The sequence below is a fragment of the Macrobrachium rosenbergii genome, chromosome 44, assembly GCF_040412425.1.
Source record: "Macrobrachium rosenbergii isolate ZJJX-2024 chromosome 44, ASM4041242v1, whole genome shotgun sequence".
Taxonomy (NCBI): domain Eukaryota; kingdom Metazoa; phylum Arthropoda; class Malacostraca; order Decapoda; family Palaemonidae; genus Macrobrachium; species Macrobrachium rosenbergii.
Genome location: NC_089784.1, coordinates 5,813,004 through 5,873,003, shown reverse-complemented (window position 1 = coordinate 5,873,003; position 60,000 = coordinate 5,813,004). Strand labels below are relative to the sequence as shown.

Here is a 60,000-nt window from a genome sequence, read left to right as displayed (position 1 = left end):
TCTCTCTCTCTCTCTCTCTCTCTCTCTCTCTCTCTCTCTCTCTCTCTCTCTCTCTCTCAAATGTTTTAATAAATAGCCCGATCAAGAATACAAAGAAATCTTTAGCGTAATTGTTCAGGAACAGTGAAGTTCACTTGCTGAGGGTCTGAGGACAGTGAGATCAGAATAAACCAAATTTGCAGAAAACATCCTTCTGCATTTGTTATCCACATGAGTGTCCCTCGAGTGTAGTCTTCCTTAATCCTGAAAACCTAGTCTAAAGTCACAGCAAAAGACTAATAAAGGTATTTAAACATTTCGAATATAGCCAAGTAGACGAAAGAATAGTTCTGCCTTTCTTATGCAACAACATAGATACATCCTCCAGAGTATATGAACACTGGGATTATTTTTCGATATGTGAATAGATAAAATTTGATTTAGAGGCATAAGTAGTCTTTAAGACTTACTTAAACAATAGATAGATAGATATTTAAACAGACAAATTATTTCCGTAAAGAAAATAAATATTGCAGATTACTTCGGAGCAGAGATCGTTTTCCTTTTCCATGAGTAAAGAAAAAAATATGTCTTGTTTTTCGGATGAGAGAGAGAGAGAGAGAGAGAGAGAGAGAGAGAGAGAGAGAGAGAGAGAGAGAGAGAGAGAGAGATTTTCCCTCTGTTGTTCTCCTCCGGAATAATAGGCTGTTAGAATCCCTATGAGCTCTCGTCCAGCTGCAGTCGCTGTTATTGCGAGGACTTTATGCGCTATCTCGTTAATTTCATTCAAGTTTTAATTACGGGATAAGAGGAAGATTTCTATTGCTGTATGATAGTCCCTTTTAATGAACGTGGTTCAACGGGGACATTTTTTGAAAAGTAAATTTCAGTGCGTTCGTCATATTTCTCTATATGCTTACGTTTTGCATCATTATCTTCTTATTTTATCAAATGGTTTTTATTTGTATTTTCTCTTCACCTTTTCAAGCCATGTCAGTCACGTACGTCTTTCATTGTATGTGTTTTTTTAAATGAGGAAATTCAAGTTCAACTTAGTAACACCTATAATTGGACTTAAACAGATAACCATGCTTCAACTAGCTTTACAGACAGAAATAATTTTGATGTACGTTATGAACAACTGAACAAAATAGTACTTAAGGCACTAAGACTAACGATGACTTCTTTCAAATTTAATTTATTGCTTTTTCGCCCTCTGTTGCCCACAATTTTCCATCTTATAGCGTTAGTTTGCATTTTGCTCTTTTGTTGTGGCAGAAACTATTTTCTTTCCCTATAATCATTTGACAATTTTTGTCCTTATTTTTCCCTTATTCATCGTTTCTTATTTTGTACCTCATTTATTCTAAATATTATCTTCATATTTTAAGTGTATTGCTCATTTTTAAAATTCCGTTATTACTTTGCTTCCTGCATGCAAGTGCTTCTCAGGCTATTCACGCATACCGCCCAGGGAGCGCGTCTAAAAAACCCACGGTCCATTTCAGTCGAGATTTGGGGAAACGTGGGAGGTCTCTTTCTTTGCAGCAGGCCAAGTAAAACATTTTTGGCCGAGTTGCCTTCGTATTTTATCCGAATGGGCTATATCCGCGGATGCTTAAACAGGAGAATCTATTAAATGTTAAAATCTTGTCTCCAGACTTTCTTCACTTTCAGTGTTCTGGCTTGAAATTGGGGTTTTCTTTTAATTCGTTTTTATATTGTACTAGTTTCTAAATTAACTGATTTTCATCTTTCTAATCTAAATTGAAAATCATCTAGAATTCTTTAATACTTATTGTAAGGACTCTTATATTAAATTTCCGTTTTTCATTCTTTGCCTTCTTTGTAATGATTTTGTAAATTTTCACCCTCAGATCATTCCCACCTCTGCAATTCATTCTCTTAATCTCTAAACAGACGAACGTGCCCCAGTGCTTGGCTTTGTATCCCAGATTTCATTATGCATTCAATCATTCATTCATAGAGGATTTAGTGAAACAGCTGTTCTTCAAGGAAGTGAAGTGTGGATGCAGAATACAAGTAAAGGAAAGATAACAGTTGATTCTGCTGAACTATTTGCGTAGTATGAGTAGTGCAAGAACCATTAAAACAGTAAAAAAAGTCTGGAGACAGTAGAAGAGGGACAAATTTTAGTGTTGGTGAAACGATGAATCAAGGGTTTTAGATGGTCTGATTATGTGGAAGGAACGGAGGACGATAATTCGGAAGAATTATATGGGGGAGGGGGAGGGAAGAAAACCTAGAAAGCTCTAGTGAAAATGGAGTACAACAGTGGTGAATGTTGATGCTAATAATGACCTGTGCAGAGTTAAGAAACACTTTAAGCCCTTAAACACAAGTACACACACACACACACACACACACACACACACATATATATATATATATATATATATATATATATATATATATATATATATATATATATATATATATATATATATATATATATATGTGTGTGTGTGTGTGTGTGTGTGTGTGTGTGTGTGTATTCGCATGTACGTATTGATAAAGAGAGAGAGAGAGAGAAAGTGAAGCAATAAACAAGAGAGGTTTGTTATATAAAGCTGCGCCGGATATCCAACAGCATTGGAAACGGATATTCTGCCGCAATAATGAAATTCTTCTAAAGAAAAAATCGAGTAGTTTTGCAACATGAAAATAGTTTATGAAACATGAAACATCTGTTGAGTGATCATACGTAATACATTGTAAATCGTTAATGCCTAAGGCTCTGAACGAAAAGAAATGGAAAGCAATACACAGAGCTATAAATTTACAAGGGACTAATATTAATAAAGGTGTTCTGGCTAAACTTTAAAAAGAAAAATAGACAAGCTACAAGATATGATTTGTGCGCTTGGCAGATAAACTTCGGTGTGTCACAACAAAGGCGGAGAAATCACGAGGTGCTGACAATCTCATCTCCGAAGATTTACCGAGGACCGAAAGGTAACAAAATGAATCCCATTCTCCTAACAGGGATGTCTCCGGAAACAAAACAAAACAATCAACAATTCCCGCATCCCTGTAGGTGGCTGTTTTCATCCGCGCACCTCACGTGCGCGCTGCAGCCATTACTTAGGGGTGTTTGCAGCGTTGCAGCGTCCCTTTGGTCCCCAGCCGCTTCCATTTTATAACCTTTTACTTTACCTCCACTCCCGGCTTCCTGTCTTCCGTGCTTCTGTTCAGCACCTGTAACTATTACTTCAGCGCAGATGTGCGGTTTTCTCCTAGTTCCACCTTTAGCTCTTTGCACTCCAGTTTCTATATTTTCTCGATACCTTTTATCTTGTTGTTCAATCACTTCAGCTCCCTCTTTTCACTATCTTATGACCTGGGTGGTGGAGACCTTGTGTTTGTTCTGAGAGTCTAAAATCCATAATCTTTATACTTTCTGTTGAATCGAGGATGAAAATTCCTGGGTAGAAAAGCTTCACAACATTGGCTGCTTGATACCTTTACATGAAGGTAACATCAGCACTTTGTTGATATCTTACAAACACTGCACCATTTACCTGAATTTGTGTGACAATATTTTTTGGATACAGATTTTATTTTACTCTATTTATCCAGAACTTTCTGGGTCTTCCTCTTCCCATAGCCTCCCAACACTCTACACCAGTGGTTCTCAATCTTTTTTGAGTGATGGCACCCTAACTAATGTAATGATTACCGCGGCACCCCTTCGTCACCATCCCACCATATCGCATGAATTAACTTCTTATTTAATTAATAAAATTATTTTCCATACTACATATATATATATATATATATATATATATATATATATATATATATATATATATATATATATATATATATACATATATGTGTGTGTGAACGTATTAGAGTAGACACACTGATAATAATTATATGAAGACTTCTGCAAACCCTCTTTTTTGCAAATGTTCACTGAGATGATCTAGCCAAGGCAAAACTCATGACAATCTTGCGGCACCCATAGGCACTGTCTGTGGCACCCCAAGGTGCCACGGCACCCAGTTTGAGAACCACTGTCTACACCATTCTATCTTCTATTCTTTCCCTTGACTGGATCATCTCAAAACTCTGATCCATCCCTTTAACCATGGTTAATTTTTTACCAGTTCTAATTTTTTCCACGCTTCTCGCCGTTTCAAAATTTCTTATGGTGTGAGTGGCGGAGGAGTGTAATATATTTTCTTATGGTCTTTGATAAAGCTATACAGATGATGGCAGCAGCAGGGAAGAGATAAGTTACAGAGTATTGAATAGGGAAAGTATCAGTAACCTCGTAAGAGGTTTGGAATGTGATTGCGTCTAGAGAGGATACTAAAACGTAGATGGATATTTGAGTCAATTCTCGTTTTTCGGATGTTATTGTAAACATGCTTATCTGTCATTGTGGTACTCTAGGGAGTGTTTAATATTTATTCATTTTTTATTTATTTTCATTTAAATTTATTTTATATTTTCATTTTTATGTAATATTATTTAGTTATTATTATTTATTTTTATTAAATTATTTTCTAGGGAGTGTTTAGTATAAGTTTCACTTATTATGACTGGATTCATATTAACTCTTCCAGCCATCAACGGACAGTCGGAATTTTTGTCTTCCGTGTCTGTAACAAAATAACAACTGAATTCGTGAAACGAAAATAAAATTCCTCAGTCTTCCTCAGTTATCACGAAATGAAAACTGAATTCCATAGTATTTCATATTTATAACGCGACCATTGCCAGGTGCTCAGTCTTCCATATTTATTTCGAAAAGAAAACCTTTTCAAAAGTGAAGCTTTGGCGCAAAAATATCAACTTTTGTGCTGTTTTCAGCAGTGATAAAAGTTGACGATTTGAATCCCTCTCGCCGCACAATTGACGGAGAATAGCTGGAATAAAATCGGAATGCAGTCCATTACTCCTGAAAGACTCATGTTTTTAGAGAGAGAGAGAGAGAGAGAGAGAGAGAGAGAGAGAGAGAGAGAGAGAGAGAGAGAGAGAGAGAGAACTCTAATAGAAAGAATAAGAGAGGGTAAGAGAGTGACCGAAAGCGACGATAATAAGAATAAAAACAAAAACCAGAGAGTTACACTGACAGAGAGAGAGAGAGAGAGAGAGAGAGAGAGAGAGAGAGAGAATTTTAAAACAAAAGTGCTTGAGCTCTAACCAAAAAGCGCTTTCGGAAATGTCGAAATACTTGATGCTATAAAATGTTTCTGTTATTTCAATCTACGCATCAACTATCCTTTTTGTACTCCCTCTTTTTCTTATACATACATACATACATACATACATACATACATACATACATACATACATACATACATACATACATACATACATACATACATACATGCATGCATATATGTATATGTAAATGTATATATATATATATATATATATATATATATATATATATATATATATATATATATATATATATATATATATATATATATATGTATATATATATATGTATATATATATATATGTATGTATGTATGTATGTATGTATGTATGTATGTATGTATGTATGTATGTATGTATGTATGTATGTATGTCGTGCGCAGCCATAACTCTCCGAAGGGTTCCAAAGAGGGACGAAAACTAAGCACATAACTAACATCAGCTGCTCGCCATAGTATGTTACATTACACCTAAGTTTACGAGAGAACTAATAACGCTTAATGTCTACCGTATCATATTTATCACCTATTCACTGCATATCCTTCGCTACGACTTTCCACTTCGGCCTTGACATGACATATTATAGAGAGGGAAATAACCCAGCGCGTCACTGCAATCTGCTTTAGCCGTGGGGTCAAAATGTAAAGAGAAAATCTGGACGGGAGAAGTAATGTACAGTACTTCCGAATGTCTATTATTTTTCACACATTTCGATGTAGAACTATTGTCTAGAACTATTGTCTGTTATAGCATTTAATAAACAAGCATTTCGCCACACATCCAGCGGTAACGTTACCTAAACTTTGATCACGCTGTGGTTGCAGACAGTATATTCGAAGATATAAAGTGACTTATCTACCAAACGTACTTCTTGCTTGCATGATGGTCGCAACCAAGATTAAAAAGTCATGGGGCTAATGACCAGCTCCCCAAAACTGTTAAGAACTTGGCACGACCGTCTCCTAGGGGGAAAAGTCATTGGGTGAAAAATATGCTTACGCACGTATATTTAATATGTAGTGACCTCTTAACTTATCGACTTCCTCTCACGTTCTGGATACGCTTATCAATTCGTAGCATCGTGTCTTTGATATGGATACGAATCCTGCAGGGGGTGATAATTTATTTGTTTATTCCCGCTCAGAGGGTATGAAGTCAATGTGGTAATATGAAATATATGTACACACAAACACACACAAACACAAACACACACATATATATATATACTATATATATATATATATATATATATATATATATATATATATATATATATATGTGTGTGTGTGTGTGTGTGTGTGTGTGTGTGTGTTTGTGTGTGTCTGTGTGTGCTGGCTTATGTGAGTGTGTAAAAATACACTCGGTAACCTATGCATACGTAAATCTAATACCCAATTTCAAACAGTCCTGTTTGAAGACACCCCTCTACATAATAAATAGAATTCTAAAAGACGCTCTATTTTATCCACAAAAGCCACTCTGGCTACGTAATTGGACAGAGTCAAAAAGACAAGTTTCCAGCAAACAGCGAAAGCAAACACAAGGAATAATTCTCCCCCGGTGAACGCCACCAGGTAATGTAGAGTGTAATTAATTAACAGGTAAATATGCGGAGGCAGTAAATACCTTGGAACAGCAGTTCACAAGTTGAGAATCGGGGTCGCTCGACTTTATAATGAATTCTGGGAAAGAGAGGAGGAGATATTATTTCTGAAAAAGAAAAAAGAGGGAGAATTATCATCGAGTGATAAATCTCTCTCTCTCTCTCTCTCTCTCTCTCTCTCTCTCTCTCTCTCTCTCTCTCTCTCTCCTTAATGGTTATACAATGGAGAGGGAAGGTTCTTTTCAAGGAAAAATGGAAAGAACAAATGTCATTTAATCACTTTCACTCTCTCTCATCTAAAATCAGTATAGTAAAACTATTAAGAGACTTAACATGGTTATGTATATTTTAGATGTCCATAGCATTTATGAAGAATTATATCCGTGGTGACTGTCTTCATTAAATGGAAGCAGTTGAAGGCATACTGGCGGTTGTGTAGAATTAGACATTCATGTGTAGCGTGAATACTTTTTTTTTTTTTTTAGAAATATCTAGTGAAACGTTTTCTATTTGTTTGTTTACCTGTTTACAGTTGGAAACCAAAACAATTGATAACTGAGCGAGGGGAGAGAATTAGTGAATATCAGAATCAGTTCCAATCTGTTGCTAGGGTAAATAATAATGTTGCTTAATGTTCCAGGAGATTCAACTCTTGAATGATGTAAAAATCAGTGATACATTTTTGGTTCTTACTTATAGTTATATGTAGAATTTATCGAAATATATCAAGTATATTGATTTTAATGCTCAAGTGGAAACGCTCATCTTATGGTTATGCAATAATTTATTTATAAAGACACGTCACACACATTTACATATAATATATATATATATATATATATATATATATATATATATATATATATATATATATATATATATATATATATATATATAAATTTGCTTTCAGTTCCAAGAGAAGCCAGTGGTGTCTAATAAGTTGTATTGCTTCTTGGGATATACGAGATCACGAAATCATTCAACTTTTTACTGTGTTTATCTATCACATCGATATGATTTTTTATCTATATTTGCTGTAACGAAATACTATAAAAACACTAGTACCGTATTTAGAGGCAAAATAATTTTACATTTTTCTCTGACACTGTAAGAATCATAACTAAAACGTAGTAGCGTTTCCCTGCATCATAGCAGCGTGCCAACGTCCTTTTAAGTAAAGGATGGAGATTTGTTGTGGGTTATGTTTGGAAAACATTCAGCAAGAGAAACATGAAATTACATTGGCCTGGAACGTTATTCTATAGCCTCTCCTCAGTGCGCACTCACGCGCGTGCGGGCTCTCATGTCAGCGTTTAGTAAAACAAATATATAAACTTTTGAAGAGAATCGGCAACTGCTTCACGTCGTCTGCCCGGTGGTGTAACCCTCCCTGTGACCTGTCAATCCGTTATTGTCGTCCACGGTTCTCGTTATTTGTGTCGATGAGAACTAATTGCATGGTAAGATAGCGTATCCTAAGTGGCCTCTATTATTGAATTAATACTGGATTAGTTACTGAAATGAGTGAAGCTTACGCTTTTATTGGTACTGACACCATTGAAGAGTGTGCCGTAGGCCGCCACCAATAGGCCAGCCTAGTCTGTCGTGGTTTTGATTATATTAAATAATATTTCCAGGGTTACATCAGTAGGTCATTTTTGACAGGTTGGCGAAAACGGCACCTGTTTGGTCAAGGAATGCAGTATTTCTGGTTCAGGGCAAAGTATAGTGGAGGAGCCTTTTGGGCAGGCTTAGTACATGCGAAGGCACAAAATAACTTATGCTCTATCATAAAATTCTAAACATATACTTAATATACCAGTCGTATGTAGATAGGAAGACTACAGTACAGCCACTGTAGAACAGGCAATTTATCCAGGGTGAGATGAACAAGGGTCTAGCCTAATATTTTGGCTAGGCCTGTTCTAAAGGAAGATGTAACTCAATTCCCATCTCACGAATGAAAATTTATTTTTCTAGACTTGAACAGAGCACCCGGTTCTTCCCCAGAGTTTGTCAGGCTGTGCTTCCACTTGAACTGTACACTGGCCCATAAATCCTAACCTAACCCATCCTATGCATCTTCCCCTACCAAACCTTTCCTAGGCTTGGGAAGAACCCTGTCCCTCCACCCCCTTCAATATTCATAGTCACTGAACCTTCAAACGGCTCTGATTGTTTCATGAGAACTATGTGACACTTTTCTTTAATTTGGACTAGATTTTCCCCAGCCAAGAGTGAGCAGTAATAGCCTAAGTAAGAAATAAAACGTTTGAGGAAATTTCAAGAGCAGAGGGTCTATGATTATGGAAATTTTTTGCTCATAGCTTCTAAAAGAGAACTGAATGTAAGTAAATGTGAAGGGTTTACGCATGAACTACCTATCCTCACTGCTGAGCAGTTTGTTTCAAAATGACATTTTGCCCTTTGTGTTGAACATCAGTGTCATTCTGGAATATCAGATTCAAGTGTCTAATACTAATGTTGAGTGATATATCAAATGCATAGCCATGATCTCTGTATGTTAACCTCGAAGTCTGAAGTCTGGATTAGCAACAATGAAACTATTCACATTTCTTTGCCAGTAGGATGTTTAGCATAGCAAAACAAAATGAGAGGAGGAGGTTTTGACTCTAGTCTCAGGTTGAGTAAGAGAAGTGGCATTATTATTATTATTATTATTATTATTATTATTATTATTATTATTATTATTATTATTATATGAAGGGAGTTGACCTCCATTTGAGCATGTTCTGTTAAAAAGAATGCCAGCATCAGTGGAACTGATTTTATACAAGGTCTTTGTAATTCTTCTCACTATTCTCTTTCTTAATGGCTGAATTCTGCTAAGAGCTGGCCGATTTATGTAGTCCCCTAACAGCCAATCAAAAATCAGCTCCCCTCCCACGTACCACCTGGGACCCTATGTATACCGACTGATGAGCCCATTCCAACCAGAACGAACTTACCCCGCCTTGACAATAGACAGACAATACGGTCAGAAACGCTGGTGCCCTTAGAAACCCTCTACGAAGACTCACCACCAATCAGGGACGCCGCTACAAAGATTCTCTAGTCGAGAACGATGCCGACTTCCTAAAACTCTAAGGGTATAACACGCCATGTTTAACTTCCAGAATAAAATGTGACTAAAATTTTCCAGAATCACTGCCTTTCTCCTTATCCAGATTATGTACCCCGGCCCGCTCTTAGCAGATATCAGCCCTGAAGAAAAGAGAATTTTGAGAAGAAATGAAAAGACCTTGTACAAAATCAATTCCACTGATGCTGCCATTCTTTTTAACAAAACACGTGGAACAAGCCTACAGGAGCCATTGATTTAAAATTCCAGCTTCCAAAGAATATAGTGTTCATTTGACAGAAGATAATATGAAATACAGAAAGAATAGATCAGCTATTAGTAAATAAAACAGATAAATTAATAAATTAATAGATACATAGATAAAAATGTAATTAAATTATCAAAATACAAGGTGAATTGTTTTAGATTAGTAATGCATTGCATGTTCGGTTGAACTTTTGAGGCTCTAATTGCAAAACATCAAGGGTCAGTTATGATGTTTTGGGTAGTTATTATTGCTTCGAGGAAATGACTGGTTATTGGTGTCAAAATTAATGGACTGCTGCAGATTTTTACCCCCAAAAATGGTTATATCAGATAACTGAACTATTCTTAACTCTTACAGATCTGGCCATAGATCGCTGTGAAACTTGGTCGAATGTTTGCCAGAGGCCAAGTAATGAGCCCAGTCTCTCCATTCGACAACCTTTTCAACTATGATCCGGTTTCAGTATGCTTCAGTGACAAACAGGTAATGTATACAATCACATTTGAATAAGTCATGTAGTTCCTGTACGTGTGATTTAGCGCCCAATGATTTTCTTTTGCTAACCAAGAAATATTTATAGGATATCATTGATGTTCTCCCCTTTTATGTACATTATACACAGGATCTTTTTGTTTGCCATACCAGGTCCAACTTAGACTTGTGTGGGTAACTGGACACTGAACCTTCTCAAGAATTACATAAATATCAAGAATGTGTATATAACAAATTAATGTATTCTGGTTCATTGGTATTGTATATGTAGTATATATTACCATGAATGCCTATGTACCAAGTAGCTATTTTTTTCACTAGCGTGCTAATGTTGTATCTGTTTTCTACTCTTATCAGTGTCACTGAGACAGATACTTCAAAGTTGTGGAGTTTGTAATGCCTTAAAGTGCCAGGCTCGTTTCTTGGAATTATTTTGACATTTCTCTTACATTTCTCTTACATTTACGTTGTGTTTTTATCTGTTTGTGCTGTGCTTGATCTTTCTTTATTCATGGTTTTGTTGTTATGTTGAAACAGATGGACATTTTAGCGTACTGAAGGTTTGCTTGTCAAATATGGACACGTCTGTTACTTATTTTAGGGTTATTTTATGTACCAGTTAGTGACATGGCAGCTAAATGCAGTCAAGTAAACAACTGACACCTATTTCGAGTGTCGTCACAGTTAAGAGATGATAATTCTGATCGTCTTGTCACCGCATGGAAATATATAAATGCAGGTCACGTTGGAAGGGTATAGTAGGGAGCTCCTTCACAGAAAGTCTTCATGTTTCATCTTTTGTGAGGTTAAGCATGAAATGAGGTTTCTGCTGTCTTGTGCCTTGTGAGCAGTTTGTCTGAATTCCTATCAGGTCTACTTAGTCATATGTAATCTGATTTGTTGGGCCTTCCTACAGGTCTTTGCCCTGCTGTTTCCATTTCTGCCGCTTTTCTGACTAGCTGTTCCACAACCCTTCTTATTACGCTCTCCAGCCATGGAGATCCCCCATAGGAAATGTGGTATTAGATTATTTTTTTAATTGTCTAGAGATATGGCTCTGAGTTCCCTACTTGATGCTGATGTATGGACTTATATCCATCCATCCAAGAATTTCTCTTGACAATATAGCAGTTCAGCCATCCTAGAGTTGTTTGATTAGCATAAGCTATTGCTCTATGAGAGGAACCATGGACTCAGGACTAAAATAAATGCTTCTTTGTCCATGCCGTGTATTTATCTTGCATCCATGCAATATACATATCATATTTTGCTTATATTTTGCTAAGTCTGTAGTGCTGAAATAGACTGTGTTAACCATATTTAGGTAATTTGTAATACAGTACCTTATAATCATGGAAAACTATGTCTTTTGTAATATCTGTAACTGCAGTGTGCCCTCATAAACCTTTACTTGTATTTCAGGTTGGTCTGTCGAACAGTTACACAAAATGCAGCTTATTTTTGTTTAGGCAATAAAGAAGACATGTTTACCAATCAAGGGTAGAGGTGGCAAACAGGTTCATTGTGTAGGCTACTGGTCCCAGCTATGCACTGTTGCCAAAGTACAGACTTCATGTTGAAGTCTCGCTCTACTGGAAAGCCCCTACACAGAGTAAGTGTATTTTTTTAGTTATTTTTATTGTATGCAGGACCGTCTATATACACTGGGAGTTTTGTAGTGCAATTTTGCAAATGTGAGTAGTTTGCGATTTCTCCGCGAGGTTTTTTATCAAAATCGCTTTCTGATTCTAAACCTTTTTGTTTATTATGTTCTGGTGCCTGAGGTATGAATGCTAACGTGTATATATGAGATATAAGGCCATTACTTTTACCCACGCGATTAATAAATGCTTTCTAGAGAAGAAATTCATCGTTTTGTTCTTACTGAAGGAAGAATTATCTGATTATTGAGAAAGTTCTGAAATCAAAAATAGTTTCAGGAACTGGATATTCACAGTTTTTCATTTCATTAGTTTTTGTTTTTTATTAAAAATTATTTGTTTAGATTTATTGTAGTTATATTAGTAATGACTGATAATTGGTTAAATGACAAGGTTTGCCAGCATATACTACGAGTAATACCTTCTTTGTAGAGAAGAAACTAATTACTGAGAAAGTTCAGAGTCATTTTGCCTTCTGACAATTTTTTTAAATTACCACAAGTTTACTCCAGTTATAAATTTCACTCCAATATTAGCACAGTTTTTCACAGAATAATTGTAGGACTCTGCATATCAATATTTTATTTGTTTTCTTGTTTCAGATTTTCAAAAATAATGCGAAGAATGAGAAACATTATGGCAGAATCGATTTCTTGAAAGCCGTAAAATTTTGGTGGTATAAACTGAATGGCTTTTCACAATGACTGAAGCCTTATGCAATCTGTACCTGACTTTGACAGGTGTGGTCGATCTTACGAAAAGAGAGCATCTGAAAGAAACTGTCCCGTTTAAAGGAAACAATGAATTGCTTACTTGGGGGTTACTTGTCTAAAAATATCCCCAAAAAGAGATGAGAACCTGCCACCTACCTGTGGTAGTTCATCCTGAACTATTTTGTTCCCCGTAGATGGGATGTCCTGTGATGATGGCCCCTATGAGCTTCAAGTAAATTAGATATTGTTGCTTCTGGTGGAACAGTTCTGAACATTCCTGTGGATAAGTTGATGGAACAGCTCTGAACATTCCTGTGGATAAGTTGATGGAACAGCTCTGAACATTCCTGCTGATAAGTTGATGGAACAGCTCTGAACATTCCTGTGGATAAGTTGATGGAACAGCTCTGAACATTCCTGTGGATAAGTTGATGGAACAGCTCTGAACATTCCTGTTGATAAGTTGATGGAACAGCTCTGAAAATTCCTGTGGATAAGTTGATGGAACAGCTCTGAACATTCCTGTGGATAAGTTGATGGAACGGCTCTGAACATTCCTGTGGATAAGTTGAGTCTTGCCCATGAAATGAGTAAGGAGAGGAACTTTGAGTTGTTAGCATCTATTGATGGAAGAAGGTTTGAAGATTCAGTAAAGCTATTACTGCTCTGTGGCTCATTTCTTGGCAGATGTCTTCGATAATGAAAGCAAATGCAGAACAAGAACTTCCTCTTGATACAATGGGAATACAAACAGGTACCTGATGGACATGCCTTCTGTGGAAAACTTTGGGAGCACTGTATAGGTTTGAGTACCTAGAGGTATTTTTAAACTTGAACACCCAATAGAACATTTATCTTGGCATGTTCTCTTCCTGTTCTTTGATCCTGTTACATTAAGATCAAGTCATCATTGAAAGCATGAGGAATAATCGAGAGAATTTAACTGTAAGATGGTACATACTGATCCTGCTGGATTAAGTGTTATAAGATAATCTAAAGATGGCCAGCTGGCTCTGTTGACTGCTAGGCAGTCTGAATTCTTAGGCCGATCACGCAGGTGTTCCGAGCACTAAATCCACTTTCTACTGTATACTAATCTGTCCCTGTTGGTATTGCTGTTATCAGAGTAGTTTACCAAGACAGCTGAGTCACATAACTACTCTCGCAAGACTGGCACTAAGCATTCTCCCACGAACAGGAGACAATGATTGGTGGAATGTGAAGTTTAAACAGTATCAGAGCTTAATGGGAAGAGACTAAAGAGTAAGACGAAACCAGAAAGACTGAAAGTAACGTAGCCTGAGTCAAAGATTCACAGCCAAGAACTTTTAGTGCCGTCTACAGTTCGCCACAGAAGATACCTTGTATTCAGTCTGCTGTGTGGTGAACAGTGTAGGGGATGAATTACAGTATTACCCTTGATGTATTAGTAGATACTGCTGAGACGTCTTACGGTTTTAACTTGTGCTAATATAGAGAAAAATATAACAATTGCATTTTTTAAGATAAAACACCAATGACGAGACTTTTGTTTGGATCAAGATTAATAGGCCCTTATTGTTCTAGCAGAGAATGTTACCACAGACCAGAACTGCAAGATAAAGGAGAGAAAATCAGCTACTAGAAAAGAGGAATATATGAAAATACAAATGGAATAACAAAATTCAAGATAAACAAATCAATATATGAAGAAACTTCAGGGAAGAAAGACATCAGTGAAACTGAAGCAGCTGTACTGTCTCTCTTGACACGAGAAGCACCAGAATCTAAAACACTACTGACAGCGTGACACATCAACAAGCTAAGGCTTCAGATAGTACGGAGGGTTAGGACAGGCTCTGAGAGCAATAGTGGAAGCTCCCAGGTAAAATCAAACGCATGGAAGATGGAAAACAGGCGATCTTTCAGGAAACCGCCACTTCTGAGTAATCCTTGGTGGAAAGTGATGACTCTGTGAGGCTGATGATATTCTGAAGGTGAGGAGTGTGCAGTTCACTTGGTCATGCTATAAGTGGAGCTACGTCCCCTTGTCATGGCTATGAAAACTTCTTGTGATAATTTGCTTTATAAAGCTACTTTTTTATTGGTTTCATAATCACTTTAAGATATAAGCACTCCTTACTATTTTTTGGGCTATTTGCTGTATCATATATTACTTTTTGAATATTTTTCGTTTTTTGTAAGTACGCTTTTTCATTTATACCGGAACAGTTATTCACAATCATTCATGTGTTTACTTTCTCTTGCAGGTCTACAACTCTCTTCCAGGAGCAGCCAAGTTTATGTACCCCCGTAGACATACTACCAGAAACCTGCCAAGCAATTTATAATGAATTAAAACAAGAATATCTTATGGTGAGCAATGTGTTCGCGGCTTAGTCCTACTATAAACAAAAGCTACACTGGGCCCCTATTGTACTATTTCTGCTTGTTCCCAAACCTCATATTATTTCTCATAATCATTTAGTTTATGCTGTACATTGCTGCTAATTATATCTTAAGCATGTTTATTCCATGGTATATTTTTTGTGGACTATTTTTTTACGGTTTTTAAGCACATATTTTTTTGTCTCAATATCAGTTTGACTGACTTAGTAAGTTTTACAATTACAGTGGCACCAAAGAGTAATACGGGTAAAACTAAAGAGACTGAGATAAACAGACGAACGTGAGACGACCTACACTCATAAAAAGTTGATAAAAAAAAGTGAACAAAACCTAAAGGCAATGGTGCAGTCCATTTCAAAGCAGCACCTCAGTTTCTCTTAAACTTATGAAGAGTATCAGCCTCCATCAAACAGCCAGAGATACTGATCCACAGTCTTGTGCTGTAGGTTATGTAAAATTCTAGCAATGAACAGGTGACATGAGACACCTGGACTCTTTCATAGAGCTCACCTGAAAAATTCCTTTTTAAATGAGAGCAAAAATTTGAAATTTGGAACAAGGTGGTGTTGAAGAAATAAAATGGCTAGGTGGAGAATTTTATATAAATTACTCTATGTAGAAGAAATATGTAGTTATATATTAAGGGTTATTCAGATGTTATTGAAAATATAAAATTTACAATATATTACGTTTGCATGTTTAAGTTTGAATAATTTGTTGTGTGTAGAATTTAAAAGAGTTATTATCAAATGCTAATGTTTTTCATGAAGGGTGGTTCAGATATTACTGAAAATATAAATTTACAATATATTTCTTGTACCTGTTTGAATCTGAACAAATTTTTTATAGTCTGAGAGAATGGTTAGTAAATGCACCAGAATTTTTTCCCGTCTGAATTATTTTCAAATGTTCTTAATGGCATTGCTAAAACTTTGATTTTCTCACTTTTCAGGTTATTGTATGAAGTCGAATATTTTCTCAGAACAATGAAGAATCGTCGGACAGAAAACTGCACAACGAACAATAGCCCATTCTGGCATTAGGCCATTTTCATCTGCCAGCAGACTTCAGGCTTGGTCCAATCTGGCATCGACCTTCCATTTGTGCAAAGTTTTTTTTTTTTTTTAGAAGAACTGGCTTCTTTTCAGTATTTTTATTGACTTTAACACCTGTGTAGTCTATACTGTTGGCTGTATTTGTACGAGTGGTATGTACCGAGATTTGTTAGTTTTTAGATGATTTTTCAAAGGTACCTGTGCACCTACGTGCAAGGCACCTGGGGGAAACAAACATTTTTATGCTGTGTAATGATTGCATGGGTATATTGCCTGACCTTTAGTTGTGCTGGATATTGATTGATAGGTTCATTCATTCATTGATTTTTCTAATTTTTTTCTTCATTTGTCCATCTGCAGGGCATGAAACCTTATCATTTCTGTAATGATTATCAGTGCAATCTTGTGCTCAAGACTTAGTAACCTGGAATATGGGACTTTCGCTAGTTAAGGGACCACATTCTGGGAATCTGAGAATGGTTTTCCCAAGTGTACAGTAGCTCCTCAAGTTAAGATACGCTTTAGGAGTCTGGATTTCTGATAAGTACTAAAGTTTATTAAGTAGCCAAGACCCAATATTACAGCCTCCACTTGAATATTGTCTAGATATCTTACAGCAAACAGCATCTCCATATAGTTCCTAACCTAAAAATTCAGTTTAAGAGATTCATTTTAAAATATATCACATCCAAAATTATAGCATAGCAAAAACATATTCAGAATAATGTAGCTGATGAGCTCAGAAGTCAGTTAAGTCGAGGCATTTAGTTTTTCTTTAATAGTTTCTTATCTATATACAATACTTATTGTGGCAATGTCACTTCAGATAGGAACTTTCAATTGCTACTTTGTGCAGAGCATTCTGCTCCTGCTGTGAGATCTCATCTCGTAAAAGGCATCAGTTTATATCCAAAATAGGTTAAGGACCCTAGAACCACACTTTTCTTAATATTTAATGTTTGGGGGTATTTTTTGCATAACAAAATAATGAGGAAGAGACTTTGAATGAAAGTACGTACTGTATTCTTTGGAAAGAATGGAAACTGATAGAAATTAGAAGTTGGTATTATCTGTAATTTAAAAGAAAAAGAAAGTGTCGTAAAGTAATGCATGATGTAAGCGCAATGACGATGTGCTCGAAATGTTGTATATATACGTGTATTATACTATTGAATGCCAGTATCAATGTAATACTGCATATTAGGAGTTTTGCAAAACTAATGTAATTTTTAAGAATTTTATAACTTTTTCATTTTGTGATGAATTTAAGGGTTTTCAAGAATCTTATAGTTGTTGAACTTTAAATTGAAATTATTTGTGAAGCAATTGTAATCACTGTAAGTTGTACAGATGCCAGCGAGCTTAATCGTTAAATGGATTACAAGGGTCATGTTCATTTTTGCATGATTTATGTATCTATAACTACAGGTATCTCCCATGGGCTGGATAATGTACGCTTGTATAAACAGGCTATCTTGACGTGTAGAAATGACGCGCATTTTATTTGATTGGGTATATTAATGTGGTTCGCCTTTAAATCAATCATGTGGTGCACTGTAGGCATTACTAAAGGGTACCTGCAGCCTCCCTTTGACCCGACCAGCTGCTGTACCCATATTTTACCCTTTTATTTTAATTCCAATCCAGCTTGCTTTCTTCCATTTTGCTGTCAAACCACTCTAACTCCCTCTTTCACTGTCTTCAGCGCCGAATGGCTGAAAGCGGCAGAGTGCTTGGCTTTAGAGCCAAATTTTCATATATAAAATCATCTTGCATTCACCTTCAAATTCTGGTGTTGCATTAACGTTGTTCAGGGTTTATTAAACATTCACTTGACCATGTAAAGCTGATTATTATTTTTAGCACTTCGTTAGCAAAATGTAATCGTGATTCTATAAGAGGTTTTGCCTACATAGATCAGCTGGGAAGAATAGTTTTAAGTAAATCATTCAGTTACTCTAGCAAGTTTTTATAGTCACAAGTTAGACCTTGGCTGGATAAGCAACATTAGTCATCAGTCACTATTATTATTATTATTATTATTATTATTATTATTATTATTATTATTATTATTATTATTATTATTATTATTATTATTATTATTATTTAAAAAATTGTTGTCCCAACGGCGTTTAACTTATAGAAATCAGTCTTTATTATTATTATTATTATTATTATTATTATTATTATTATTATTATTATTATTATTATTATTATTATTATTATTATTATTATTATTATTGTTGTTGTTTTTGTTGTTGTTCTCTCAACGGCATTTAGCTTATAGAAAGTCATCGACAGAGAGAGAGAGAGAGAGAGAGTGAATGAAACACAAACGCGGGCAAGTACCTGTAGCAAGAGCGCTGGATTCATGTCTTGGCAGGTCGAATTTTTATTGGCCTGTTTCCGCCGTGATATTACCGATGTGATGGTTCTCTGCTCCATTGCGGCAGATTTCCTGTGTTTCTTGCCATGTTATTGCCTGCTGTTTCTCTCTCTCTCTCTCTCTCTCTCTCTCTCTCTCTCTCTCTCTCTCTCTCTCTCTCTCTCTCTCTCTCTCTCTCTCTCTCTGCCTGTTGTTGTACCCGGAATGGAGGCCTGTTCAGGTTGTGGGATGGTACCGGGACCACCGAGAGTGTCCCGGTAGAACGCTTCTCTCTCTCTCTCTCTCTCTCTCTCTCTCTCTCTCTCTCTCTCTCTCTCTCTCTCTCTCATGGTTGTAATTATTCAGTATGGCGTCTTCTTGTAGATGACGCTACTTTCTTTCAATTCTGTCTATAAGGGCACCAGGCCATTCTTCAAGATGAGGAGACTTGTCCTCATATTTTTACAAGAAATTATTACCTGGACTCTTTCGCTTACTATTATAGGAGTAACATTTTCTTTTATCTTTCTTTTGACCTTTTAATCCTCCAGGTACTTTCGGTGCATGTGGTTCCGGAAAGAAACTGTTTTTACTGCACCTTTTCGTCGTCTTCATTGGTGGGGTTTTCATTCCTGCGACACTTGTTTATCGTGATCCTTGTCAGCTGCGCGATCCGTTTTCTATGAGTGCCCCCTTTTTTTATGATTTCCCGTTTTTTATGAGTGCCCGTGTTTTTACGAGTGCCCGTTTTTTATGAGTGGCCGTGCCGACTCGATCTCCTTGGTGGCGTCCCTCTAAGTGCAACAGTGCGGGAGTGCCAGACGGCCGAAAAAGTATCCACCACAGATTTCTTGTACCTGTCCGGCTACTCGCTTGGTTCACTGAGGCAGAGGCCCGGGTTCATTGGCTTTCTGTAAACCACAGTGGCATTCACTGTCTGGGTCTGTTGCTCGCGCACATCCAGGGAAGGGAGGACACCCTTCGAAAAATCTTCTCAGGGTTTCTAGGTCCTCCTCTTTGCTGACTCTGACAAATGTGTCGTCGATGTAACGGTGGTATTGAAGGGGGCAGGGGATCTTACTGAAACCCCCCTTCTCGGCGATGTCCACGTAAAAGTGAGCAAATAGCTCCCCCGATGAGGATCCCATCGTTACACCGTCTATATGGCAGTATAGATGGCATCTGTGTGTGATCAAGGAGGGGTCTTCTTGGTACATGTTTCAAGAAGTGCGTTCAGGGGCTCCTTGGGACGTTCAGCGTCGGGGTATCCTCGCACCTACTCGTATATATTCTGTTTATGGGAGCCTCAGAGTTCCTGTAGGATTTCTGTGTTGGAAATATAAGGGGTGAGGAGATTACTGAGTCTTTTAGCGAAGTTATGCATCGGTGTTGGTATCTGGCTGATGATGGGCTGTAGAGGGCTTCCAGATTTGCTCTTTTCATATTGCCTTACATATATATATATATATATATATATATATATATATATATATATATATATATATATATATATATATATATATATATATATATATCCTGGTTTGAAGTCGACCAAGGCTGAGGGAATTCTAGGGGAATTACTCCTTATCAGACAAAATAAAGCTTAATTTTTCTTTGTGTTCATCAAGGAATATCAGGAAAAATTGGACCTTATCTTGGTTGATAACTTCAAAATTCGACGAGAAATAGACAGGACTCTCTACAAGCTAAATGCCGTTGAAACAGCATTTATTATTATTATTATTATTATTATTATTATTATTATTATTATTATTATTATTATTATTATTATTATTATTATTGCAGACTTTATGTTAGAATTATTCAAAAAGAAAAAAAAAAGAAGTTAGCTGGTCTATAAGTTTCAAGTTAGCTTTAAAGAAACATTCGTAATTTCTGTTGAGCTTTCTTTCTTAAATGTCTTATTTGAGCATCTTAACCTAAATCTTAGAGAAGAAACAGGAAAGTCTTTGCAAAAAGATGCAACATTCAGACAATCAGGCGAGAAGTAAAGCAGTCAAAACCACACTACATTTAAGCGTGTCTCATGATGTATGAAATGAAGGCATGGTAAAATCATAGTTTTTTTTTACGTATTCAGTGAGTTTGTCTTTTTTTTTTTTTTTTTACATGCTGATAGTAAAAGACATCCAAACAGATTGCACATATTTATAGCCAGACGAGTGCTGTTCCTGCGCGCATTTCTAATTTAAAGCACTTTTTGGTTTTTTATTATTAATCAGATTTCAGCTGGCCCTTTTGTAGCTACTATTTACATTCCATTTCAGTTATAAAGGTTTAATTTATTTCATATTAAATATGATGTTATATTATTTCCAGATAGCATTCCCCTGTAAAGACATTCATAATGTATCAAGGTCATACCTTATGCAGAGATTTTCAGGCTTACTTAGGGTCAGCATTTTTTGTAAGGCAATCTCTCATTCATTTTCCAGTTTGAAGGTGCAATGTTAGATATCAGATAAATGGGCAAAATTACCATTAGGTCCATTAAGTGCAAAGAATTGGGAATTGCTTATGGTATAGTTCTGTTATGGGCACTAGATTTTTTTTTCTTTGCCATTTAGAGTTCGCTGGCATCCTGTGCATTTAATGTCCTTTAACTTTCTATGTTTTTTATTACTAAATTTTAACAGGCAGAACATATTTTAACTCTTAAAGGTTTACTTTTTTGTTAAATGGAGCAATGGTTTTTCTTTTTCTTTTGGAGTGCTTGTTTCAATGTTTGAAAATCCAAAGAAAGAGTCATCTAAGCTAGCTGGATGCATCTATAGAAGGATGTCAGTTTGAAATTTCAGTGTCTGATATTTTGTTTGTCATTCTTATTATAATGGTCCTCAACCAGACTGTTGATTGAAATAATCTAAACTTTCAAAGACATTCCTCAAATGGATTGATTCTAAAACCAGACTGAACTGGAATAAAGAAAGGTTTGAAAAAGTTGGATAGCCAGTAGAGAATGTCGTCGTGCCATTATTAATCAGTTTCAAGTAAGACTACTTTAAAACCAGAAAAAAAATGTTTTTTGTTATTAAAGTTCTCGTACTTATTTTGAAATAATAAGAAAAATATTTCTAGTTTTTGAGGGGTATCAGTATGTGTTCTGCCTGTTAATACACTTTATTAAGTTTACTATGGTACTTCAGTGCAGCAGTGGCCAAATCTTCAGGCCTAGATTTTTTTGTGTCCTTGAAACACAAAAGTTGGTATAAGGAATTTTTATGTTTAAAGATATGTTGCTCTTGATAGCCTCCTCAAAATCGGCCATTTTTAGCTATTATTTTTCGCAGAAAGCTTCACATTTTGTAGCAAGACACTTTGTATTTAGATTGTAGGATCTGCTGATATCTGTGGCATTTTTATCAGTTTTGCTTTTCAACTTTATGGTCTGTTTCTTACAGAAAAACGTAATGTGGACTTGGCCTTAACTTGTAAGTTAAAAGTTTGTAGACTTTATTGCATTATTTTTAGCGTATGAATTTTGTTTGCAAAGATTCTTATATGTAATTATTTCAGTTGTATTATATTTATTGCTTAGTAGAGGAGAAGTTTATGTTGAGAAGACTAAGATCTTCAATGGACTTGTTTTATGAAATGACAGAGTTTAAAAGCCTTTACAGTCAATGAATTTGGCCAGTGCTGCAATATAGTACGTCTCCCAAGTGATTTTTATACATTATTGTACATTTTAAAAGGTTTCTTGGCTGTAATTTGGTTATTGTTAAAGGGAACATTTTGTAAGACTTAAGTCTTGAGTTAGCTGTGGTGCTCTGTCATGTGACGTAAGCATGGACTTCCATATTTAACTCCAGAGCGAGAATTCTTGTTTTTGCATTTAAGAATTAGTGAGAAAAGCTTAGCATATTGCTTTACATTAATACAGTGAGTTTAGGCATGTAATCGGCAAATATTTTATTTAGTTTTACTTGAATTTGTGGACACTAAATGAACCAGTAGTGATGCATTAGGTACAGATTGGGAAGATATTTCAGTATAGTGTTCATATTCCAAGTTTGTAGCAAGTATTTGTTAAACAATCTCAGGTATTCAGTTTTTATGGGCCCTATAGATACAGTAACTGAAGGTTAATGAACTACTTTAAATTATTGGACAGTCAGATATAAGATTCTAAGTTGTAGCCATTTTATGTACCCTGAGGCGTGAGTTTATCAAACCACAATAGCAAATTCTTAGACAGTGTCTAATAAGAGTTTTTATATATAATCTTTATTTAAAATATGTTACGACAGTAATAACGGAGAACACGGGGATACCTTGAAAATAACAAACAAAACGAAGAAGATTTTGAGGTGCAACTATAGAATATCAAGATTTATAACCAGAGTTTGCTGGAGATAATTTAGGAAATTCTGGAGATAATTTTCGTCCAGCGGCTATGAAACATATTGATATCTCATAGATAGTGATGGTTTGGACATGTGATGAGAACACAAGAGATTTCATGTCAGAAAAGTAATAGGCATAAAAATAGCAGGACTAAAAAGGACTGTAGGGAGACCCAGGATATCTTGGAAAAGGATGATAGATTAGGCCTATACTACATTTGGGAGGGGAAATTTCTGGCTCAGGGAGGTCTATGATATTTATAATGATGGCTAGTAATAATGATGATAATGAATGATAATGAATTGTGGGAGCAGAGAGGCATTGCAAGGAAATTTTAGGGCGCAAGATTGTTAGAAACACATTTTATTTATAATGTCAAAACCTGAAGTTTGACATAATAACAGCGTTTAGCTGAAGGAGTAGCGTACTGGAGCATAAAGCATTTTATCAAAAGCACTGAGATATGGGTTTCTTTTAGGGAAGCTTAAGGTAAAAGAAAGTTTATATACCATTTGGTGACATACATCACAGGGTCAGAAAGATGAATACATAAAAAAACCTTTCAGGAATATTTTGTGAGTTGTTTTATCAGACTCTGAACAAGAATAATTCAACAGAATCTTGCTACAGGGTTAAACGTGGTCCCATGCTTATGACTAAAGGAAGTCCACATTGTAATGCTGACAATGCTGTTAATATTGATTCTAAAGTCGAAGTTCCCTTCCAGAACTGGAAATGTCAAATAAATAAAGGGCTTGTGCCCACACCCAACGGGGCTGATCTTGTAAGATTGCGCTGGTGCCAACTGAGCGTTCCTAGTTTGTGCCCCACTACCAGAGGCCTTATAGGAGTCAAACAGCCCATAAAAACACTCATGATAATTGTGGTTTGTGTCAATCTTCTCTAAATGGAAATGTTATGTATTGTATTTGACAGTTGTCCGGCTACTGGAAACATTTTGTCACTTGGACATATTCCAGACGGTTAATACTTACTGGAACAGGTGTCTAAAATCAGCTTCATAAAAGAGATAGATGTAGCTTAAGGCTGTGATGTTGACATTTTCTATCTTATTGGTAGGGTGTCTTTAGCTTTGATTTGAAATTCTCAAAGGTGTTTGTCACGGAACCAAAGATAATCATGGACACAGGAAGACCTGAGAAAAATCTTGAGTCACAGTTGTAATTTGCCCACCTATAAATTTTCAAGTTTTGCCTAGTTATCTTAGGGTAAGGTGCTTTTAAATGATGACTGATGAGAAAACAAATGTATTTAGATTTTTTAAAACTCTTTCAGTAATCTAAGACCATCTTTGCCAATACTGTTTCATGGTCCCTTTGAAGAACTTTTGTCGTTCATGTTGGTTCCATACTTTCATTCTGACTGATGTAAAAGTGTCCTGTACCTGAAAAGTATTGTTTTGAAACATAAGTCCTGTTTAGTAAATTGAGTAACTTTACCATGCAAGTGAAAAGCTTCCTTTTTATCAGATATTTGTTAGAGGTAATGAATTTTGCTATATAATCTAATTCTCATAGTGAGTGCATGAACAAGATGTAAAGTCCAGTTTTTATGGAAATGAATCTTCAGCAAGCTGAGTAATCAGCCATAGATCATCTGCATAGCTTTGAGAATAAGTATACTTGGATAACTGAATGCGTTCTACTGTCAAGACGCAAAACTCGCCAAAATATGAAATGTATTTCAAATATAACCTCGTCTGGTAACCATCTTTGTGTTTATAACTAAATGAATTGATTACAAGGAAATATTTCTGTATTTTTGTGAGATATATCTTTGTTAATTTGATCTGAAGATGAATGTTTTACTGTGCTTAATTAGACAGGAGAATTTGGGTTTGCTGTATTGATTTGTGATGAGAATTGGGTAATTGACTTGGTCTGTTTATACCATTGCATCTGTAGGAGCTCTGAAAAGCACAAAGAATGTGAATGTAAACGTCATTAATTCTAGGGCCCCTTTTAGTTTATGATTGTACCATTGTCCCATTAAGGACTAGGAAGAGTTTTGGGAATAATTTCTTATATTTAGGCTATCAAAAAATTTCTAGACAGGGTACCAGTATCATCTTATACATGTCCAAGCTTTTAGCATGCGTTGTCTCTCATTGTGTAATTGACCAAAGAAGAGTGTAACATGCAAACTGTTGCATCATTTCGCTCAGAAGTGGTGCAGCAACCTTTTCATTTTCTTAAAATGTCTGTGCATGTATCGTCACTTCCTGCTAATCTGTTTCAAAAGATGGAGCAAATGGCCATATTAATTCTGAGAGCAGATTCGTGTGGTTCCAGTACCTAAGTTGTTACCTTTCACTATTTGGAAGTGGGTAAGTTTGTTTTGAAAAGAAACCTTCGTCAAAAAATTCATGTGCAGAGTAGTTTATATATACCATTGTCACTGGTGTGTATTGAGATATTTCCGAAGACGGGAGATGAAAGCTTTTAAGGCAGTGATGTGCACGGATGGACTTTTCAAAAACTGGGTTGTTCGTCTTTATAAAAATGTTCAAGGAAATGTCTGTCAGGGAAGTTCTGATTTCAGCCAAGCGTTGTGGTCTGATTTCTATGCCTTCGCCATGTTTCTTCAATGTTCCCCTGCCTCATTGTATTGACAGTTAGCTGTTGTGAATTGCAGTATGGCAATATCTACATTAAGTGAAACTCTCTTTGGAGTTTGGACTTGTAAGGCTTTCCTTTCTATGCAGATTTTGCTACTCCCAGTTTAAGACTGAGAGACAGACAGAAGGAAATTTCAGTGAAAAGCCCGATACTCTTTAATACTGAGTTGAAATTGGGTTGTTGTTTAGTTCTGTTGACAGATAAAGTGTGCTATAGAATCCTGTAAGCAAAGCTGTGCTTTAATTTAAATTATAGTACGTCAACTGTTCATGTCGATTTGTAAGAGGAGTTAATTAATCTTGTTGCCCCCTATCACTGGTATAGTGTAGACCCTGAATTGCATCTGGTTTAAGTCGGGGAAAGTTGATACAGGTTTGCTGGGACGCTAAAGCAATTATTGTGGCACTATACTATACCTCCCCTGCAGGAAAGTTTTGTGTGGTGATGCTCAACTTGCTTCTCGTATTAGGAAACCTTTTGTGTGTTGCATTTTGTGGTAGTTTTGGTTGGTCTTAATTACCAGAACTGAGGGTAAAATAAACGTTTTAAAGATTGTAGTGTTAAGTACTTACTCTTTATCTTGTGGCATTGCACTTTTCTGGAAGTTCTTGTTCAGCAATTTTGCTGTTCACTTCTACCGTTAGTAGCTCTATCTAGCTCTATCTCCTTTTAGAATCCAAAGCATATAGAGCAATGCATCCGGTTCCAGTCTTCAGGAATATTAATTTCACAGCTTACAACATTATCATCACAGACTTCACACTTCCTCCAACAAAGGATGTAAAGATTTCTTGCTTTCTTACTGTGCATTTTTAAATCCAGTCACCTTTTTGAAGTGTTTAGTGTGTCCTCTATTCCACAACTCACACGAGATCATCAGTGTGTTTTCAAAGTGATTTCCATTGTCTATGAGTTGTGAATTTTATACTTTATATCCTTCAGGTCAGTAAAAGATGTTTTGCGCTTGCATACCTAAATCCATTCTGAATTCTTTCCCTCCAGTGTGAAGGATTTATTCAGTGCTTTGCACTTATATTTTTGTCCTGGTTTTACTTATCTCTGAGGGATTTAGTAAGCCTGTTTTTGGTTTCTTTCTTGGTTTTCTGACGGATTTATTTTGTATTTATAACCGTAGATCTTGTCTGGATTTACTTTCCCTCGGATGAGAGATTTGTATTGCCTGCTGGAAAGCTTTCTCCCTGTTATAAAAGATATATTTTATACATGCTCTTTTGTAGATCCATTATGGATCTTTTGTTCTGGGTAAACAATCTGGAAATCCCTGCGTTGTTAAAGACAGTTTAAAAGTGGCCAAAATCTGCCAAAAATAAGCTTAATCATCTTCTAAATATAATTTTTACTTTTTCTGTGTACACGGCTCCTCCAAATCTACTTGGATATAAATCCTGTTTGTGTATTTTCTCTCATTTCTTTTGAAGCTCTCAGTTTGTCATTACTGACTCTAGTATCGTATCCTTTTTTACTGCCAATAAGATATCGGTGATGACTGCCCTTTTTGAAGTGTTTATTTGGGTGTTACTGTCATTAGCTGTTCCCTTGTAAGCTGGGCCACTCGCGTTATAGTAAGGCACATGTTAGACTTGAGAGCTCTAGATGCTGAGTGCAAGTTGTGATTCAGATGATAGGTCAGTCCATTGTTACAGCCTTTGCCGTGTGGAAATTCTGTTTCCTGTTTGTTTTTCAGATCTTGTATGCTTTCCTTGTTTAAGAGGTTATTCCGCTATTATCTCCTCTTCATAGGCAAGGATGAACTTGCTTGCAATGCAGTTATTAAGGTGTTATTCATGTTCACGAGTAAATACAGTTGCCAAGAACTTGTATTTGCTCTAATTAGGAATTAGACACTGGTTCATTTTTGTCACCATTTTTTATTTGTTTGATTTATAGCTTTCTAAAATAGGTATTCATATCTCTCTCTCTCTCTCTCTCTCTCTCTCTCTCTCTCTCTCTCTCTCTCTCTCTCTCTCTCTCTCTCTCTCTCTCTCTCCAAAGCTTTAATTTAACGAAAGAATGTTGACCTGAAATAATTACAAAAAGAGTGTAATGTCTCTCTCTCTCTCTCTCTCTCTCTCTCTCTCTCTCTCTCTCTCTCTCTCTCTCTCTCTCTCTCTCTGTTTGGTTTCCGGTTGGCATAATTTTTGCTTCTTGTGGCCTGTTTCCTCTTTACAATAAGGGAAGCATTCATTGCACGAAATTCCATTTTCTTCAGACGGAAGATCTTGCTTCCAATATGCTCTCATAAATTGTAATACAGTATAAGCAACAGTAGCTCTCGGTAATTTTCCTCGTACCATCTATGTCCCCCCTTATTTCTTTTAAGTTCCATAGTTCCTATTTTATCCAGCTGTACTTTATTTTGCTTGCTATACATATCAAGAGATGCTTTCATCTTTCAATAAATCAAAGCACAACAGTTCTGTCAATTTTCCTTGTGTTTGTCTACGTCGCAATCAAGGTTGAAAACTAGGCTATTTATACTTCTTTGCAAAAGTTTCTTTTGGTGCTTGATACTGCACTCGGTGGCTGAATGTATTTTGTTGTTGTTATTGTGCTTGGTTTGTGAATGACTTGATTTTTTTTCGTAGCTGACTGCTTCATTCCTTTTTGGATGTTCAACTCGTTCATGGATTAGAGTAAAGGGTGTTTGGTTAGGTTAATAAATCTGTTGCACATTCTGACGCCCATCCAGTCAGAGAGAGAGGGGATTTTTAACAGTGAATTCTAGCCAGAGTTTAATGTGTCAGAAAAAGATAGGGATTAATTTTAATTATCTGACGACAAGGCATCTAGTTGGGAATTAGCACATGGAAGAGATGACACGGTCAATCCTGGCTTACTACTGAAGAGACAGCAAGGAAAGAAGAAGAATTTTAGTTAGAGAAAAGTTTTGTGCAATCATGTGTCAATTTCAGTCTTGGGTCGTCATTACAGTAAATTAAATAGGACGATATGCTTCTATGATTTGTACCCTGCACACGCATGTTCCTTGATGGGTTTGTTGTTTTCAAGTTTTGTGGAGCTTACTCATAAGTCTGCAAGTTCACATAGAATGTTCATAGCAATGGGGCATACATGAAGATTTTAGGCCTATGTACTGGTTGGCCAACTTTAAGATTGCAATGGCCACTGCCATGTTGTGCTCTCGATTTTCTTGTGAGGGATGGGGCAGAGTTCTTTATTCAGTCAGCAGTAGTAAAGATTGACCTCTGATGCTAGCTGCTTCACAGCTGAGGTCAAGTTCATTCATACTCTGGATTCCTCCAAAGGCCTACCTTCGAATCCAGTTCGTGTTGGCAGTTAATATATTTTTTTGGTGTTTACTGTCTGAGCCCTGAATATTCTATTCATTGCAGCCTGCATTTTCATTTGGTTTCTAAGACATTTCTACCTCCCTGATTCCTATATTACTGTACTCTGGTGATTGATATTAGGTCTGTTCTGGGTTAGAGGAACTGTCCAAAAGCATCCAGTTTCATGCAAAGGGGAAGTTAACGAGAACTGAAACTCCTGTTTGAGTCATCTGTTTAGTAGGCATTGATTATTGGTATGCTGCTGATAACTTCTTATGTTGCTCTTCACATCTGATAGGAGAAGCGTCCTGTCTGCTTTCTGAGAGAAATATAATTGATTATTGTGGGAAGCAGCAGCTGTTTCAATATTCATGGAGGTCCTTATGGTGAACGAGGTTTTAGTAGGACAGCTTTAATATTTTGCAGTCCAATCTTTCCCAAGTGTTGTGTATTAAATCGCCTGTCTGAGTTGTTGCAGGATCATTCTTCGAACTGGTCGATACAAGCTATGGCTGGTAAGCTCTTGTCTTTTTTCAGTGAATTACTGATATTCGCCTTCACTGTCTTGTTTTTCTATGAGGCTGCTTGCATGCTTATTGCTTGAGAGGGACCTTCTTTTACAAAACTGGTCCATGGTACACAGCAGTAGTTTTCCTTGCTGAGTGAAATGAAGCCTTGAAGAGCTTTTGATCTACTGTGCCTTTTCTTTGGTAGTTCTTAATTTTTCATTTTTTGTTTGGAAACCTTTCATACTTCATGCAGGTGTTGTTTAAAGCAATTTCATTTGGGAGATATTTTAGGCCGTGTTGTATTATCATTGCTTGCCTTGGCATCAAATTAACTTGGATAATAATAATAATAATAATAATAATAATAATAATAATAATAATAATAATAATAATAATAATAATAATAATAATAATAATATTCTTTATTGCAGCTCAGGGCCATATGCATGGAATATACAAATACAATACACATATTCTAGATACATACGGTAACATGATAATTTAAAATAATAATCTGCAGTATCCACACAGTTGCTGAAGAAGTAGAAAAATAGAATTCATAATAATAGTAATGACAGTAATTATATGGAGAAAAATAGTAAAAAAAATATTAAAAATTAAAACAATTAAAAATACAGATTGCAGACAATTAATTTCCAGCTAGGGACATTAGGTGGTTACAGTAAGTCAGGTCCAGAAAGCTAAATATGAGAATTGGAAATTGCAAAACTCTACAATGATATTCACAGCAGTAATAAAAAAGGGAGAATATCAGTAAGAACAAGAAATGTAGAAAGATAATAATAATAATAATAATAATAATAATAATAATAATAATAATAATAATAATAATAATAATAATAATAATAATAATAATAATAATAATGACAGATTCTGGAGATGATACTTCACAATTGCAAAAATAGGGAATAAGTCATTTAAGGAACAGACGCCTCATTATCCCGTCTTTCCCACAATTCAGATCTTCATGCCTGACTGCTTAGGATGCTTTGTGTGAGAGAATTGCTGCTGTTTCTCAGTCGGGTGACCAGACTGGACATTGTTCGCCTCACAATGATTTTCAAATTATCCAGGCGGTTTTCTATGAACATCTGCGTGGCAGAGTGATACCGAGGAGTGTTTGTGAGGCGTCTTAGAATGTCATTGTGAACAACAGTGATACGTCTCATGGTCTCTCGGGTATAGTTCGTCCAAAGGGAACACCCATATATACTGTAGCAGTACGAGCGGAAGAGCAGCAGTTTCATGTTTCGGTGGCAGAAGGCAAACTTCTTTGCAATCATGTTGCCAGTTGCACATAGTTTACGACGCCTCTGTTCTATGTCTGCCGTATCTTTTAGGTCGTCCGTGATAATGTGGCCCAAGTAAGGAAATTCATGCACGAATTCCAGACGATGATTTCCGAGGAAAATTTGCGGTTCTGCAATATGCTTAAGCGATCTCGGGAGCAGCGACATACTCTGGGCCTTGGTTTCGTTGTATAGGATATCAAATTCCTCTGCATATTGGCGGCAGGTGTCGGTGAGTCGTTGGAGACCTTGCACTGATGGGGAAATCAGAACCATATCGTCGGCGTAACAGAGGTTGTTTATATTTTTTTATTTGATAGTGCATCATATTGGGAGGTTCAGTTTGACATTCAGGGCATCTGTGTACGTGTTAAACAGGTATGGAGAGAGAATGCTCCCTTGCCGGAGCCCGTTTAAGGACCCAAAGGTGTGCGACAATACGTTACCCCATTTGACACAGAATTGCTGTGTGGAGAACCAACAACTTAAAACGCCAATTAGATATAGAGGTGTGCCTCGTTTGTGCAGCTTCAGGAAGAGTTTCAGGCAATTTACTCTGTCAAATGCTTTTATCACATCTACAAAACATAGGAAAAAAGGAGAGGCTGATGATATGTAATAGTTCAGCAGTTCTTTCAGGATATAGATGCAGGTGTCGGTTGAGTGGTTTGCTTTAAAGCCGAACTGGTTGTCAGTAGTGTGTAGAAAGGGGAGAAGTCTAAGAATGGACTCAAGTATCTTCGGCGCAATTGTAGTAATTGCAGTCGGGCGATAATTGCTAGGGTCATCTGCATCCTTTAACTTGTTTTTTTTATTAATGGTATTAAGTGAACAAAGAGTAGGGAGTCTGGGAGAAATTGGTGAATTATGCACGCACTGAATAGAGCAGCTAGCAAAATGTAAATTATCGGATGGCAGAATCTGAAAGTTTCAGCAGGCAGACCATCGTAGCCGGGCGATTTATTATTAGGTAGGTTGTTTATGGCGGTACTTGGCGTTATACGATCCCCGAAATGAAACAATGTTATCAGTAAGGAGGTTATCTACACTCCTTCGGGAGTCTTGGTCGTTTTTGCAATTCAGGATAGCGCTGGAGTGATCGCCCCACATTCTTGCGATAGCCTCGTCGCCGAAGGCGTCTCCTACTCTCTGTGATAGCTTTTTAGTTTTGGGATTCAGGGATTGAATGTCTTTCCAAAGACGAGGGTATTCGCCAGATTCTAATTTTCTGGACATTGCATCAGCTCTTAATTGTTTTTCATTCACTCTGCAGTGCTTGAGGGCAAGTTTGAATGCACTCTCGCCTGCCTCATTAGCAGTGCAAAGTGTCCTTCCCTTGTGCTACCATTTTGCCTCCACAGTAGAAACATTTCTCGCGAATGTGTATATAAAACTTTAACCAAGTCATTCCATCCATGGAGAGTTGCCTTGACGAGATCTAAAGGTATCCCTGCTGGAGGCAAATAGCGGAAATTATATTCGAATAGAATTCTTTCAGATCTCTCTTGTAATGGTCATTTCTACATTTTGGGTTAGTGCACAGTAAGGCGTCTGCCGGTTGAACTATTGACTGCAGCCTGGTTTCCGTGGTTTCCCTACAGGACCTGGTTTTCTTTTGGTTTTTTAAATCCCAGTTAACAGCAGTTACGGGGTTCACGGTAGGGAGGGATGGGGTACTGAATGACATCTGTAAGGGAATGTGATCATAGCCCGTTGCAAGATCGTAGCGAATGTTGCAGGTCACAACAGAATCATGAAGTTGCAGAGACGTGATGCAGTGGTCCAGCCAGGGGGTTGTAATTGTGTCCTTTCTATTTTGTACATAGGTATAGGAGGAGGGAGGGAGGAGCATTACATCGCTAATTTGGAGAGCGTGATTTTGACAGAAGCGAGAAAGTTCGTTATAAAATTGTTTTGTGGAGAGAGAATTAAGGTCCCCAGTTACACAAATATGATCAGCAGTAGAATCGTGAAAAATGCTGTGTAACTCACAGTATTGATCAAAATTATTGTTATTTTCCCAGGGCATATAAACATTAATTATTAGGATCTTAGAGTCCCCTACTGTCACTTGAAGCCCAAGCAATCTATCACTCCTGAAGGTCAACACATTCACCATATTGCCTAACGATTTGTGCCGCAGGAAAGAAAGGCCCCCTTTCGGGCGACCGGCTACGATGTGATCTGTAACTTGCATCGATGAGGTCGAAAAAGCTCTGAAGTCTTCATGTACTGCATTGCAGATGGCAAGGTCATGAGGCCATAGGAGCGTTTCTTGCAATGCAATGATGCCTTTGAAGTTTTTGCAGAACATGTTTAGGGGAGGGGTGTTCCGCTTGAGGCCAAAAACATTCCAAGAGATTATATCTAATGTATCTGTGGCAGCTCACGATGATGGGAAATGAGTGAGTTGATCATTAGGGTGGATGGGGGGTTGACCAGCCGGGGTGGGCATTTACTAGCCGTGGGAGGTTGACTGGCACCTGTGATAGAGGGCGAGCCTGCGCCTGAACCCCTGCTTGGGGTGTCAGTTAGTTTCATTCCTAGCAGGTTACTTTTGTTAATAGAATCCTAAGTTGCCTGTGAATTTGGTCTTAAATTCTGCGGGCTGTACTTCATGCAATAGCTTGGTGTGTCAGTGTCAGTTAGGACAAAATGTATGTCGCCTATTTGAAGGAACGTAAAATGTAACCAACAATCATTTTGGTTTAGAATTGTATATCAATGGAGAGCAGAGACTGAAGATGGCCATTTGCACATAGATGAACAATAAATAAAGGGCACATATTAAATATTTTTATACCTTTTGATTTACAGAAAATGCGGGAAACAACTTTACTATGCACAGACTTTTTTAATTTAATGTAAAGGTCAGGTGGTAGTCCTCCAAGGAGGGTATCTGAATGCTACTTTTTTGGTATCTAAGGTTACCTTAATACCATTGGTACGTCCTTCAAAGCCTTGCCTTTGTGGGGGCGCTGCCTGTGCTAACTCGTCAATGTAAGGGGAATGTGACAACAGTCCAATCTGGCATTTTGGCTGGGGTGAAGCTTGAGGGTGTCAGGGCAGTACCCTGCATTGATGTCATCCCCTTTTCCGAAGTCTTTTGCTCACATGAGAAGCATCGCCTGAATTTAGACTCTTGGACGTGTGTTTGGTCTTATTGCTTTCTAGGAAGCTTTTGATATCCTGGTATAACGAAATGTACTTGAAATAAGGACTCCTGCCTAGTGGTGGCTTGGGACGTTTAAGTAAACTAAAATGTCTAAACGTTAATGATATGTCATTCACATTCATGTCGGTGCTTTTCATTTTAATATCTTTGTAACTAAGGTAACGTAAGATATATAACAGCTAAGGTAACGTAAGGTACACTTATTATTATAACTTGCATTTAATAGGTAACAATCTTCACAAATGTATAACTACATAGATATAGGCCTAGTAATGTTCTCATTTTGTTTGCTTCAAATGCCTTTAAAATGTTCTACTGATGCAATGATGTTAATAGACTTCATGTTTGTTACTGCGTAAATCACATGAATCAATGCTGTTTTACCTAATTCTTATGTCTGATTGAGCAAACACCTATAAGCAGTTCATATTCAGCGCAAATTAAAAGAGATCTATCTCCTTGAAAAGTAGTGGAATTCTTTGTAATCAAAACGTTTAATCATAAACCCAGGGAAACGTTTACTTGGCAATGGAGGTCGTGTTTGAGATACATACTTATTTTGGTGAATTTGGCAGTTACGTAGTTCGAACGTTAGTCTGCTTATTCAAGTGTCGTCACTCTCAAAGAAGTGTGAACGAGCTATGGCTAATGGTGCCGGTTTCTGAATATTCATCTTCATAAGCTGGACTTATTCTAGGCTATGCATTGTATTATGGAAGTTGGGATATGTAGCAAATCTAAATTGACCTTCTGTAAATCATCTTATAAAGAGGACATTAGTCAGCTTCATGGTATTGTTACCCAAGAACCGGTCTTGTGTTTAACGTACTTTTCATCTAGTATTCTTGTTAGTCGTAATGTTAAGTAGGAAGCAATTTGACTATTCTTCAAAGGCGTCATGAAACACCATTGGCAAAAGTGGTCTTAGGTCATAGGATGAGTTTCAAGTCTCTTTCATTTGTTACTTCAGGTAGTCTTTTACGAAGCGAATTTGCTTTCAAGTTAGTTAAGTAGAACTTGGGAAGAATGAGTAAGTTACAAGTGACAGGAATTTTCTTAAGTCCTCCTGTATCCGTGACTATTTCTGGTTCCGAGTTGCAAACACCTTTGTGAATTTCATGATACCTAATAGCTCTTATCAGTAAGGAAAAATGTCAGCAAAACTGTCTTAAGTTATATAATAAAGTCTCTAGATTGTTATGAAGCTTTTCATAGACCTATTTCAGTTTAAGTTGACTACCTGGAAGGTGTCCTAGTTACAGCACGTTTCCGGTAACTGAACAGTTGCCAAATACTTTACTGACTTTCAATTCAGAGAGGGAGAGAGACAAACACACGATTGTCATGACTTACACTGGGACCGTCTTGACTTCTATATAGGTCCTCTGGTCTACAGGGCAATAGGAAAGGCTCCTTTGTACCAGCAAATGCAATTTTATGAGGTCAGCCCCTGTTTTGGGGGGGACACTAAAGTATTGATGAAAAAAATTTAAAAAAAAATTTACTTTGTAATTTCATACGTTTGATTACTGGTTAATAAAAGTATGTTGTTTACTGGTTAATAAAAGTATGTTGTCGAGTTGTTTTTTTTATTGGTTTTCGTGTTTACATTTTCTAACATTGTTTTAGTTATTTCATACATCACAATACATGATCATCACACATCATAATACATGATCACAGCACAATGTCAAAATAAATTAAATTACATAATTACAGACTATATGCCAAACTGCATGATTAAGGTATACGCCAAATTGCAAGATTACAACTAATACTGTACATAATGTCTTTTACTGTAATCCAACAATGTACTATGAAGATAAAAGGGTCCATAAAAACACTGTTTACAAATTGGAACCTTATATTTCAAATACCAATACTACGCAATGTATTTCTGATCACTGGTGCATTTCATCATTGATCAGGAATGCAAAAGTACTGGTATTCAAAATACATGGTTGCAACGTGCATATAGTGTTTTTGTGAGCCTTTTCATCTTCATAATACATGCTGACAGCATAGTAAATACAGTGTACATAATAGTTATATGCTGAAATGTGTTCATACAGAAAATTAGTCTCACATATTACAAAATATGATGATGCAAGCTCATTTTCAAACTACAATTCAAAAAGTACAACCAAATTTGAGGATTATAGTAAAGCTCACAGTTCCAAGACATCATCTCTCTTCAGTGATAAATAATTATCTACATAGAACAGGTGATTTAATATCTTAAAACTGTGAATTATATTATGATCCCAAAAATTTAGTTCAACAGTTACGAAATACAATCTTGTGAAATATACCTTTAATGCAAACAAGGAATACAACAAAATTACTTTGAGAAAACTTGTCAAAATTACTGTTTTTCTTTTTATAGATTTAGACTAAATTTGCCACCAAACTTTAAAACAAAACACCTGAATACTTCGTGAACCACATGGCCTTTGCACTTGTTTACAAGGTTTTCAAAATTGAGAAATCAGGAAGTTTGAAACAAGCTGGGAAAAAATGGACTCTAAACTGGCATTAATTATTGTATAGTGTATATGAAAAGTTTGTATAAGGCAAAAAAACTACAGCACCGATAATGTTGATTTTCTACATGATTTTTGAAGTTTAAGTATGGGGTCGATGTGGTAACTAACATCAATGCACTGCAAGAAGTTATGGCAACTGAAGTGTAATTCTAATAAAGAATTTCTAAGTGGGAGGTTTTAAATTTATCTTAGACAAATAAATCAAATGCAGTCATTTTTTCTGAGCAAATTTAGTGTACTGCTTAATGAAATCACTTGTCAAATGATACTTTCACTGAAGAGAGCAATTTAAATTTTGCACAAATGAGCTAACAACAAATTCAGTACTATAATTTCATATTACATTAGGCTCATGGATGTTAATATTTGTGCCAATGAAGCTGATTTTAATGAGATATTGCAGCTAAAATGAGATTCTTCACAATATCAGTGTCAAGCAATATCTTCTCAACATTTACAGAACACGTAAGGGTATTTGCACGTTTTACCTTTTCTTGTATTCTTGTCAAAACAGGGAAGATGTCAAGTGGAGTTATCAATTATCAAACTTTTTGTCACATAAACCCTGAGTAACAAACATCAGTCCTAGAGGGTTCGAAACAAGATTTTTGCAACCTTCTACGACAAGTTCAGTGTGAAGTTCTAATGCCTTGTGGATTTCAAAGGGCACTGAGGTATGACACCCATGGCCAAACCAAAAGGGAACTTGAAAAACAAAAGGTGGAACAGAACACCAAGGGAAAAAAAACATCTGTTGCTCGTTGTTATTTGAGAAAAATTCCACTTCTGGGAACTCAGATCTACCCAAAATTTTTTGAGAGAGGCTGCAATAGTTTCTTCAACAATTTTACCTCACTGAAAAACAAAAGCTTGATTTTTACTGTGTGTAAAACTCCCATTTCTTATTTCATTGAAGGACAAAACTTGAATTGTCACTTCACTGTACTAAACAAACAAAACATAGGAATTTTTGCATCTCGGCAAAACTTATTATATTTCGTGCTTTAATGCAGCATATATTCACATATTTTACTTCTTCAATGAAGTAAAAACTCCATTTTGTTCTTCAGCGACTTAAAACAGTTGAAGAAACTAAACAGCAAGTTAGGAAGAGACCAAATGGATTGGATGTAGAGCAAATACCAGAAAGCAACAGCTAAGAACCAAAGGACCAGCAGCAAAGACCCTTTAACCCTTTTATGGGCTGCATAAGACATTCTGCAAACGGTACCTACATAACAGTACGCAATTTCTGAAGGACATTCAACATCATGAGGCAAAACTACAAAACAGGACAAGAAATCCAAAACATGACAACAAAGGGGAAGAAAGTAAGTGTCAATGAACCAATATTTCTCCAATTGGTGATGTGGCAAGTGCTGTATTTTTACTGCAACTTTTTGTTCAAGTTTCAACTGAAACAACTTAGTGCCACTGGATAAGACTTTGTGATCAAACAACAGAGGAAATAATAAGCTTTATGTTACCTTTATGTATAAGGCACCTATGCACAAATATCAGAAACAGGCCATAAAAACCATTAAAGAAAATAACCACCAAAGTAACTATTAAAATCTTTATCTTCAATAGAAATAGAGTTTAACCAGACCATTCAGTTCAACGAGAACAAGAAGCAGAACGAAAAATAGCCAGACACCAAAATCACATAACCCAATGGCATAAACCTTTGACAAAGTAGTGAAGTTAGTTTATAATAAGAATAAAATGACAAAATACTAAAAGGCACATCGAAACTGCTTAAACGAATAAGATAGTGAGAAACAAGGGGCATAAATTCCACATGAAACAGCACAATGTAACTGTCTTGTGGCAGTTTATTTACATGACTAGTAAAAAATGGTAAAAGGGTCATCACCTACTGCTGTACTGTATAATAGAAAAACAATTTGCCCAAACGGGATTGCATAAAAGTAGGTTCTCTTTCTTCCAGCCATATACAGTACTACCAATCACTAAAGGATGTCCTGAATGTTTGTTAACTTGACAAAGGATAAATGTCCACTGAGAAATCTGCCAAGCAAATAGTCGTTAGTCGTTCTCGGGCTTTATTTTGGATGTTTAGGCCTAGTTCAAGTCAATACATACATTCACTCGACGGAATCCAGGGGATTACGGAGTTTTATGCAAACTAGAAATCAAATGCATCCTAGGCTAATTTCTTGAAATGCATGATGGGGAATCAACCATCCAGATTAATACAATAATCCAAACCCTCACTTTGTATGTGGGTTTCAACAAGCAACCTGCAGGATCCAATCTCAGGAAACAAGACAAACAAAAATTAAAATTGCTTGTAGGACAAATGAGAGAAAAAAAAAAAAGGTTATGAAATACATGAGCTACTCCTTCAACAGCAATTAAACAGGCAAATAACAGAAACCAGCCAGCAGGCTCAAGTTGAGCCTTAAAAAATGAACCATAACAATATTATTATTCTGGTGTTCACCTAGAAAAACAGCAGGATCCAACAATTGCATTTATTAGCCTACTACTCCTGACCAGGAGGGTCCCAGAAGAGCAGATCTCTTGAAGAATTAGTGGAAAAGAAACTTATCAGCCACATATATAGCTTGACCAAGTTGAAGACTTTTACACAAAATCATGACCCACATATACAACCTTCCTTACACATCCACCTCATACCTGCATGGAAAAAGGTAAACCAACAAACAAGAAGGTTAATCATTCCCATGAGTAAATATAGAATTTAAACCAAAAGGCCCACTTCTGATATACCAAAGAAATGAAGAATAGCACACTTCACTAAGGGAGGTATGGCACAATTCATCAAGAGGTTTGTACACTACTGACTTGTTCGGTGATGACAAAAGCTTTTAGGTCAAGTCTATCAGACATTCAATTGTTGTCAAGCAGAGAGTTACAAGAAAAATGGAAGACACATCCTTGGTTATTCACAAAGTGATATTGCTAAAACCAACTTCAAAAAATTTCACATTAAAATTTCAATGTTTAACACAAGGAGTGTAAGAGAAAAACTGGCAAACAAGTTACAAAAGACAATTTATCTCTTATGACCTTAGCCAAAACACGCACTACCCTTTAACTGAGGTTGACAACACCACAAAGGTACTTTTTAAACTAGTCAATCCAATCACTTACTCTGTACTTAATTACAATACTGTACTGTATTTACCAAACCATGTTGTGGACGTATTCAGGTTTACAATTGTGCATGAATGAGGAAATATAATATTACTCATAAAACTGATAAAATCCACCATCAATATAAATGTAGCAACACAAACTTAAACAGCGCGAGTTAACAGGACGAGCAATTAATCAGATTTTCCATCAATTTCTATAAACTCGATTACAACAATGTCATGTTCTAATTTAGCCAATAAAATCTAAACTATCATTAAACACAACCTGTGTCCATTAATTAGCTCAGTGGTTTGGTTAAACTACTCATAACACGAGAAGCATAGGAATTTTAATTTTTATTAGTAATAACAACATGAATACCCCAAGACTTTTAATTTTTTTTTTTATTAAGAGAACATGAAGAGCTCTACTATTTCTTAATTAAACTTGGAAAATATTTCAGAATGCCAGTGTTAGAGGCAGAAAATTTGCCTTTTAAGCAAATGTTCAAGTTGAACAAAAAAAAAAAGTCAGTATAATCCTGGTCAGTATAAGGATAGGACTAGGTTGAACTTTGCTCAAGTAATAACCCACTGAATGAGGACATTGTACATGCAGAAAATGCATATAGCTGCTCTACCGTTTCATCAAACTTCTAAAACGCAGGAACAATCAACTGTTTTATATCATAATTAATACAAATAATCTCAACAATGAGCGTAGAATACAGTACTATTTTCAGAATAATAATTTATGTAGGTTACCATTTCTAAATACTACACTAACAGAACTACACCAATGGCTTCGTTTTGTTATTAATAAATGGTTCAACCATACCACTGAGTTAACATGACTTCTCACAGAGATGGCAAATGGGTTGGTTTTCAAGATTATAATAATCTTATCTAATATACCACAACACCTTGAAAAAATTTATAATTGGATAAACTGAAAATTTAGATTGAACAAACTTCCTCCCCTTTTTGCTTCTATATTTGATACCCACTGTTCGCTCAAAGTCTCGCAATTACTACCAAATATATGTTTTATATTTGAACTGCTGAATGAGGGACAAAAAGTTACTTGTTCAATTGAAACTTTTTTGAAAGCAAAATTAATGAAAATTCTTTTACAATTTGACAGGATATCCAGAAAAAATCTAACTGGAGCAAGTCATTTGCAATGAATTTTACTGTCTACAAAACTGTTTAAACTTGGGGTCCCAAACCAAACTTAACATACTCAGTAACAAATAACCATTTTTCATGAAACCTCAAGTACAAAAACACATCTGCTGAATTTAATGAAATGAAGTAGGTACAGTATCTCACATGCTCAGGAAACCTGACTTCAACCCTACTTTGTGTAATGTCACAATTATTTCAGGTCAATGTGTGATTCCGTATAAAAAAAGCTTTTCTGTTGAAGCCACCCTTATGTTAAAATGAAGTTCTTCCTAGGTCAGACATTTGTATAACTCGTTGCAAAAGGTGTCCACCTCCCATCCTCAAAATACATATATTGAAGAAATTTCTGTCCTAGTGGCTCTTCATTCAAGGTGGTACTGCTCAAGATGAATCTGTAACACAAAAATTAAAGCTGTCAGAACAGTCACAACTTGTATACGTTCAAATTTCAAAGTTAAATTTTGAACTTTCGTTTCACTTTCATTATTTTTAATATTAATGACAGTGGGTAACCATTCATGTGGAACTAGATATAAAGGCCAATGAATTTATCATACTAACTTGCACAGAAAAAATGTCCATAACTGAAGAAAAGAGAACAATTTTGATTAAAATGAACATAGACAGTATACAAATGAAAATGATAAAAAAAATGGCAATTGTGCACACAACTTTAAATAAAAACTTCCATTCAAACTGAAAGACATCGAGACCATTCAGCACTTCTACAGAAACATGAACAGAAGAAACACAGTTTTAGCCAGTGCATCATATCAGCAACTCGAAAGAACCAGGACACTGATGGCAGAGGCAGAAATCCAGTTATTAAACCATTCTGATGTTAGGAAACATTCATCTGCTAAGAGATGTAGCAAACATACTGTGCAAAATCTCAAAACAAACTTTTGACAATTGAAGTTATTCCTTACAAACACCAACACAAATTTGTGGAAAGTGACAGTAATTTCTAAATAAGCAGGTTTCTGTAAAAAGGTCATAAACATAAGTGGCATAACTTGAAACTACTTGATACTTGAAAGAACACTTGGAAAAGGAAACTTGCAATTATTATTTGTTCTTGAACACTTTAGAACAAGAGTAGTCTGTGGCTGTTGTAACCCTTATTGCACTAACTAAAAAAAAAAAAAAAACTATTTTCTGCAAATTACACCTGCAGTGTCTAATGCAAGGCAGGAAAATGTATAATTATGCAGTAACCTAACTGTTTTTAATATGCATTAGTGGAGGCTGATGTTCAACAGAACATTGAAGTTGTAAATGAACCAAAGACACTTTGATAAAACCGTCACATTTGTAGAATGGAGTGAAATATAAAATTTAGGCCAAAGGCCAAGAGCTAGAACATATGAGGTCATTCAGCGCTGAAACAGAAACTGACAGTAAAAAAGTTTGAAAGGCGTAACAGGAGGAAACCTTTTGCAGTTGCACAATGAAACAACTGTTAGGAGAGGGTGAAAAGTAAGATGTAAGAAAGAGAATATGAATGGAGGTACAGTCAAAGGAATGAAATGGGTTGCAGTTAGGGGATAACGGGACACTGGAAAGAACCTGAAGTGATGCCTACAGAGCACCACAAGAGGTGCACTGCCAGCATTACCCCCTATGGGGGGGTCACCATTTGTATTGGTTATCTCACGAGAGTTATATTTCTACTAGTGACCACAAAGCCAACATTTTGAAAGCTTAACAGTGTCAGCCCCTGAACCATGGTCTTCCTGCCTTGGGATCAAATAGCCTAGCTTGAGAGTTATGCAAATGTCTTTTTACTATTTCAATAATTTCTGTTTAATTTCTTCCTTTGCTAACAATTATTTAAAATTTATTCCACATTACAGGCAACTGAGCATCTGTGCTACTTTCCACTATGTTGCATGAGGATTCCGTTCCATGGAAGTCTCTTATATAAGTTCATGGACTGTTTACCTGTTCCAGAATATAGCACACCCAAAAATAAGAATAATCACAAACACACCCAAATGTCATTTACAAGTCAACAACATTTTAATAGCACACTAACTTTACACTACCACTGTAATTTGTAATGTCACTCTCACCTAATTTGTAATGCACCTATCCAGCAGTACACATAGGACACTAGAATAACTGGAAAATTTTCACTCCTAAGTCTCTGCTAGCAATGGTCTCTATATATGACACTTAATATACTAGAAGGAATGGTTCTGAAAACTGATAGAAGGGACCCCCTCTTGAACACCTGGCTTAGCAACCTATGTAATGAAACAGAGAAATACTGAGGCATTACTGTACTCATTAGCATACTTCTCTAAGGAATAAACAGAAGCTGTATTAAGAAAAAAGACGGAGCTGATCTGGCTGATACAGTCAGGAGGTGACCCAATTTAGTATACTGTATGAATGAGGAATGCCAGGAGGGGATGCCATTAATCAAGGACCCTAATCTTATACAGCCATTGCAGCTGTGCTGGAAAAAACATTACATATCTAGTATTTCTTGTTAGCGCCATCATTACGATAGTTTTTACTAAGCTACCTTTCTTAGATGCTAAACAAATCACTAATAAATTGCTTAAATGGATTATGAGTAAAAGTACAGTTCACTTTAGCTCAGAAAGCATAATGACTTTTTTCTGGCTGTAGATATCTTAGTTGCTTATCAAGGGAGCAGACTTCAGGAGCATTTGGTAAGTTTTTAAAAGGTTATTACTATATAAATAGTAACGATGCAGTCACACTCCTACAATATGGTATAGCTTTTTGTGACACTTAGTACAGGTAAAACTTATATCACCTATATCCTATGGGATTATAGTACTCACTGCAATATAGACCTTAAAGCTTCTTTCCTGTTATAATTTAACAGGAAAAAGCTTTTAACATTATTTACAACTCCAAACTGTTACCCTAGTGCTTCAAGTTTACTGGCAGAGTCTATGGCCAACTATGCATACCCTTGGACACAAAAGAAACCTTATTAACATTTCCCACAAAGAGGTGAGCCTAAATACCCTTGGAGTCTGTTACAGAGAGAATCTACACCAACTATTCAGTGACACATACAGTGCATACCTTTCCCTGTTGATGAAGAAGGCATGTTTCCAAGTCAGGTAACTGGATGGAGAAATTCAGTGGTTATGGCTGTATCACCATGGCTTAACAGGAAACATCATTGTAGACCTTCGTGGAAGTCACCTGCAAAATAGTCAAGTTATCATAAACTGTACTGTCCAAGTTATTGCAGTAGCCTATAAAATTTAATGCATTGCTGTAAAATACTTTAATACTCAGGGTAAATATCTCCCTGTTCCAGCCTTTAAACCAGAGTATATTTTGATTTATCAAATACAGTACCATTTAGCATAACCCTAAAACAGACATGCTTGCAAACAAGTTTTGTGCAAGGAAGATTTTACAACAAAAGGGAGACTACACGACAGTCATGTCAACATCGACATTCAAGACCTAAGACAAATGTCATTATAAAGATACATTCTATCAAGTGTAACCTATGCAATTGCAGAAGCCAGTGGTAATGTGATTTAATACCTTTTTCTAGTACAGGCCTCAGAAAAATGTTGAAAAGGAAAAGGTAGGCAAGTAAGGATGTAGTAACAGCAGAGGCACTAAGAGAACTCCAAACCTCTACAGAGCAAGGCACAGACAATTGCCATGGCTATAGAGGGTACCCACTTTTTCACATCAAAATTATACTTTCAATATGCAAAACCTTTTACAAGTTTCATTTATAGTTACTTTCAATATGTCAGGGATCTTTTAACATTCTTGCAAAAACTGGGAGTTCCAAAACTCCTCTGCAGCAAATCAAACACTAGCTTTTGGCCATGTTGATATTTTTCTATTATGACTCGCTGGAAATTTATTTTACCTGATATAATGCTGTTTGTTGTGGAATTTTCAAGCTGATCATTTTTAATTTATTGTAGTATAATCAAATATGAAAAAAGTATAAACTTCGACAAGAGAGATTGTACTTTTCCACAAGTTGTGCTATAGTTTTATGTATTCTTTCTAAATTTACGTAAAGTGGAAATGCATATTATGTGAAAAAAGATATGTTTTGTTGTGTGTGTATTCAGTAATGAAAGCATTGTAAGACTAGCCTGCAATGGACAATGAACACTAGATCATTTGGACAGATGGGAAAGGCTGTGCATTATTTACACAAAAAATAAATATGTAAGTGAAAGCAGCAGTTAAAATTACCAGGAACCCATGAAAAGTGGCTTAAAGAATTGGACCAGCAGTAAGTTCAAGAAAAAGTACTTTATCCAATATATGCATGTTTAGACAATTATGCGCTGGCTTCACACTCGCATAAGCTGCCTAAAGTGTGTTTTCTCCTGGGTACTGTCAGGACACCTGTGGATTGGATCTGGCCAGTCAGTCAATTGCTTACTGGGTAACCTGAGGTCAGATAGGAGTAGGACATAGTCTCCTAGACCAGGTTACTTTATTATTATTATTAATTATCATTATTATTATTACTGTATTATTATTCAGAAGATGAAACCCATTCCTATGGAACAAGCCCACAGGGGCCACTGACTTGAAATTCAAGCTTCCAAAGAATATGGTACTCTTTGGTATGTAAGAGAAGGTAAAGGGAAATACAAAAGAAAGATTCCACTTATTAAAAATGAAAAATAAATTAATAAATTAACAAATACATAAAAATGTATTAAAGTGCAAGGAGTATAGTATTAGGGTAGTAATGCATTGTATCTTCGTTTGAACTTTAGTTCCAATTGCACGACAGCCTCTGGGAGGTTGTCCCACAGTCCAGTGCTGTAAGGAGTAAAGATCCTATGGAATTGAGAAGTTCAACAGCAAGGAACATTGTTCTTCATGTTGCTGCCGCTCTTCAGTGATTCTGGTTGCTCTAGGCAGGTAAAGAGGATCAGGGATCAATTGAAATGTGAACGGGAGGACTGGGTGGGAAATCTGGATGAGACCTGCCAATCAATAGAGTGTCTGCTTTACTGAAATTCAGCCTCATACCCCACCGACTACACCATTCACTGATCCGGTCCATGTACTGATTGAGGAAGATGGCAGCTTCATTTCCCATAAGTGGAGACTTTACTACACCCACCAGTGTTGCATCACTGGCATACTGAACAATCTTGTTTTCCAGGCGAACAATCTTGTTTTCCAGGCCAACAACCATACCACTCGTATACACTAAAAATAATTGGACCAAGAACACTACCCTGTGGAACTCCAGACAAAATAGGTCTTGGTTCACTAAAGATCCTATCTACAGCAACTTGCTGCTGCCTACCTATAAGGATATCTTGTAGTCCTAAAACATATACACCCACTCCGAGATTCATAAGTTTATATATAAATGTCTTGTGATTTACTAAACTGAATACAGCATTACATCAATATGCATTTTCTTGACTATGATAAATTAACATTCCAGCAACAGTCCTTAATCAACTGTGCATAATATGGCCTTGACATAAACAGTTCCATCAACACCAGGTGCTCTTTGTTTCTTTCCCATAAGGGGATAATGCTGTCAGTGCACTATGCACATTACTTAAGAAGGTTCTTTGCAGTGTCCCTTCCATGGACCCAAGCTGCAACCCTTCATTCCTTTTACTGAACTGCCGATCACATTCTCTCTCTTCCATCTTATGTTCCTCAACCCTCTCCTGACAACTGTGCACCTGCAAAAGGTTTTCCTCCTGTTAAGCCTTTCAAACCTTTCTATTCCTCTCAGTTTCCCCTTTCAGTGCTGAATGACCTCACAGCCCCAAGTGCTTGGTCTTTGGCCAAAATTTTATATTCCACTCCAGTCTACTTGGAGTCTTTCACCCTCAACGCAATTTCCTGCCACCTAGGTGTTAAGCCAATTATAAACTTCACAGGTTGACTGCAGACCATAAAACTATCTCAGAAATAGCCGAAACAAAGTCTCAACAGGACCAAGTGTGTGAAACCCACCCCGACCAGGTCAGGGCATAATGCCCTAAGTAAGGTTAGGCTAGGATGTATTTGGTTTTATAAATTTTAAGGGAAAAAAAAAAAAAAAAAAAAAAAAACTTAGCATAAACCCCACTGGTCTGCAGCTGCTCCAACTTAACCTTGTTTTAATTTTCATCTCTCATGAAAATACAAATCCTTTGGGCCAATCCTCTGATCAACAGCTAACCGCCTTGACTCAAACAAATAATTTTAGCCCTATAAGACAATATGTAAGCCCTGTCAAACACGTTGGGCCCTGTCAAACAGTATTTTACCCCTGCTGAACAAAATGGGTGAGTGTACAAAATATTTGTAAATAGCCCTATCAATCGCATTAGTTTATTAGGTCTTTACCTAACCTAACCTTGGATGCTTTGCCATTAGCCTTCCTGCATAGCCAGCTACCCACATTCTCAAATAACTTCAGCTCTGCTGGATGCATTACTTTAGTCAGGGGGCATCAACTTCTTTAGAAATGCCCAAAAACAGCCTATATAAAATTTTTATAAAACACCAAGAGTCAGGGTAGGGCACAAAGCCCGAGGTTGGACTGGGTTACGGGAACCCACGTAGGGTTAGGGCACAGTACCCAAGGTTAGGTTACGCTAAGGGCCCCGGAGTCGGGTTAGGACATGACGCCCAGAGGTGACCTTAAAAAAATATCAGCCTATGATTTCATTTGCATAAACCATCTTACAATTAACAGAATCAGCAAGAATTCTAATGAATCCTGATGACCTAAACTTTAAAAAATTAACGACCCATGAATTAATTCAACATGAAACCGGGCCCCTTCCCAAAAAGGACACTGGAATTCTGGCCGGCTCAACTAAAAATCCGCTTTAAACAACAAATATAACTTTCTTCAACGTTTACTTAACGTCTTGGTAATTCACGCATATGTTCGTAAAAAAAAGCATGATCGATACTTACGTTTGGCATAATTGAACGAAATATGAGTTGATGTTTGGTCCACGAAACACGGTCGCCGGTGACTTTCTAACGAGAAGAATGGAGTCAAGGTTCCAATAATGTCATCCTAGAATTGTGAGGGGGCGCTTTTTCGTGCAATTTTTCGTTTATTTGGGGCATTTTAGAAATATTTTCGACTTATCTAATGGTATGAGAATTTTTAGAGATAAAATTTATGGCATTTTACATAATTTTAATGTTACGCTGTTGAATGGATGTGTGGAACCGTAGAATGTGACGTTAACTGAAAACCCCCGACATAATGTTCCTAAGTTTAAAATATAGATATGTCCGAGGTTTTTTCAATGCATTTGATTTGTTGCTTCATAAGCAGGCCAGAGAGTAAACTTTAATAAAAACAAAGGCCCGAAGGGGCAATCGTTGCCTGGGAGGACCTCGATGAGGTAATTCTTATTCCTTATGGAACATGGCAACAAGGATCCCATTAAGAAGCCATTTAAATTGTATTATTTGCCAAATGGCTTCAGTTATTCACATACATACAAACATGGCTTCCATTTCGTTGAGATAAAAAGAAAAAAAAGACAAAGGGTGGTACCCACACTCCTGGGCGCCATAACCAACCCCCCGGAAAATGTAAATGATATTACCCTTAATAATAATAATAATAATAATAATAATAATAATAATAATAATAATGTGCAAAAAGTTTCCGTGGGATGCTCAGACAAGTTGCTCGGGGGGGTGGAGGGGGAGCCCCCTTCCCCCGGAATGGCGGAGATATTCCTCACAGGAGGAGGGGTGTTTAGGCGGTATCTCTTCTCCCCCTACACCCTTCGTAGTGTAAAACCTATAATAAAATCCATTTACATTAATGGAAACCCTGGCAAAAATAGTGAAAATGGAAACACAAATTACCTCTCTTTGTATGCAGGTTACTTGTTAATGAAGTTCATGAAAAAAGAGAGATTCTTTTCACCGTTATCAATTATTGGTGTATACACATTTATTATTGTTAACCCACTCCCTATCAATAGCAAGTGATACCGTCGGAAAACCTATGTAAAGATGAATCTACAAACGGAAGAGTATCATCCTTATTATGATAACAGCAAGGCCAAGGAAGGAAGATTCTGTTCTGTCTGTATACAGAGACGGTGTAATTGCATGACTTGATTGCATGGCTGCTTCGCGGGCTCTGAGGCCAACTCAGTACCTCCAAGACTCTGTCGGTCTAGAAGAGCGTTCCTTCTTTCCTGCCAGAGGAGGAAGGCAGGTATACCTGTGCTTATTCATCAGTGCAGGTCGAGGAAGGGAGGAGACAGACACCAGGAGATAGACACCTATCAGGAACCTTGAGGAGAAGCACACCCGTCCTTGACGTAGTCAAATAATCAGCAAAATGAGACAACGTTGGGTCTGGTCAGTACCTGGGTTGGAGGCTATCAAGAAATAACGAACCGTTTGGTCTTAGGGCTAGCAACTTCATCCCAAAAGACTAGCTGAGAACTAGGAAGCTAACATCTTCTAGAGCCATTCTCTCAAAGGAAAGAGTCCATAGTATGTAGTATGTGATACACACTACATGCTTATCCATTATGCTGTTAGCATAATAAATAAGTGTGATATTCTTCCATTTGTAGATTTATCTTTGTATAGGCTTTCCTTTGAGGTTATATGTTTACGGTACCAAAGGTCAGGGATACAGATAATATGTGCCTCAAGAGAGAGAAGTCCTTCATGAAGAGTTGTGGATCCTTTGGCAGAGGAAATTTCACCCCCAAATAGAAAATGAGGTCTCCTGAGATCAATGGCACTCGCACTTTCCACTCCTGTGGGATTTCGGGAACAGAAAAAAAAAGCACTCTTCCTGTTCTGTGCAGTGTGGGTCACCTAATATTTAGGGCGTGAGGCTTGCCGCCTCATTCATTTTGTTGATGTTGCAAAAAGCAGAGAGAATATAATGCAAAAGCTATGTGGTCTAATGTGTACGGATGTGGTATAATTCAGTCTAAGGAGAGATGTTTGTTGTAGATGCTGACTACAACAATTGATACTTATTATTTTTATTTATTTTATATATGTATTTTCTGTAATGGCAATTAATTGTCTTCACATTCCTAAAATTATACATACATACATACATACACACACACACACACACACACATATATATATATATATATATATATATATATATATATATATATATATATATATATATATATATATATATATATACAGTATATATATACACATACACTGAAATACTCTTCTTGAAGCTTTTGTGCAGTTGTATGTAGCACACAACTATACAAAAGCTTCAATAAAAGTATTCCAGCTCCCGACATACACTGCCCCCTTTCAGCCCTTGCTAACCCTTTCTATCTAGATATAATAAAGGCCCCTTGTTCTAGCACTCTGGCTTTAAAAGTGCTCCAACAACCAATTGTTCGCCTCAAAAGCATTTGCGTTGTTCGTTCCTCTGTTTTTTTCCTTCTCTCCATCCACGAACATTCAAAATCACAAAACTAAATATCTTTCCCTTTTTCGCATTTTGCCAATGATGATGCCTTGTTGGTGGGCAAAACAACCAAATGAACAGTCATATTTTCCGTTTGATTTGAAGCAGAATAAGTCTGGACTATCAAAATCCGTTACACGAGGAAACAATTTTAGTTTATCTTATACGCCAAGATTCAGCTGCCGAATAATACTGAAACAACGAACTGTACAATAATGATTTTTGGCATAAATGCAGACTGCCAAATGTTTCTCCCCGGACATTCCTGACATTTCTCTCGATTTTATTCGTTAAGTATGCGCTTATTTTCCCAACGGCAAAGCTATTTTTGAATACAGGACATCATTTCTCCGTTTTCAAAATTTCGTATACAATTTTTAAACATTTAAAGGCCTGTCGCATGGTTGCGCAGTAGTTTCACCAGTAATAAGTCGACTCTTCTCAAGAATATCAAACTCATGCTTCGTTGATATCAGGAGATTATCTGATATTTTTAGACGTCAATTTCCTTCGCTTTTTTTTTCCTCTGTTAAATGGAATCCCTCTCATATCTATATACATTTTCACATTCACTGTTATTATTATTATTATTATTATTATTATTATTATTATTATTATTATTATTATTATTATTATTATTATTATTATTATTATTATTATTCAGAAGATGGACCCTATTCATATGGAACAAGCTCACAGGGGCCACTGACTTGAAATTTAAGCTTCCAAAGAATACGTCGTTCATTACGAAGAAGTAAGAGGAGGTAAAAGGAAATACAGAAAAAAAGAGACCTAAGTTAGTAAAAAAGAAAAAAAAAAATAATAAATCGACCAGAGAATACAGAGAGTGAAGAGATCTCAGCATGGTTAATTGAAACTACCTAGTCCTTGTTCGTAAAAGACGAAATATCTCGAAACGCCAGTTAACTGACTTTTGATAAAGGAACATTTGATGAAGAGCTATGTTGGACTGACCTCCAGCTATAGAGGAGGCACGTTTGCATGAAGCACACAGCCTTTCTTTGCACTGCTGTTGCTGTCTTGCAACATTCTTGCTGTTCTTAGTCTTGTAACATTCTTGCTGTTCTTAGTCTTGCAACATTCTTGCTGTTCTTAGTCTTGCAACATTCTTGCTGTTCTTAGTCTTGTAACATTCTTGCTGTTCTTAGTCTTGCAACATTCTTGCTGTTCTTAGTCTTGTAACATTCTTGCTGTTCTTAGTCTTGTAACATTCTTGCTGTTCTTAGTCTTGCAACATTCTTGCTGTTCTTAGTCTTGCAACATTCTTGCTGTTCTTAGTCTTGCAACATTCTTGCTGTTCTTAGTCTTGCAACATTCTTGCTGTTCTTAGTCTTGCAACATTCTTGCTGTTCTTAGTCTTGTAACATTCTTGCTGTTCTTAGTCTTGCAACATTCTTGCTGTTCTTTGCCGAGTGACGTACCCAGATTCCTTGCGATTTTGTGTCTACTTCCACAGACCATTAAGTGCTAAAGACGTAAAAACGAATGGAAACAAATAATTTTGTTTTTATTTTTATACATCACGAAAGCATTTCTCGAGGTGATCATAACAAAAATACATATCCTCTGTTTATATCTGAGAATTGTGAATAAACACTATTCACCAAATCATCTAAGGAGTTAGTGTGTGAAATATAACCTGCCAATGTACTGCAGAATAACTGTCATGTTCACGAAATATTATGGAGAAAAAGTATAGGTGAGTCCTTTGCACTGTTCAGCATTACCTCCCTTTTAAAGAATTAGTATTATAATTAATATTCTATAACCAACATAGTGCACTGCAACATCGTGATATATTTTTCATGAAAAGTTAAACAATAAATTACAGATTTGTTCCCGCCTACATCAGGACTTTCCTTTGTTTATTCGATTAAATAAAATAGGGAATGAAAAATATTCTTACTAAAAGTACGAACCTTCGTACTTGATTCTGACTCAGAATCAAGTACAAAGATAAATCGAAACCGTTTCGTAGGAGAGAATCCTAAGCAGTTATGTCCTGTCTTCACTCAATAAAAAACGAATGTTTACATATCCCTGGAAGGGCTTGGGTAAGCTATGTCAAAGGAAAATTCACAGGAGATTTTTTCGAAAAGGTGTAAATATTCTGATGTTCTATCATTTGTCATCTCGATTGCACTGAAAATACCGTTGGGCCCCTTTCACTGTTTCCAGGGTTGTTTTCGACTAGACATTTATCTAAATCGAAAAGAAAAAGCATTTTTTTTTTAACCATACGAAAAAATATGTAAAGGCCATATGTGCTATCTGTAAAATTCTGTTAGTCTAATATTAAAAAAAAATGTTTTTAGGACCAGATTTACATTTTTAATTACTTTTTTTCAGGTATATGTGAATGACAATGGATACATATGTATAAATTCATGCGCATGGATGTCACAAAATTACATATAAATGAATTAAATAAATCTATGCGTGTATGCATGTTCTCTCAATAAATGAATTAAATAAATCTATTCGTGCATGCATGTTCTCTCAATAAATGAATTAAATAAATCTATGCATGCATGCACGTTCTCTCAATAAATGAAGTAAATAAATCTATGCGTGCATGCATGTTCTCTCACGATAAATACGACGAATTTCATTTGTTAGTAAAAGTATTCGCTTTATTCCTTATCTAATGGTGATTTACCCTGCCAGTCGCGTCATAATAATTATGGTGGGCTTATATTTTGGCATCATAGTCTGATGTTAAATGGCTTTCCCCCTAATGCAGTTCCATAAATTTCAAGTTACATTAAATATATTTCACAACCTCGAGCCGAGAGCTGTGTCCATTACTCTGACTCCTACAAATTTATTATCAATAACTGTAATAGTTTAAGCCCAAGGTTATTACAGCGTTGGCAAAAGTATTCCTCTATGATATATTGAAAATGTATATCATTATTTCATTTAGCATAATAAAAGGTAGCAATATATGCGTGTCGAATGCACCATTCCAATTTAAAAATTAGAGAGATGTTCCCGCCAATGAATCTGCAACTTTTCAGCAATAGTTTCTGTTAGTTAGTAATGCTTAATGCAACTAAGTGCATTAGCTACATTCTGAGAAGCAGATATATCCAATTAGGAATTATGAGAAGCTGTGCTGTAAAGGTAAACAAACATAAATACATAAGTAGGTAGGTTTGTAGATAGTTAACTAATAAGCCAGATGACTATTTCCCTCGCTGGATGAATTAATAATCTACAGAGGGGTGAAACTCAATCCCTTTTGAAGCAAGCACATTTTGCATAATTAGTAGAATTAAGTGAGAGAGAGAGAGAGAGAGAGAGAGAGAGAGAGAGAGAGAGAGAGAGAGAGAGAGAGAGCCCGCAATAAAAACCACAATTGTCCAAATTTGAGATAGGGAAATCTAGCGATGAGCGAGAAAGAATGTCTTTTAAGAAACTAATCTCATACAATTAGCATTTAATGGGAGAGTAATTAGGAGTTAAAATGAAGCACGCCAAGAAAACTTAATTACAAGACTATTCTCCATGCTTTTAGATATCATTTGCAAGAGTAATGCAAGCGGAAAAGAATTGCAAAAGACGTTATTTGAATCTTGCAACACACCTCAAGGGTCGGAGCGAACTGCAAAGGTCAAGAGGTGACCTTAAAGTCTCTCAAGGTAAGTGGACAGCAGGTCATTGAGTGAATTCGTCGGTGAGTCAGAAAAAAAATTCAATGACTGAATGATTGAGTTCGTGAGGGAACAATATATGAAACAGATAAATTTGCAAAAAGTATGTATAATTTAACTAATGAAGTTTGGTTGACATCATAATGTTTTAAAGAATCTTGTTTGTCATCCTTATTTTTTATTTCTATGCATGCATGTATGAACGCTTGCGCAGATACACATATTTGTATCCAAAAGAAACAGATTATATGTCATTATTATACAGGTTTCCTCAGATACACATTTTCATTCGTCATTTATCAAAAGATTTTTTTAGCTTGTTCACAACATTAAACATGCAAACAATTGTGTAATGGATTTGGGTATTTTGCATGACACACACACACATACACACACACACGCGCACACACAAAATATATATATATATATATATATATATATATATATATATATATATATATATATATATATATATATATATACACGTGTGTGTGCATGCGTACGCTTTTCTGTTATGAGCCCATGACTTTTTTTGTTTTAATTAAGCCACAAATATAGATTAATATCAAATTCCATATACCCTGTGAGTAACTTACACCCCAAGGGAATTATAATTAATAAGTGAATCTGCCCCGCCAAGGATTAGAACCTGGGTATATAGTTTCAATACAGTGATAGACAGTCGACCTAGAGTCCTAGACCATTCGACTCTGTTGCACACATGCGTGTGGAATTTAGCTTCTGTACTTAGAATCGATGTCAACCTATTTCCACCACGATAGCCATTTGGTAAGTTTGTAACACTGGCCAACTGTGAATTTTTATTACTTAAATAGGCGTGATTTTTTTTATATTCACAAATATTAAGCCATGAATATAATTTGATATCGAACTCAATACGTCTCGGGAATAACTTACGTCCACAGGGGAACTGTAACTGACAAGTTCATCCAAGTGCGGAACTTGAATTCTTGATAGCCGAATGTTCAAAGCTGACTATTATTATCCCATTACCAGAGCCCCGGGTTCAATTCCTGGTTGAGGCAGGTGCCCTTGTTAAATACAATTCTCCCTTTACCGAGTTATTTAAAGTTCTTAGTAATTCATTATTAAATGTTATTTGTGGCTTACTATTCGCCAATGTTTGTATATACTCATACTTTGCCAAAAAAAGGCAGTATAAACATAAGGGTAAAAGATTTATCGATATTAATATTAACGAAGCCTACGTAAAAAAGAGAAATGCTTGCGGAATTTTTCCCGTTTGTCCCTTAGAAATGAAAGACCTTTTCCTGCACTTTTGAGCCGCTGCTGTTCTCACGCAGAGAAATATCGGTACTTCTCGCGGGCTGCTGGGAATGTCGTTTTTTCTCCGGCCCGCCGTTCGCCAGCCGAGTCTGCAGCCACGAAAATATTGCTCCAGCTAATTAGGTGGAGGAAGAAGCCCCGGCGTTCCTCCTTTTCCTATTCTGCGCGGCGTTTCTGCCTCCCTCACTGCCCAACAGATTCGTATGCATAAGTGAATGCGGGAAACGAGAGAGAGAGAGAGAGAGAGAGAGAGAGAGAGAGAGAGAGAGAGAGAGAGAGAGAGAGAGAGTTGATAATACCTATTGGTTAACTGACAGTAAAACGCGCAGGATGAGAAATGATGTTATAAATTATATCTGTTCGTTAACTAGACAAAGAGACATACAAGCATAAGATGTGTATGTAAAAAGAGAGAGAGAGAGAGAGAGAGAGAGAGAGAGAGAGAGAGAGAGAGAGAGAGAGAGAGAGAGAGAGAGAGAGAGAGAGAGCGAGAGAGATCTGTAAATTATTCATCGTCTGATTGGTAGGAAAAGAGGCTTATAAATATACACGATATACAAAAAAAAATTAGGATACGTAAATTTTCAACGGTTAAGAGAGAGAGAGAGAGAGAGAGAGAGAGAGAGAGAGAGAGAGAGAGAGAGAGAGAGCTTTTGTAAATATTTATCATATGACAAGCATAGAAGATAAAATCTCGTTTAACTTCCAATGGTAACCCTGTTATCATTATCAATTGAAGGTCTGTCTAATGATGAATATTTACAAACGCTCTCTACCTCATTTCTTTCTTAGAGTTTGGAAGAAAGACACTGAATTATGGCAGTTGTAAATATTTTTCATATGAGAGTTTATTTAATTAACACTGTCAGGTTTGACCATTGTATAATATATTATCTGCAATACGATAAATATGTCTAATAGTTGTCGAGGTAAGCAGATGCCTGACAGGTAAATAAACCTTTTCTTGAAAGTAATCTAGATGAGCTGGATGCGTCAATGCGCTAACTAAGGGCTAATCGTATCATGTATGTGAGAGACAGCGCAAAGAAACGTTGATTGAAATTCGCTCAGTTTACACACACGCACACACACACACACATATATATACTTTTATATTTCTTCAGTCTGCTAAGTAAAGGACTAGTGTCGAAAGGCCTCGCAGCACTCCAGTGTTTCCGTTTCCTTCGTCGATTTTATCTTTATTTATATATTCATCACGTTCCATATTTTCGTGATTCAGGTATACATACATACATACATACATATATATATATATATATAAATATATATATATATATATATATATATATATATATATATATATATATATATATGTGTGTGTGTGTGTGTGTGTGTGTGTGTGTGTGTGTGTGTTTGTGTGCGTTAGGTTAGTTTGTGTGTTGTTTGTTTGCGGCGATATTCAACATTTATTTTTTTATTTTTATTTTTTTAGAGAAAACGACTCTTGTTTATCTGAGGTGTATATCAACTCCTGCTGGCGTTTCCCATCACCATTTTTCCTCAGCACAGCGCCTACCCCTTGCCTCCAGGTGCTTCTTTTGTGTTGTACCCAGTTTCTCCTCGCTTTTTTTTTGGCAGACACTCCAACCTCAAAGCATCTTTCATTTCACTGAGGCACTCAAAAAGAAAAAAAAGGATTTGTAAGGCAGTGGGGATGTTGTCAGTCCCGTTTTTCCTTTACATAAAACCATCAATTTTACCGAAACAACTCTTTGTCTATGTAGCAGAGTCTGAGCTGGCATAAGGCCAGTGTGATCAAACGTAAAGTAAATGTGTGGTGGTTATTGTTCTTTGTAAATTGAGCGAATTTCAATCAACATTTCTTTGCGCTGTCTCTCACATGCATGATACGATTAGCCCTTAGTTAGCGCCTTGGCACATCCAACTCATCTTTGCGATGGGAGACTGGCCCTGCGCGATGCCGCAGGCAGGCAATAAATCTATCCTGCTAACTGCTGCAGCTGTGAGTTCCCAACCGTTATCGCTCTGAAAGATTTGCGGCTCCCTTAAGGAAATAAATACACCGTGTTAACCACGACGGCCGGATGCTGGTTACAACAGAAGTAGTGAAATTTACAGAACAGAGCAGAATATAGAGTTTAGGCTAAAGGACAAGCGCTGGGACCTATGAGGTCATTCAGAGCTGAAACGAAGGTGTAAACAGAGGAAACCTCGCAGTTGCACTATGAAATAACTGTCAGGAGAGGGTGGAAAGTCAGATGGGAGAAAGAGAATATGAAGGGAGGTACAGTAAAAGAAATGAGAGGGGTTGCAGCTAGGGGCCGAAGGGGCGCTACAAAGAACCTTAAATAATGCCTACATTGAACCGTATGAGGTGCACTGACGGCAGTAACCCCCTACGAGATGAAACTTACAAGTTAGTTTTTGAAAATCCAAATTGTCTAACATTACATATTTCACAGCGTAAAGTTTAATCCGACCTTCAAGCAAAGGACTGATTTTATTAGAGATTTTGATTAATTTACTCTTTTGAGCTGCGAGTGATCACATACAGTTATGATGATTCATATTTGAAATTTACAAACTTGTAAATATCACTTTATCCTTGTGAGCATTCTCTTTTGATTTTCTGAAATTGTTATTATTATATTAAAGTATTATTTCAGTAGATGAAACCTATTCGCATGGAACAAGCACACAGGGGCCATTGACCTGAAATTCAAAAGTCCAAGGAATGTTGTTTTCAGCCTCCCACAGCAGACCCCACACTGCAGCAGTAACTTATCATGATATAGAGCCAGTGATTTTTCGTCGCCCCGGGGGGAGACGCGAACTCGCGACATTAATCTTCCGTTACATTTCAGCTCAGCTGAATTGAAATGCAATGCCTCTCCCTCCCACAGACGGACTGAGAGGCTTTTAAAACCTCCTTTACACTGTTGTATTCTACGTGTAGTTTAACAATCAACTACGTCATATAGTTAGTACATCACAACTGTCGCGCATCCAATTCAAACTGTCATCGTTATAATGATAGGGACATACTATGTTAATTTAGACAGAATTTGACTCATGAGAATAAATTGACAATTTTATTACAGAAGTAAGTTTTGAAGGCTTAGTAGCTTTAATACTTGGAATTGAAGAGTTGTTCCTATTTCCAAGCAACAACTCTTTGATTGTTCTGCATAGCTGTTTCGTCAACACCAGAAGTATCGTACTCTGACAACTTCGTCAAGCCATCGCATAAATTGCTTAATTTTGCTCTGTCCTTTGAATCAGCAGATATTTTTAGTATTTACTGTTAAATAGTCACATTTCCTATTATCCCAATTTGAGATAGGAAATAGGTAATAACTCATATTGTGATTTTATTTGACGAGGGAGAGTAAGTTTTTATAGCAGTTAATGATTATATAAGAGCACGTAGAAAACATAATCTACAATTGTCAGGAACTAAAACCAACTCGTCCATTAAAATCAGTGCTTCAGTTTTCAACGAGCTTGGCTGCAGAAACCAAGTGACTGTTCGAAATTGAGCGCGTTGACGAAAACAATCCTATTTTTAAGCTTCCCGAAACCTTGCTGGAATGCCCAAAATATTGTGTTTTGATCGGTGAATCAGTGCTGAATGTGCACCGGCTAATAACTGAAATCAGAGTTGCAATCAAACTTGTTTCAAAAGGTGAACTCTTATCCGTAACTAATATTCACACTGTTTTCTCCCGAAACTCCAAGATCGAAGAACGACTTTACGATGTGACTGTTAAACGACTGCATATTTTTTGTTTGATGCGGCAGTCAAGAACAATTTTATTCTTTCTGAAAAGTTATGACCTTAAATTTTAAGCTCATAGATATTTAGACATGACAATTGTTTTATTTCTAATAATAGATATAAAATTAATAATAATTATTAGTATTATTATGATAATTAAAATGATTATCATTAATATTACCATTAATTTGCCTATTTATTTATTTACACGGTTCAGAAGTTGATAATTGACAAAACTAATTACTGACAAGTGTTTTGATAATATGAAAATATGTTCCACATGCAGATAAGTTTAAATACATCAAATCGTATATTTATTCAATATTTAATTCACTTAAATACACAGTTTTTTTTGCAAAAAAAAAAAATTATTCTAACGTAACTTCAAATACATCAAATCGCATATCTACTGTATTCAATACTTAATTCACTTAAAATCACAGTTTTTGCAAAAAAAAAAAAAAAAAAAAAAAAAAAAAAACTGCTCTGACGTATTGAAAATAATTAAAGTTTAGGAAAGATGGAAACCTTTTTGCCAGTTCGTGCTAGAATTGTTCTCGATGTACATTAAAAGATTATTAATAATAACCTGCTAGGCAATTTTTGCTAGTTCGGCTTGAATATAATTTTTTCTTGTTAGGAAAGTTAAGCGAGGGTACAATATCGAGTTGCAATTATCGTTCCTTCATCGTTACTCTATTGCGTTGTTCGTTTCGACCGCCTCTTTTCAAAATTGTCGAATTTGTAGCAGGTCAGGATCGGGAGAAAAATAAGTATAAGAACAATATAATGGGAGGAGAGTTTTAACAACAACAACAACAACAACAATAA

The 60,000-nt window shown here is 36.3% G+C and overlaps 2 long non-coding RNA genes across 2 annotated transcripts; one reads left to right on the top strand and one right to left on the bottom strand.

Annotated features, from left to right (window-relative positions):
* The first annotated feature begins 7,951 nt into the window (after positions 1 to 7,951).
* On the top strand, positions 7,952 to 15,400 carry LOC136829126 (uncharacterized). The gene is made up of 5 exons (XR_010850302.1): positions 7,952 to 8,238; positions 10,486 to 10,611; positions 12,043 to 12,232; positions 12,884 to 14,970; positions 15,244 to 15,400. It is a non-coding gene; the product is annotated as an uncharacterized lncRNA (long non-coding RNA).
* A 20,289-nt stretch (positions 15,401 to 35,689) lies between these two features.
* Positions 35,690 to 47,986, bottom strand: LOC136829288 (uncharacterized). The gene is made up of 3 exons (XR_010850344.1): positions 47,901 to 47,986; positions 44,043 to 44,165; positions 35,690 to 41,365 (listed from the first exon to the last, which is right to left on the bottom strand). It is a non-coding gene; the product is annotated as an uncharacterized lncRNA (long non-coding RNA).
* Between the last annotated feature and the right edge of the window lie 12,014 nt (positions 47,987 to 60,000).